The sequence below is a fragment of the Pyrus communis genome, chromosome 6, assembly GCF_963583255.1.
Source record: "Pyrus communis chromosome 6, drPyrComm1.1, whole genome shotgun sequence".
In the NCBI taxonomy this organism is placed as follows: domain Eukaryota; kingdom Viridiplantae; phylum Streptophyta; class Magnoliopsida; order Rosales; family Rosaceae; genus Pyrus; species Pyrus communis.
The window spans coordinates 14,601,061-14,672,466 of record NC_084808.1 but is presented as its reverse complement, the minus strand read 5'-3'; the positions used below and the strand labels follow the sequence as shown (position 1 = coordinate 14,672,466).

Below are 71,406 nucleotides of genomic sequence, written 5' to 3'. Positions count from 1 at the left end.
GAGGATAGGTCACTTTGTTGTGCGGAACACTCTTTTTCCTTTCAACCGGGTTGAAATCCATGACAAGATTTTTATCGAGGCCCATTATAGACACTATCCTCAGGTTATACGTATTCTTCGTTGCTTAATGAATATCAAATCGTTCTCCAAAAAACAAAAAAAAAAAAAAAAAAAAAAAATTGAAATCAGATGAACAAAAATTTTCAAAATTCAAGTCATACTTTAGTTGGAGAATTCAAAACTTCAAAATCATCATCCATCAATAAAAAAAAACTTGTTTTTCTCCATAAAAGCTATTAGGGTTTTAGCAAGAATGAACACAAGATAAACAATGAGTGATGATAAGATTTAATTATAGTGTGTGGGTTTATTGATAAATTTTAATTTTATTATGAATTCCATTTTGTACTTAATGGTAATTATGCAATAGGATAAAAAGGATAATGTACATTTAAAATTTAAGTTAGGTGTAGAAAACGGTTACATAGGTTTAAATAAAATTTTCCTTTCTATGATACGGACGTTTAGGTACACTAATTAGAGGAAGTAAAATAAATATAATGAATTAAAATGTGTATAACAAGAAATAATTTTAATTTTAATGTAATGACATTAAATAAGATATCTATTAAATATTAAAATAAAAATATAATATAAATTTGAATTAAGTACACATTAGAAGACTAAAAGCAGTATCCAATCTAACACCAGATTTTTATTGAATTTTAGAGGGGTGTATCCAATTGGGATTTTGAGGGATTTTAATTCTTTTAATGAATCTAGGGGTATTTAATTAGGATTTTAAGTGATTCTCTTAAATTCAATGTGTATTAAATCAGGATTTTAACATAGTTTATTAAAATCCTTAGAAATCTGAATGTATTCAATAAGAATTTTAAAGAAATTTATAACATTCTAGGTGTATTCAATTAGAATATGAATTTAAAGAATTTGGAAAAGTTGAGGAATTAGAGGGAATTTGAGAGATTTTGTAGTGTATTTTAAGCAACCATAAATCTCACCTCTCCCCATAAAATTTCGAGGGAATTGAGGGGGGGTGTATTCAATTAAGATTTTGAGGGATTTTAATTCTTTTAATGAATCTAGGGGTATTCAATCAAGATTTTCAGTGATTCTCTGAAATTCAAGGTGTATTCAATTAGAATTTTAAAATAATTTATTAAAATCCTTAGAAATCCAGATGTATTCAATTAGTATTTTAAAGAAGTTTATAATATTCCAGGTATATTCCATTTTTAATTGATTTTAAAAAATTTGATAAAGCTGAAGAATTAGAGGGAATTGGAGAGATTTCGTAGTGTATTTTAAGCATCCACAAATCTCACATTTTCCTATGAGATTTTGAGGGAATTGAATCAAAATTTTATATGGAATCTCTACAAATCAATTTAACTCCATAAAAATCCATTAAAGTCTCTCAAATTCTCAATTGATACACCCCATGAATTTAAATTTTACATAGAATCTTAACAAATCAGTCAAACTTCATAAAAATCTATGGATTTATAAATCCATTAAAATCTCTAAAATTTACAATTGAATACACCCCTCTTAATCTTCTTCAAAGATTAAAGTTCAAAAACCCCATTTCGTGCAGATTTGAATTTGATACATTACATTTTGAGTTTGTAATAGTTCGGACAAGCTCTCTTTACTATTTGGTTATGGTTCAAAAATAAAGAGGGAGACAGAGTGGGGGAAATTGCGTTTAGTGTGTGAGCTGGTGCGCGTTGTACTGGATGCAAGAGAACTCCACTTCTTTGGTGACGGTGGGCCCCACTACTCCTTACCAAATAAGAAAACGCCATATCACCAAATTGCCTCTGTCTTTCTTATATTATTTTGTGATAGCTACAGCTTTTTAGGGCAATTGGATTAAAATTTCAGGCAAATTTTGTTTGTTTTTCGTTTCGTTGCTTCAAATTTTGGCCATGATTTTTTATATAATGGAGAATTTTACATGCGTATGAGGAGAATGAGAATACTCTATCATGTTGGTTTCTTGTGTCAATAAAAAAACTATGTGTGTATTGTTATTCATATATTCTTGTTTTGTTAATACAGGAAACTACGTGGTTTTGTATTTATGTTATAAAAGTCTCTATCATGTATTAGAGGAAGGATCCTTCTTACAACTGTTTACACTACGTAATAACTGTATAACAAACATATAGTGTAATATATAAATATATGACAATCATCTATGTTTCAATAGTACTTTAAAAATAATATATTAATTGCAAGAGAGTTTTTACTCATATTGAAAATACCATCGTGTCGTGTTGAACATAGATGAACAACATAATTAATAATTTTCTAAACGGTGACAAGAGAGACAAAATGGGTATAAGGTAAGAGATGGTATAAGTACATACATACCTCTAGGTTTTTATACTCAACCTTCCTAGTGCTTACCTACATACCTTTACATTACTAAATTCTTCCCTATTATATTCTCTTTATTTTTTTTTCTTTCTAATTTTCTATATTTGTGTATTTATTACTCATCTTAGTTTATTTAATGTGCTCATATTCTCCTTCCCTACTTATTTATTATGCAGGCGGCGGATAATATTTAAGAACATTTACATATATATTTAAGTTATAAGACTATATTCTAGAAATGGACGAAGTTTTTTATTTATTTTAGAGAAGAACAAAATTTATTTATATGGTAGGCAATGTCAAGGTTATTTTTAGTTGTTTTTGCATTTTAAAAATTTTACTTCTCTATAATTAAAAGATGGGTCTTTATTTTCTTATTTGTACTATTTTTTTTTTCCCTCTCCTATCTTATTTGTCATTTTCTTTCTCTCTTTCTTTGTCTCCTCTTTCTTAGGGCTAGTTTGATATTATTGTGTTTTTAAGAAAAAAATCGTTTCTGCTGTACTGTGAGAATAAAAAGCTATAAAATAAACTTATTGAGTGTTTGGTAAACTTTTTTTGTTTGTAAAAGTGCTTTAACAATTGTTGTGAATATGTTAAATGATTAAAAATGATATGGTATTTAATATGATATAGTAATTATCAAATAGAATAATGTAGGGGCAATTATTGTAATTTTGTAAAATATGTGAGGATATACTTGCCATTTGAAAGTACTTAAATGGACACTAATTACTATGCTTTAAAAAAAAACATTTTTAAAAGCATGGTAAACCGTGCTTCTGTTTTTCTATGTTTTTCTACTATCATTGGCACAGTTTTTTTTTTTTTTTTTTAAACACCCAAACTTTGATGTTCCAGATTTTGTAATAAGTTTTTTTTTTAAAAGCACCACAATTACAAACCAGCCATTCCTATCTTTCACTGTCTTTCTCTCTCTCCACCCCCTTCTTCATCCCTCTCTTTCTTATTTCTTCTTCATACTTATCTCTCTCTCTCTCTCTCTCTCTCTCTCTCTCTCTCTCTCTCCTCATCTTTTTCTTCATATTGTACCATAGATTTATGAGTGTTTAATTTATGAGTGTTTTTCTCTTTTTTAAGAACGATTGAAATTTTAGGTTTTTATTTTATTTTATTGTATTTCAATTTGAGGTTTGGATTGGTTTGGATGCATGAATTTTGATACTAATCTTACAAAAATGTTGGAATTTTGAAACTAATTTTACAGAAGTGCTAAAAATTTTGAAACTGATTGTGCAAAAGTACTAGATTTTTTAAATTAATCTTGTAGAGCGTTGAAAATTTTGAAAATTATCTTGCAAAAATACTTTGAAACTGATCTTGCAGATATGCTGGAATTTTGAAATTGATCTTGCAGATGTGCTAGAATTTTGAAACTAATCTGGCAGAATTGTTGAAATTTTGAAACTGATATTGCAGAAATGCTAAAATTTTGAACTGATCTTGCAAAAGTGCTAACATATTTTAGATTCATCTTGCAGAAGTGCTGAAATTTTGAAATTGATCTTGTAGAAGGGCAGAAATCTTTTAAATTGATCTTGAATGAATTAAGTTTTACAAATCTAATATCAGTTTGAAGTTTTTACAGATGTGCCAGTTTGTAGTTTTGGTTGGTTAAGTAACAAGTCTATTGGAGCATGACTGGAATTTAAAATTTGGTCCACTTGTTTTGGCTCCTTGAAATAATTCAAAACTAGTGGTAGTGGAGTCCTATGAATGTATTTTGTGTTTTTGTCTTTAGGTAAAGCTCCCTAATATTTATTAATCAAATTCTTGATCACACTTGCAGGAATAGATCAGCTATCACCTTAAAAGATTTATTTCCAACATTCAATGGTTATGATGTTGCAATCATAAATATAAATGATCTCGAGTCTCTACATTTGCATCGATGCATTTATCCTCATTTAGAAATATCTTAATCATTAGATTAATCTACTAAATTTCAATCATTCCACATCAACATAATTGTATAAATACAACATAATCATAGAACACAAGAGAACAGTTACAGGAGATTGGCAAACAGAGAGAGAGAGAGAGAGAGAGAGAGAGAGAGAGAGAAAGAGAGAAATGGGTTGTGATGCTGCGTAAATGGTTTAATACAATTACTTTGACGTGGACTAATTGAAATTCAGTAGATTAATGTAATGGATAAAATCTTGATAAATACGAATGAGTACACTGATGCTAGATACAAAGACTCGTGATCCAAATATAAATGGTGGCCACTCAATTCCACCAATCTAATGTAATAGAAATGGGTGAGGCTACAGAGTTAAAATGTTTTCATTATAAACATTCTTGATTAGATTCAATCGGTGATAGGAAAGTTTGAGATTTCTTTTGTATAAAATGTTTTCATTATAAACATTTGTTAATATTATTTTGTTATTTTTCTAAACACCGTCTGAGGAGAATCAAACCTAGAATATTTTTTCAACGCTAGAAAATGAAATGTTATTATTAGACTATCACCATTGTCAAAAGTCTATACGCTCTAATTCTACGTAACTATGAGCTTAATCAAGTCGTCGAGAACAATATGCCCCATCACCTGCACCCAAGTTTAAATTTCTCTTGTCGTATTTTAGAGCTTCGTTTAGTATAGAATAGTGGGTAAATTACACTTTGCACTCTCGTGTTTGGATACATTTACAAACTCATACAGTATCTTTTTCGCGATACAATAATTGTCTTTCTCACATGCGCAATAGTAAGTTAGTAACTACCAACTACACAAAGAAAAAGTTGGAATTCACATAACAACCAAAGAAAAATTGAATTAAAAGCTAGGGAAGGGAAGGGAATCCGTAGCTTTAGGTTATATAGCAATGGATGGATGTCTCTATCTATGCCAAATTTCCCAAGTGGAATTGTGGGTAGAGTGAGTTATTGGCATGCCCACTAACACTATGAACACTAGTAAAATTGGATGAATGTTGTGATCCTACGTATCCACTATCATGACAATTTGACCTAAGGCACCATCGCTATGGGAATTCGGTTCAAAATTCCCTCCAATATATAATGATAACGAGTGTTTTAATTAGAATCGATTTAATCATCGAGACATTTTAGTTTGTGATAGGACTTATTTGAGGCAGATCCGCATAGGAATCTGGGTGGCCCTAAGAGCCTCCGAAGGTTGTACAAAAGCTAATGAAGGTCCTTTGGGGACTTGTCGACCCTTTTGTGTCCGCTAAATGTTCGATAAAATGTATGTCCAGCATATCTTGATAGCAGTCCGCATGCATGATACATCGTCACACTCGGCAAGCGTCTCAACACCACTTGAAAAGTCGTCTCCGTCAGAATGCACGTAGTATGACTTGGCAAAGGATGACATTCGCGCTAAGTGCTTGACAAAACCTTTACACTTGCTCCCTCTGAGGTTAGATTTCTAGATCCGTGACTAAACCTCATCCAATGTACACTACCTTCCATTGCACCTTAAAAACTCAAATACACATATTCCTCTCATTGGGAAACCAATATACATACATTTGAAGTAGCTATTTTTTAGTCTTATACCAAGCCAATAATTCCTGCACTGTGAATATTCAAACATTCAAATTTTGGAGCGGGAGGGAGGAGTGGGACCAACCGAATCTTAAATTAGGTACTGTATAATTATGCATTTGCAGGCCAGAAATTAGGGATTGAAATGTTGTTTTAAAATTTTGGTTGACAAACGACAACCAAAGGCCTGTCTATTTTGGGGAGCCGCCTCACCAACAAACCCTGTTGAAAAAATGAAGGCATTTTGTCTGCGCTCTGTAGTTTTTCCATACCTAACAACTAACATAACACACTCGTTTCAAAACCTCTAGACTTCCCAAAAGTCATCCCATATGAGCTTTTGGTTTTGACCTTCAAAATTTTTGGTGCAGAAGAACCTAGGATAAACAAACATGTCCCTTTTGATTCTTTGTTATGGCGGTTTTATTTTTCTGATAATTATGATACGATGATTTAATTAGGTGTCATTTAAACTCAAGATCTGTCGATATGTAGTTGTACCGTAAAGTCAACAAGTTATAACGAGATGAGTATCTTTATAGATTACACTAAGTTAAATGAAGAAGTTGGAGATGATAATTTTTACAGGCATATAAGGACATGTTTACCTGCAAGCAATTTGAACTGCAACTATTTTGATCCTAAGTTCTTTGCGTTTACTAAAATATGGGAAATGAAACTATTTCACTCCTTAACTCTCCTATACGTTTACTTACACGTGAGGAATTGGTAAGTGCAAGTTTTTTCTTAAAATCCGTAATCAAATACCCATAAATAAGTAATCGGATCAACAAGGATACGAGTTGTTCTAATTCCCTTTCCTTACCTCTCCAATTTTTAAACTTTCCAATTCATTCATTTTACTGTTTCTGTGAAGTGAACCTGCCCTAAAAGACTTGCTCAAGAAAAATTAGCACAGAATTGGATAATTACACCAAAACAATACACAGCCCAAATCCTTAGCTCGCACATAAACCACAAGGACATAAGCCCAAAATACGATCGAGCAAAGTTCCAAAACAAACCCAATAGAAAACCTAGACGGGCGAGTCCATTCAAATCAAAACCTTTTAAAAGGGAAATTGGACTCTTTAATTTAATAAAAAGCATTACGATGGTCCACGTGGATGCTTATGCAGTCTAAATGTCAGAATTTGTATCAAAACACGATAAGTTTGATAATATAATGGGTCTTTTCTTTGATAGCTTAAGCTTTGTTGTCTATCATGGTATCAAAGCATTGTTTGCAAGAGGTTACGAGTTTCAACTCTGCATTCCCTATTTCTTTGTTGTTTGTAGTCTTCATTTGTCTGCTTCTCCATGTGCAAGATAAGAGCGCGCGTGTGGTACAATATCTCATTCCTTGACAAATTAAGCTTTTAGGGTTAGTTACTCTCTAACAAGCATGACCGCATGAACAAAGAGAATGACAACGAAAACACTAATAATGTGAGATGAGAATAATTCTTCTATGAGCAAAGGACGAGGAACCATGTAAAATTGAAAAATCAAGGGATTATAATCAAAATTTAGGGGTTCGTTTGATATCACTTAGTTTTTGGGGATTACATTTTGGGCTTTTGAGCTATGGGGAAAATATATGGTGGAAAGGAGCTATAAGGAAGAGTAGAGAATGATGGTGGGAGAGAAAATCTTGGGAAGCAGAGGAGAAAAGAGGCATAAGCCCCAGAGGAAAAATTACCATTGGCCCTCAAACGAGCTTAAGAAATGACGGCTAAAGGTGTAGGGTAGGAGAGAAAACTTGAGAGACGACAATCTCTCCCTCTATCTCTAACCCTATTCTGGGTTAGAGATTTTAAAATTTCAAGAAACTTTAGACTCGATTGTTAAAAAATGCGCTACAAAAACACCATCAATGAAATACTCAAGCACTACAAAGTTACTACTAAAAGTCCTGAGCTCTGTAGAACTTCAAAATCCCTCGTCCAAACTCACCCTAAAAGTCTCTCGGGGTTCATAAGTGTGCAAAAAAATTCCCTTCGGTCCGAGGAAAAACTACATACAATGGTTCCACTAGTATTCAAATAAGTAAGATGCCATGAAATGTACACCTTACAAGGTTTGATGTCTGTACAAGAAATAGTATCACAAGACTTTACATAGTTATGCACTTTCTATAATTTCTTCCTGACTCAATTATTTATATGAATAATATATATAATGACCCAATTATTCATTTGTTTTTTTTTTTATTAAACCAGGATATACAAATCACTGGTGGAAAGAGGGTCCTGCAAAATTGGTAGATTATTAGTCTAGTACTATATGCTACTCAAATCCAGGACTGGATTGGGTAGCTGCATTTGAAAGAGTTCACTCCACTGATGTGAGCAAAGATGTCTGAGGAATCAACCAAATCCTCTTCCTCTTTCACAACTACCTGTAACAATATTTACTAATGTGAGATGACTGGAATAAAATGGACAGTAAAACTTTGTAAGGTGACAAGATGCCGAAGATAATATAAATCGTAACAGTTTGAGAACTGTTTCTTGCCAGAAAAGGTATGTGTTAAAAGTGTAAGAGGCATTACTTCATCGTCTTCATGATTGCTTCCCGCAGGTCTATGGGTCTCTCCAAAGTCATCGTTCTTTGCAAATCTTCCTCGGACTCGAGGTCTGCTGTCAGCAAGTGTTTTGCGGCAGGCATACTGCACATTTGCTTGGACATTAGTGAGAGTTTAAACCCTACTCCCTAGTATGAAGCACACATAGTAACATACATCCACTCATGCAAATATTAGTAAAGGAACATGAACCTTGATTTTCTTGGTGAAGTTCCTCTCATTCCTTTTCTTCATGTACCTGTGGATCTTCTCTTTCCTCTCTTCAACAGAGAGCTTTCCTACTTTAAAATTTGGGTCTTCGGCTATCGAAATCTCAGTTGGTAAAGAAGTAGAGTTCCCAGCCCCACTCACCAGTTGCTGATTCTCAGCACTAAGTGCCTTTTATAGAGGAAAAAAGGTGAAAATTACACGCAAAGAAAAAGTTGCAAAGAAAAATAACATTAGTCCCTGCTAGTGCACAAGAAAGAAAGTACTTCTGTCCTTATTTCAATGCTAAGCGTGCTGAAATAACATTAGTCCCTGCTAGTGCACAAGAAAGAAAGTACTTCTGTCCTTATTTCAATGCTAAGCGTGCTGATATTATTTGGTTAATTTGAATATGATACCATATTTTCCAGTCTACATGCAGATGATGACAGTCTAAAGGGAACAATAAGCAAGATGGTACTTCAGTAGCTGTGGCCCCTACGAGGGTTTACGACACTAAGTTCCCTTCGATGTCTCCTAAATCAGAATTCTAACTCTTTTTCAAATGACTTTAATGGAAAACCAGAGCTCATGAGAAAGACATAACTAAAATGCAGAGTTTTGTTTTGTTTTTTGTTTTTTTTTTTTTTTTTTTAAGAGGGCAGGTTCTTCAAGATCTTCAATTTCAACAACTATTCACCACAATAGTTTGAAAACTCAAAAATCAACATGATATAGCTAGTTTTAAAAGGATTTCGTTTTTCTTTAAACAGACTTCATTTTCATATAGAAGGAGGGGGGTAAAGAGGCTCCATATACCTCTTCTCTTTGTTCTATATGGTGTATCAAACTTCCTTCTTGATTTAAGTTTGAAACTTTGGAACCACCTTTTTTAATTCGAACATATTAAACTAAACTGTTTGATGTGTTTCTTGTGAGAAACAAAATAGTTATTTCTTAAATTATCTCCCAAGAATCTACCAGGTACTAAAATTTACTAGCAGTGATTAGTACCTGAAGCTCTTCGGGATTAAAAACCCTCGATAATGAATCTAGACAGAAAAATCCACCATTGTCTCCTTGATATTCCAAGTCTTGCTGTTGCAATTCAGAAGCCATAAGAATGCTGCTCGTGAAAATTCCAGTGTTGTCAGCAGATAGTGAAGCAGGATTTATAGGCCCAGTAGGCATGTATGGTCCCATAGGAGGACCGAGAAATGAACAAGGAGGAGAAGAAGGGTTCAAAGGAACATAAGAAGGCACTGAAGACAAGCAATCCTCTTCAAAAACCGATGCTAATGAAGCTGTCATAAGAGGTGGTACAGGTTCAGCAGGGTACTGTGAAAATCCCTCAACAACAGAATCTGCTAATGGCATTTGAGGTGGCACTTGAGAGAAATCAAATTGATCTTGCGGGGTTATGAGAAAGGGAGGTACAGAAAAGGATGGTGATGGAGAAAAATCGATGGAAGCTGATATATCATTATCAATTTCCTCTTGGGAATCAAATATTATGGAAAGATTGCCATTATTGTTGTTGATGGCATTGGTGGTAGTGGTTGCAGTGTTATTAACACTGGCGGCAGTGGTGGTGGTGTTGGTGCTTGTGGTGGTTGTTGTGGTGGTGGTGCTAGTAGTTGTGGGGGTTTGGGAAATGCTTGTGTCAGTATTGCCATTGTTATCCTGGTAGGTACTGAACTTGGTTTCTATATCTGGGGGCAGTGAAAGGTTTGTTCCAAAGGATGAATTTTCTTCGTAGCAGCAATTTGGAGAAGAAGTGACCTCGGAATTTTGTAGGGTCTCTTGGAATAGTTCCGGGTCACAAAATTCGAATATTTGAGAGCTAATCTGGCTGGAAATTTCATTCTGCAAGCAAAACATAATAGAGCAATGTTAAAAATTATGATTATCTGACAAAAATTAATACCATAAAAAAAAACAAAACAAAACCCATGTCATAGTGCAATAATAAAACCTTTTGCTTAGGATCATCATTCTTCATATTTTTAATCCAATAATTTTAACTTATCTTAGTGAGGTAAATGTATATCAACCTGCATCAGAGTAGGACTTTCCCTCACCCCCTCACTCGGATTTTTTCTTTCGATATGCATGAAGCAAGTATGTAAAAAGTTAAAAATAAATAGAAAGAATCGGAGAGTGTTCCAAGTTTCGGTTTCCACGGACCAACCTTCCATGTATATGTGTGATTCATTAAGCACATAAGTGCTCAAAAGAAGGATGGTTTGGTGGTGGATTTTTGTCTGCAAAGTAGAAAAAGATGTGCATTTGTACTCCATGTGACATGTAGGAAGAAAGTTACCCAATTGCAGCTAGAAACTAAAGGAGTAAACTAAGAAGGAAGCTCATGGTATGTAAGTTTTGTTCAGTTTATAGAAACGACTCGGTCCGAACAAACAATTAGAATTTAAAAGCACTTGGAGGAAAAGAAGCAATTATGTTATCCATGTGAAATGCTTGTCACACTAAGGCAGTCCTTTAGCCATCTAAATGCAAAAGAATCAAGATTAGAAAAGCTTTTAGGAGAAGCATAAAGAGCTAAATATTCCCATTCTACTCCAATAGGAAAGTGGGAAATAACTAGTAAGCAACCCTACGACAATGACAATTTTGTGGGTATATTGGCAACAAAGGTTGAAATAACCATCTACAAAAAAAAGAAGGTTGAAATGCCTTAACCCCACAAATTATTTGGGGAATAGAACTCTAGAAGCAAGTCCATGTCGATAATATAAACGTATGGTATCAAAGTTTTGTATTTCCTGTACTTTTATTCCAACTAGTTGCTCTACAACTAAGAAGTACAAGAGACGGTGATGATGAATTCTGTGATTTTTGGAGATGTCGAAATATTTACAAGGCATTCAAATTTGGATAATCGAAAATGCATACGCGACTGGGGAAGATAGAGATGCGAAAGGGATTGAGCAAAATGATGGTTACAGCACATAGCAGAAATCCCAGAAAGAGGTGAAAGTGAAAGGGAAGGGATATGAAAATTCCTTGCTGCTTGACTCCTCAACCAATTGGACCAAGACCTTTTGACCCAAACCATCTAAGAACATCAACATTGAACCCAACAAAGCATAAAAAAAAACATTTAAAGAATTAAAGAACAAATTGATTCGCATGCAATTATCTTTTAATCTAGGACTAATTCTGAAAACCCCATTTGCAGAAACACACTAATTTGCAGATTAAATGTCACAAATTCAAGAAATACTTAAATCTCTAGACTAATTCCCAAGAACCCAATTGCAGAAACACACTAATTTTGAAGATGAAATGGTAAAATCTTGAGAAATATTTCATCCTTAGACTAATTCCCAAGAACGCATTTGCAGAAACACACTAATTTGCAGATTAAACACACACATATATACATGACTGTGTATACGTACATATATATATTTATGTATTACCTTAAGACTAATTCTGAAGAATCCATTTCCGCATACACATTAATATGCAGATTATACACAAAATACATGCATATAAACACCATTATGAATCAGAAATCACAATATGAATGCATGCATGCATGAACAGAGATTGAGATTGGGATTTGACCTGCTCCTGCTGCTGCTGCTGCTGAATCACATGCTGCAACATGATTTCCAAATCTCTCTCTCTAGGCTTCGAAAGCTTAATAGATATTGGTTCGGTTGCTTAATTAAAAATTAGCAAGAATCAATGAGAGAAATACTGTAGTAATAGTAATGCATTAATCAATATTTACATGCATAATTTGCTCCTCCTCAGACGGACCCGTGTATTATTTTCTGTGATCTCGATGGGATCAAACTATATACAGAAGGAGGAGCCAATGCAAAAAAAGTGCAAAACGCAAAACAGATTAATTAAAAATTAAATTAATTCTTTTTCAAAAATGCTAATTAATCAGCTAACAATATCAAAAACCAATTTACAGACAGACAGACAGGATAATGACAGAAGAAAAATAAATAGGGAAGGAAGGAAGGAAGAGAAAAACAGAGAGAAAGAGAGAGAGAGAGAGAGGAGGAGGAGGTTATAATGGAGAGAGAAGGAGGAGAGAGAGAGTCAGCTAAGAAAATGGAGGGTGTGGGGTGGCTGGAAACTTAAGTTATAAACTGAAATATATAACGATAGGGATGTGTCCGTACTTAGCCGTCAAGGCTGGCACTGGTCAACCCGAGCGTCGCGGGGGATCGCAAGTTTCTGAGTCCGTACGTGCCGTGGCACTCTGGGTGAACATAACTGAAGGAGACGGGATACGTGGCCAATCGGACAATGATCCGGAAACTAAATTTTATAAACAAATGATATGCGTATTAATAATTAAATTATTACTTAAATGTTGATTAACGTGTTTATTTTTATTATCATCATATTTACATATTTGATTTAGAAATTTGGTATCCTTACAATTATCTTTTCGTTTTAACATGTTGATTAACTTTGTTATCTCGCAACAGTTAGAGCAGAATTTGGTTGACCAAGCCCTTTTGCCTTTTGCTCGATTCTTTGAAATGTTTTTTTGGTAAGTCCCGATTCTTTGAAAGGTTTGTTGAGATAACGAAACGATGCTGAAAATGGCAAACTTTGCTTCTCTTTTTGCTTTCTTTTCTGTTTTCTTTTTGGCGCATTTTATGGTTGAAATTCCTTGAATAGCCCTTTATGGGTGGAATTGTTGTGTTGTGCAACGTTTGGGTTTAGATGCGAGCAAAGGGCTGATTGAGTAAAATAATAATATTGGATTAACTCAGATTTTGAAATGTTACTAATAGCTCCGCAATATAATGAAAGATTACACAATTTTATTGACGGATGAGTTTTAGATGTAATTTTCTAGTTACGTTTGTGTGTTGGCTTACAGAAACGTATCATGAGCTGTATGTTAGGACGAGGAAGATTACAAAATTAAATACAATATTGACGTTACTATGTGCTCAAGTGGCAAAATCATCAGATATCGTGTTGGCTTGAATGAAAATATGAGTAGTATAATAAAACATGGGAATTGTTATTGGCACTTTAAAAATCTGATTCTACACTCCAAACATTTTATATTTGGAAAAAATTATACACTTATGAGGAGTGTAAAATGAGATTTTTAGAGTGCCAATAACAATTCCCTAAAACATTTGCTTCAATAAATGTCAAATAATCCAGAAGATGATTGATATTTGCCACAAGATCTAAATCTTTTTGTAAATTGTGTGTCAGCCTCCTTCAATATCAACGGATCAACGGATCACCGGATTTCCTCTGGACTCAAATAAACTGAGTCTAAGGATCAAGAGATCTAGACCATTGAAATTTGATCCAACGGCTACAATTATTATAACTTTTAGAATGCCCCCATGTTTGTAACTATTTGATCAAATTTCAACGGCTCATATCCTTTGCTCAGGAAGCTTAGTTTATTTAGATCCAGAGGAGATCCGGTTCCAATATCAACCTCATGAAATGACATAAATTGTTTTCTTTAGAATACAATACAGTAATTCCTCTATTGTATAGACGGTTAATCATGAGCAGAAGTTGGACCCTAAAGATTAAGAAGGACAATGAAAATGATTAGGAATATTAGTTAATCAATGGTGGATTATGGAATATAATGAATGGTAGATTATTGGAATTAAGACTCATAGTAATTTGGGAATTATACCCAACGGATAAGGATGAAGTTAATTATTCCAAAATATGTGAAAAACTGAAGAGTGTTCAATTTTTTTTTTTTTTTTTTTTTTGAAGAACCTGAAGAGTGTTCATTGAACTAGCTTGAAAGGAAATAAAAGTAATGCCTAGGGTGCTAGGCGGGTGATTAAGTCGGAGTGACTCACTTACTCGATTATTTCGAAGTGCTTTTAAATCTCATTTTATATATGAGTAATGTTATTCATACTATATTTTTATATCACATTTTTATTCCACCTTAGGTGGTATCTGATGTGGACAGCCACATCATTTAAAAAATTTGCAAAACCCAAGGAAAGGAATGAGAAAGACTCATCCTATACCACAATCATGATTTAATTAACTAGTTTTTCTTAATTATTAGTTTATTAAATAATGAACTAAATTTAAAAATCTGATTAATTCAAATGATGTGGTTGTCCACATCAAATGCCACCTAAAATGGTATGAAAATCTGGTACAAAAACATAGTATGAATAGGGAGAATATGTATTCATCTTAAATTTAAGGTTAGAGTAAATTGTAGCTATGGTCCCTTAACTTTAACTCAATTGGGGTAATGGTCCCTCAACTAAAAATTCATTACTATTGGTCCCTCAACTTTAATTCAACTTGAGAAACGATCCCTTAACTTTAACCCAATTGTAGCAATGGTCCTTCCAACATAACTCGTTTTGACAAAAATTTTGACGTAGTTGACGAAAATGACCATAATTACACCCTTTGATGAGTTGAGAGACCCTTATTATATAAATGGTTATTCCAACATAACTTATTTTGACAAAATTTTGACGAAATTGATAAAAAGGACTATAGCTACACATTTTGATAAGTTGAGGGACCAATGGTAGTGAATTTTTAGTTGAGGGACCATTGCTACAATTTATTCATAAAACAAGTTTAGGGTTTAGGGTTTAGGAAATCGAGTAAGATGAGGCACTTCAGAAAATTTGAGATCTTTTTCAATAACACTAGTTATCAGATGACTCTTAATTTGGTCCATTTTCTCTAATTTTTTTTTTCTTTTCTCCTTGAGCGAAATAATCTAAAACTCATTTCTACTAACATAATATGTGCAACTAAGAAAATAACGTCTATAGCGAAAGAGATGAACTTTTATACTGACAAACCATATGTCCATATCATATGGAATTTTTGGCCCTCGCGTAATAAAGCATACCATTGACAATGTATGCGCTTATATTTCTTTTGCCAGACACAAAATTAACTCGTTTGCTGACACACTTTAATGTAGATAAACTCACATGTGATATGGTCTATCTTTATTAGAAAGCGCATTAGCAAGTGCATATTATAATTGTGACATCCCGTCCCGGAAATATCGAAATGCGCGTGTGAATTGTCAACTTTACCCCTAGTTCGTTTCTTTGACATTATTGGTTGTTTTGTGTGTTGTGGCATGTGCTGGGCCACACACACACACATTCACACTCACTGTCTCTCTCTGCCCTTTCTCTGTCTCTGTCTCTCATCTCCCTCTCCCTTCCCGTTCACCTTAAAACGTACGGACAAACACACACTCACTCGAACGTTCACAGATCGAGGAAACCAAGGACACAGTTGAGCTCGTGAGGTCGAGGGGAACACAGCCATACCATTTTCCGGTGAGAACTCCGACGTTTTCACGTCGATTTCACAAACTCCGATTTGTGTACTGTTCATGCAAACATTAATCTAGCATGTTTTTGGGATTTTGAAGCTCGTAGATGTCTTAGTGAGGTCCCAAGGAGCTTCGGAGTGCTTCGTTGGACAAATTTGGATGTCGGAATCGTGGGTTTCGAAGTTGGCCGGTTTTCGAGTTTTGAGACAGGTATGATCTCGTGAATTTTAGGCTTTAAAAGTAGTCTATCGTGATTCTACATGTCCTAAGCTTCATTTTGGTTTAAGAATCATGAAAAATGGTTGAGAAACGAACGAGAAAACATGATTTGAAGTTTTTCTAGTTTTCCGGCGCCGGCGACGTCGCCGGAGAAGGTGACGGAATATTCCGTCAAATCTGACGGAATATTCCTAACGCCGTTGACGGAATCCGTTAGAGATAACGGAATATTCCTCACGGCGTCAGTTGACGCCGTCCGTGTGCACCGCACGTGCCTGCGCGTGGCCGGCGCATGGGGGCGCGTGCGGCGGAGGAAATTTTTTCTAAATATATGGTTGTGATCCTGAGGTTGTGTAGAGCACGTTGGTATATTCATTTGTCCATTTTGAGCAATGTATGAGAAGTTATTACGAGAAGTTGGTTATGTGCTTTAAAGTTAACGTTTTTATAGTTATTTCGCATATAGGTGACACGTACCCCGAGGACGAGCGTTCGCACTCGAGGCAGGGGGGCTACAACCCTTCCACTTATCAGTGAGTGGGCTTTTGTTTTCCGTATATACCTATATACATTTATATTCCCAGAAATTGATTAAAAAGGATTATTTACGTTATGCCATGCACCATATTATTATTGTTTATGCATCATCACATGCATTAGTAGTGGCATACATTTATATATGCGTATTGGGTGCCGTGGACGCACAAGTAAGTGCCAGGTAAGTGGTATGCATGTTTATATTCAGTAGTAGTTTGAGATGCTTAGAGAGCTCATAACCTGTACCCCCGGTGTTAGTGCTCCCGCCCAGAGTAGGGCACAGTCCTTCACGTGATGTTCACCTCTCGCACCACACGCTCAGCTTGGATCCAAGTTAGGTGCACAGTCCTGTCGTACAGACCACTTTAGGTGGTTCCGACTCGTAGGTGACCCGCGACTATTCGCACAGCCTTCACGTGATCGTAGCACTAGAGCGTACATATATATTACACCCAGGCCTGTCGTACAGACCACTTTAGGTGGTTCCGACTCGTGGGCAGGTTCAGCTATTGAGTTTGAGATTTGAGCTCTATATGCAGCCGTACAGGTCACGTTAGGTGACTCCGGCTGCCAGATTATATGTTATCGTTTTGAGATATACCTGAGCACTTGCATTTCATTATGAGGTTTTGTCATGGCATATCTTGAGCATAATTGGCATACCCTTGAGCATGTTGGGCATATCTATACATACGTATATATGTTTATTTCCTGGGAAGTATACAGGTTTTACGGCGAGGGGTTAGAATGTATTTTGCTAAATGGTTTTCAAAGAGCTTTGTTTTTGCCCACTCACGCTTTTGTTTTGCGCCCCTCCAGGTTCTAGTTGCTTAGTAGTTTCGGTGGTCTCCCAGAGGGTTCTTCCGGCTTTTCTGACAGATACTCACCAGCGTAGGGTCACCTTCGGGTGTACTTTTATCGCAACTTTTCTTTTGGACTGCTGTAGTCTTGCTCTGAATTTGTATCTCACTTACGCTAGCACTTGTTTTAGTACTTTGTATGCTAGTTTTTAATTATTCGTACTTTTATATTACTACTCTATTAGCTTCCGCACGTGCACATGGTTACATCACCTTCGTGTGATGGCCAGCACGCCCTAATCTTGGTCGGGGTGTGTCAATAATTATTGGTGTCCAAATAGTTTTGGGATTTTTTAAACTTTGAATATGGACTGAAGTATTTTCATTTTGGTCATGTCCTCATCATATATATCATCGTGAAACATACATAAATACAACATATATAAAGCACAAAATTAACCAGCTTATAAATGAAGGGTGAGTTATCTACACACTTTTTTTTATTTCTCACACACTACTTAAATTTTATCTTTTGATGTTCTTATTCAGTTGATCTGACGGCCGCAAATTAAGAGGGTGTGTATGAAGTAAAAAAGCCTAAATGAATATAGCGAGCACAAAACTCTTGAGAGTAAAGGGTGCATCCACACCTCCCCCTTTCTATTCTAAAGTCAGTGCAAAAGCCAAACCAACTCCACGAGCACCTAAAAAGAGTCTTTATGTATACCAAGTTCATCAATTTAAATGTATAATTTTCTCTTTTAAATTTCATACAAACAGGCACAAAACATGCCTCGTGCACATGTTTAACAAAAGTGGGATCAATCCCCTTCCTCAATTTATCTTTTCATCACGTTAATGTGGGTCGACAATGAATGTTAATTATGCTGTTCTCTGTTTTTTTTTTTCATCCTTCTAGAGCTTCTGGATTTGGCAAAAATTCTACAGCATGAAGTGATTTGGTTGTCTCATATATTTTTGGATTGGTATAGATTTTCTTCGGAATCTAAGATTTTGTTTTTGATATTTCCACGATGCGTTACGTACTGTCGCAACTCTCACCGGAAACATTTGAAATAAATTCTCTGTTGAAGGGATCGAAGGAGTACTGTGAGCACTCACTTCACTTTCACATGGTTTTGCAAATATTATGCTAAGATTCCACATACCATGGCCAGTTAGCAATAGCTATACCAGTCTATGTACCATAGCTTTGGAATGAAATGATTCACCAGCTGATCTGTTGGGATTGTGCGATTCGATCGATACGAGCAAGCCGTGAGTGTAATGGAGTTCTATGAGCGTGCGCAGGTGGGCCTCACTCGACCAGCATGTAAATGTATACTTGGATTGCATATCACGTACTTTTCGTCGTGAAACATGCACGTCTCTTTCTTGTAGAGCTTTACAACGCTGCTCTTAATAATTGATCATGTAACCACGCATGAGGCGGTTTAACGTGTGTGAGGGTTCCTGTTTACAAACGGCGTGCCTAAGAATTTCTCCATTCGGCGTTCAGACTAACTAAAATACCAGCTATTTAACGACATCATTCCTGAACATTTGGAGTGATTCTTACTCATCATCTTCATCATCCGACAAGCCAATACACTCGGAGTGATCGACTAGTTTCACTAGAAGGGCCTTTTTATCAGTCAAGGCTCTAACGTGGAATCAATATCTTCTAATCTAACATATAATTTTGATTTTCCTCCAAATCCGAGATATTAAGCATGCTGGAGCCATATTTCTTCACAAATCGCTGAATGGTTCTACTTGTAAATTCTTATACTGATTATTCACCATGTCATGTTTCGAAGGAATCCTAACTACTAAAACTGGAAAACCCTTGGAATGACTATGTTTATCTTTTCTGAGATAAATGGCCCTTCAAGTTCAAATTTGAAAAATTCCATGCAATTATTCTTGGAAGTGCAATATACTATCCCAGGAAGTTTTTATTTTTTTTATTTGGGGAATCAATTTATCTCTGTATACTATCCCAGGAAGTTCTGAATTTTTATTTGGGAATCAATTTATCTGTCCTGTACCATTTTAGCCATACAATCAGCCATTTGGATCTTTGGAGCAAACACGAATACGATCACGATCATCATCAACCTTCGGACCCAATGTCTGAGTACTTGTCTCGTTTTTTTATGCGGACGATGTATACTTTTTGGTACCTAGCTACATTTCACATATTCTTGACATGTCTCTATAAATATTTTTCCAAACTTAAGCAAAGCCTACCTAGCTAGCTACTGATATAAAATAAAGCTGTTTCTGAAAGCGAATATATTTCAGTTCCCCAAAGCAATAGGTTCCTCTACTCCCCTTTACACAACTACAAATTTTATGTCGTTATGGGCAGTAGGCGGTACATGAATCGAGTTATAATGCTAATAGTCAGAGACTGTATATTTTCAGAGGTTTAAAACTTTCTTCAGCAACCTATATATTTCTCACCAATATTTTGGATGAATACCAATATTACAGAATATTTTTGTTTTTCGGTCTTTATTTAGACATTCTCCTTCAATCTTCTCACCTCTTTTAATAACTATTTTGCAATATTGTTTGACGATCAAAATATTATATTTTACAGGCCCCTATCAGTTGCAAGAAATCAATCAAATCAAAAGTTGTTAAACCCTTCCATTAATGTTGTCATAATTTCTGTGTCTAATTGAAAAAATAAATGGTCTTTAGTGATTTTAGTTTCAGTTAATTTTTTGTAATAATATTTTTAAAGAATGAGCTAGAAACTAGGTGATTTGGATCATCACGTACATTGCAGAATGAAAAGCGAACCTAAAAGGATTACTAGCAGTCCTCCTTTATTTTTAGAGTGGTGATATTCCCACCCTGATATCTTATTTCCCCACCCACCATTTAATGAAAATGTTAATAACATATTTATCATTTTAAAAGAAGACTCTTAAACCCCTATTTAATTCAGTACTAAAAAATTTTGAAAAAAACAAAAAATAATTTAAAATAATAAATAAATAATGGCGGGTGGGGTGTGATATCTTGGTGGAAAGAGGTTGGGAAAAATTTGGGTTAGAATGGATAGAAAGATTGGAGAAAGGAATGGGCGTGTGCTAGATGAAGGCGAGAAACTTCAATGGAGAAAAAAGAGAATTGGGTGTGAGATTTGTGGTTTTGACAAAAAAGGAGGAAGAAGAGTGGTTTGGGGATACGGGGTCTCTGTAGGGCGGCGTTAGGTGTGAAGGAGATGATGACTGTCTAGGTCTTAAGTCTTGCACTTTTTTTTTCCTATTTTTATTTATAATATTATTTAAAGATATATTAGAGTTATTCAAAAAAAATATTATGGTTATTTTGGGAATAATGGTGGGTGGGGAAATAACATTTTACTTTTTTAATTTTCTATGGTGGGTGAGATTATCATGTGAGTGAGAAAATAAGACACTGGGGTGGATCTAGTAACATTCTATTTTTATTTGAAATACATATTACACAAACTTACTTACTAAAATCGACGGGATTGGTATACTTACAACAAAAGAGTGACTAGTACTACGGTTGGCACATATTTGGACCATATATTTAAATATCGTGTGACATATGATATATTCAATCAACATCTAATGGTCAACGAGAAAAAACGATTAACTAATGTGGCGTTTATACATTACTGACCAAATTATGTAGAATGAAAATGTGGTATCGAAGATAGGGTGAAATAATTAATTTTGGTGTATTTGATCCCTATGGATGATGAGTTCAATATCAAAATTATTATAGTTCACTCATTGTGTATTTTATCCCAAATTCTTTACTCCTTAATTTTAATAATATCGTTGTATTAGAAAAGTTAGTTTCTAAGTTATGTGGTACTCCAATTGTATTAGGTTATCTACTTGAAAGAAGTCGTTTATAAATTAATTATTGTCTTTGTAACAACTAGGGATGGGCAAAATACCCGCGGTTATGGGTAATCATGGTTACCCGCTCATTTAAACTTCACGATTACGGTTAAGGGTAACCGTTTAGATAAATAAACGGTTATACGTATAACCATTTACCCGTGAAATTTAAATGAGTGGTTATGGGTATTAACCGTGGTTATAAACAGATAACCGTTTACCCAAATATTTTATACATGTAAAATTAACACAAATTATGTTTTCTATCGGACAAAACTTAGATCAATGCAATTGACTATAGTGCATGGTTTATATAGCGGTGTTTTAATTAATTAAATAGCGGTGTTTTAATTAATTAAAAAGTAACAAATGATAATCCATGAAGAATTTCTATCCTTAAATTGAATAAATCAAAAGAAATTTAAGTGAGAAAAATAAACAGGAGCGCACTGAAATCTTTTCCCTTGCAGTATGCATGCATTAGATTTAGTTAAGATGTTAGTCAAATTACCAGTGGAATTGCAGGGTAGAGCCTCTGTGTCTCAGTCAAAACTGCTCAGAGATACTGCATTTTATTAAGGGCATCTTCATTAAGACTGTCTGCAAGTTCAACAATGCTTGAGTCATCTTTCAGATTTGCTGCTTCTCGAACTTCCATTGCAACCTTTTCTTGCATATGAGGGTGCTTGCAGAGCATATAAATAACCCACGTAAGAGTGCCCGCCGTTGTGTCTTTGCCGGCAATTATTTTAATTATTGGAATGATACAAGGATTTAAAAAATTAAAATACAAAAATGTATGATAAATGTACCTATAACGGTGTTTAATTGTCAAAAAAAAAAAAAATATGACAATTTTTTTTTAATTTTCAAGTTGTTAAAAAACATGTAGACGGGTGAAAAATGGGTAATGGTAAAAAAAAGAGATAAACAGGTTAAAAAGGGTAAATGGGTAAACGGGTATTAAACGGTTACGGTTAGATGAGTATGCGGTTATGGGTATGGTTAACCGTTTATAAACGGTTATGGGTATGGTTAACCGTTTATAAACGGTTATGGGTATGAGTATAACCATTTAGGCAATTACCCAACGGGTAAACGGTTATGCGGGTATGAGCATAAATGGTTATGGGTAAATAACACGGTTACCCGCCCACCATAACCATTGCCCATCTCTAGTAACAACCATGTATGTATGGTATCGTTTGGTATGCAGACGGGACGGGACGGAGCAGAATGGGACGGGACGGGACAGGACAGAACGGAACGGAACGGAGCGGGAGCAAAGATACCCTCGGATGAAAACAAGGAGGAAGAAGAAGGAGACGGAGAGGTTATAATTTTGTATTCCACATAACGAGTCGTTCCAGGGGGTTGAGGCGGAACGAAAATTCACCCAAAACTCATCCCGTGGAATAGCTCGTTCCACCCGTTTTAGGCGTACCAAACGTGAGACGGAACGCCTTGTCCCACTCTGTTCCGTCCCGTCCCACGTACCAAACGGTACCTATAATACCTGGGTGCCCACTAAAGATTACTCGCCTTTTAGTTTTGTTTAATGATATCTTAACACATGCTTTATTGTTTTAAAAAAATAATGCATATGTTATTAATTTTTCTTGGGTTCTAATAAAAAAGGAACACGTGCTATTTTTTAATCAGACCAAATTAGAAAGTGAGTAAGTATTTTCCATCATGTAATGCATTTTAAATTGTTTTCGATACTTGAATCTCTCATCCACAAAGGGTCAGCTTGAGATTGCTATGTTTTATTTTATTTTATTTTATCAAATTTTAAAACTGTTTATGTTGTGCTTTAAGAATAATTAGTTGCAAAATAAAGCAGTTAAGCGTTGGATAAATTGTATTTTTAAAGTGTTGTGAGTGTGAAAAATAGTGTAAAAGCGTTTGGTTAATTTAAATGTAAAAGTGATATAATTGTATATAATGACAAAAATGAACGTGATAGTGTGGGTGATGACGATGACAACGGTGGCGAGGGCAATGTTGTAGTGGTGGTGGTGCCAATAAATGGGTGTGGTGGTTGGGCTGTAAAGGTAACAATGGTGGTAGGGGTGGCGACAAATAGCTATGGTGGCGGTGGCAGCAACGATGGTAATGGTGGTAGTGGTGGTGGTGCGATACATGAATTAAAAATATTTATTAAAGACTCAATCTGTTTTTTATTAAAGTAGCTTTTAAAAGTAATAAATATGCTGTTTTTAAAAACTATTATCTGAAGGCCATTCACAAAATATTTTATTTTTACCAAATACTTTTTATTGCTTAACTTTACAGGAAAAAAGAACAACGCTAAGCTGGGCCCAAGTAAACGGGAATCTATCTCCCTCAACGACGATTATTCTCTTGTAAGATTGTAAAGATTTTGTGTTGGTTGAACTTATGAGATCAATATCCAAAATGAGTTGGGCTCATGTCCATCTACTCTCAGGGCCAAATTATTGAAAGCCCAGCTAATGTGGGCCTCATTGTGGATCGTATCCCGAAATCATAAAATCTAACCCATCGACCTCATTTCGTTTCTTTCAGACTCTCACTCTTCGTCTTGCTCAGTGAGGCAGCGGTTCCTCTTCGCTTGGCCGAGTCAGTAGCAGCTCCACGCTCCGACGAAAACCCTAGCTCTCTGCCACAATGAACTGCGCACGTAAGCCTCTCTCTCTCTCTCTCTCTCTCTAACTTTCTCTGTCTAGCACATTCGTTATTTTACGATGTCGTTTTAACTGATGTCCCCCTTTCTTCCATCTCTTCTTCTTTGTCCGTACAGTATCCGGCGAGGTGCCGGAGGAGCCTGTGGTCTCCAAGAAGTCTGGGTTGCTCTTCGAGAAGCGTTTAATCGAGCGACATATCTCGGTGCGTTCCTTTCGCTCGCTCTGTTCATTCTAGGGTTTTCTTTGGGTTTTAGCAACATTTACTGTTTGGTTGCTGAGAAAATTCTGGAAAATAAGAGATTAATAGCATGTGGAAATTTCGTAGTGCATTTTGTTTGTGCCATTTATTGGTGCTGTCATATTTGATGTCTTAGTTTTGTTGGATAAGTTGCAATTTGAATGATATGACTAAGTAGTTTACTTGTTGAATTATCCCACTAGGAATATGGAAAATGCCCGGTAACCAGCGAACCACTTACCGCTGATGATATCATTCCAGTTCAAACGGGGAAGGTACTCAATTTCAATATATTTACTTATTTTATTTCATTTTTGGTACAATTTTTGGTATATCTGTCTATATATTTATGTAAGCGTATTTATGTGTGCACGCGGGTAACTGGAAAATTACCTCTGAATCATGGGTCCCAATGGGATGTCCTAGAGTCTTTATCAGATAAGCTAGTTGGCTTCTGTAATTATTATAGCTTCTTATGTTGATTTGTTGTATATGTTCCTATGCAGATAGTGAGGCCCAGACCTGCACAAGCTGCTAGTATTCCTGGAATGCTCGGAATGTTCCAGCTTGTATGTCTTCTGATTATACTATTATTAACTTTGGCTTTCAATGTTGTTGTATACTCTGTGTTTTTAACCAGTGTTTTATGCCATACTACAATTGTCTAATTCAGTGTGCAACTTTGAGTGCCATTAATATCTCATGGTCTATGAATTGTCCAAGGAGAAACCATCTTTATTATACATGTGTGCGATAGAGAGATCTGACTATAGTCAACCAAGAGCATCCGATGTTAAATGGGACATCCGTTAGCAATCCCAGCATTTGTTTTCAGATCTTGATGAGTCCAGTATCATCACCCAGTCTTGATGAGTCCATTAGCATCACCCAGTCAATGGACTCCTACCACGTTACCAACATACCATGGCTGTTGTTCATTCTGTTCATGGTAGCAGTTCAGGCACTATTTCTAGTTGAATCTTCCTTGAGAATAAGAACTTCTTTTGGATAGCGCGTAATTTCTTTAGATTGATCTACCATTTTATTTTATTAACTATGAGAATCTTTGCTTACTGTTCGTATGTGGTTTAACTTTTTTGTTTTATCTCGAAGAAAGTTGTTTAATTGTTGGAAATATATTTTTTATGTAGTGTTAACAAAGTGATTTTTTTCCTTGCTTACCTTTAGGAATGGGATAGTTTGATGCTAGCCAACTTTGCAATGGAGAAACAACTACATACAGCAAGGCAAGAGTTGAGTCATGCTTTGTATCAGGTAATGCAACTAGGATATCTTTCTTCTAACTGCATATTGTTCTTAGTCGAGTTCGTTTTTTGGTTTCATTCATTTCAAAACTACATATATAGCTTACATGTGTTTTGCATTTTGTTACTCATTTTCTTAATTTTAGTGTATTGAAATGGAATGACTTGGTTGAATGACCTAATTTGGTAATCTGTATTTTGGCAGCATGATGCTGCTTGCCGTGTTATTGCAAGACTCAAAAAAGAAAGGGACGAAGCAAGGTCATTACTTGCCCAGGCTGAGAGACAAATTCCTGCACAATCAGCAGTTACGGCAAATGCTGCTGTCCATGGCAATGGAACACCAGGTTCTTTCTCTATATGCTTCTCAGATAATATGACATATTTTCATAAATTTCTGTTAACTAATTTGAGCTCTATTTTTTATTTTAGTTGCTGATGACCAGCAAGGACCTGGTGCGAGCAATATACGACCTGGAATATCTGCCAGTATCCTAGAGAAGATGACTGAATGTAATGTAACTCTTTCACAGCAGCGGAAGATGCGGCAGGTACTGTTTATGCTCTGTTGCATTTCTCTGATTTGTCTGATGTCATATGCCAAAGTTTTAACAGTTTACTGTCCATTTGTAGTTTATATGGTCTTTTGTTGAGAAAAGCTGCTTGTGAAGTTCGGCTGTTCTCACAAAGTTTATTTGTTAAGTTCTGATAGTTATGGCTTTTATCTTTATATGGTTTTTGTGCTCAGATATCCCCAACTTTGGCTCCAGTTGATGCATTGGAGAGGTATACTCAGATATCTAGTCATCCTCTTCATAGAACAAGCAAACCAGGAATTTTATCGATTGACATTCAGTCTAACAAGGTATGAGATTGTGTTTACCTTTATTATTATATGGTTTTGATTAAGCATCACTTCGATATGGGTATTAGACTCAAGTAAAAGACTCAAGTTCATAATGGTTGCTGCATGCTTTTGCTCTTCAACACCGCCTTCATACAATTTGAAGTGCATTTGTGGTGCTTTAATCTTTCCATAAATATTTAGGTTTAGGGATGGTCCTAAACAAAATGTGCTGAAATGAAGAAATGAATGTAGAAGGAACAAATCTAGATATTTTGCATGCTTTTCCTACCTTGATCTACTCTTTACTCTGATTTTCACTTCATGCTGTATATGGGATTATGGACTCAAGGACAAAGTCATAAATCCTTGTGTGTCTGTTCTGTATACTTTATGTCATACAACTCAGTTATGTTTCCATTTTGCTGATCAAATATATTTGTCTTTCTTCTTGCAGAACCTTATTGCAACTGGAGGGGTTGATACAAATGCTGTAATCTTTGATCAAACATCAGGGCAAATCATATCTACTCTTAGTGGTCATTCGAAGAAGGTTTCAACTATTAATTCTGTAGCAAACAATTACTTGATTTCTTTCCATGAATGCATATGGAAGTTTATGTATGTTTTTCTTTGGTAGGTTACAAGTGTGAAATTTGTAGGTCAGGATGATCTGTTCATAAGTGGGTCAGCAGACAAGGTAAGCCGCAATAAATTTGTTTTCTTGTTTCTTTGTCATGGATATCTTTAATACCTCTCTTGATCTATTTATTTTTTTATTACTATTTTATATTTTCTATTTACTGGACTTATCAATAGCTCATGTCATTCGGTGTCAATTTTTACCTTAGCGACTGCTCAACTCTACCTACCTCACAATTGCAAGTTTATCCTTGGGACTTCTTATGTACATCTATGTGGACCAACACAGATTTAAATTGACATTCTAAATTTACTTGTGCTTTACGTGTTGTAACTGGGGTGGTGATCAGCCTCTCCTGACCCAAACACAAAGGGAAGGAGTTCAGGAAAAAATATAGGATAAATTGGAGTCAACTAGGGAACTTTACATGCATGCAATTTAGATGTTATTGAATTGGTTGTAAGGGTGTAACTTATCGGATATGCAACCTAGTGTACTCTATCTTTTGATGTTATCTCATCATTTCTCTTTAATGTTGCAGACAGTTCGCATATGGCAAGGCACTGATGATGGGAACTATAACTGTAGGCACATTTTGAAGGACCATACTGCTGAGGTAAATGGTTTGGACCTAAGTTCACCAAAATTTATTCTATATTAAAGCCCTTTTCGGTGGACAAAATATGTAATGGGGAGCAAATCCTAAAAAGGACCACAGTGAATCGTCCTTTTTATTTATCCTGTAGACACACTTATCTATTGGACTTAATCTGTTTTAGCAATGTGACAATACTTACTGTACTTCAATCACAAATTCTACTATTTGCGTCCAATTCTGTGGTGTTTCCTTGTATACAGGATTGGATACTCTGTAGTTGATGTTATAGAATGTATGGTAACCAAATTTAGTTAACAATGTTCATAATAAAACAAACTGCTATTTGGAGATTTCACTTTATTTTGAAATTTGTTCAGGGGTTACTGCTTAACAACTGAGATTTATTATGCATTATTTTCTTTGTTATTACTAGTTATCTGCTATCTATATGAATTTATGTAGCGTGTATCATAATTTTCAGGTGCAGGCTGTCACCGTACATGCCACAGGTGACTACTTTGTGACTGCTTCTCTTGATAGTACGTGGTGCTTTTACGATATTGCCTCTGGGTTGTGTCTAACACAGGTCTCTCTCTCTCTCTCTCTCTCTCTAATATCAACTAATATTATTTTTAAAGTCATCTTCTTGTATGAGGCAGTACATTACAAATGCATAAACTTGAAACTCCTGTAAACTGTTTAAATAGATGCACCTGTATAGGTGCATGTGTGCTTCTATATTTTTTGAGTTATCTACAATAATGGAAAATGAGGTGTAAAAATCTTCTTCATTTAAAAGATACTGCCAACTTTGGTTTTGGAGGAAGGAGGGAAGAGGGTTGTGGGTTGTGGCATTTAAAAATGATTTTTTTAAATTCTTTTGGAGAGAGTTGCAGGGGTTTAAAACAGCTATTTTAACTTATATTTACCTATACGTTACATGATGATATTGGTATAATGGAAGTTTCTTTGGCTTTTAAGGTTGAGGACGCTTCTGCTTCGGAAGGCTATACATCTGTGGCATTTCATCCTGATGGTCTCATTCTTGGAACAGGCACCTCAGAGGCGCTTGTGAAAATTTGGGATGTAAAGGGTCAGGTATGTGGGGTTTATTTTCGTTCCATCCTCTTCTTTTCAGTTCTCCTGATCTTACATTCATTACTTGTGCTAATTGACAGTCAAATGTTGCAACATTTGAGGGACATGTTGGCGCAATAACTGCAATCTCCTTCTCTGAGAATGGTTACTTTCTTGCGGTAGGTTTCTACTAAGAAAAACATGAAGTGGATAGAGAATTAGATAATACCGTGTTCTTATTTTACATTTGAATTTAACAGACCGCAGCTAGTGACGGCATTAAGTTGTGGGATCTACGCAAATTGAGGAACTTCAAGAAATTTACTCCATACGGTGCTGAACCAACAAACTGTGGTACGTATACCTCCAAGCATTTTCATTGTTTCTTTCTAGGGAAAAAAAAACTGACAAGCATTTCATTGACCATACCGGTACTTTGCAGAGTCAGCAAATGACTGAAAATATTACTTAACTACTTGCAGGTTCTTAGTTTAGATGGCGGATTCTTGGTTCACATCTTATATGTATTTCTAATTCTTGGTAGATGAGAGATGTTTTCGAGTCATATTTCCATCCAGTTTACCTTTTATTTTATTTTTCCAGCGTACTCTTTTCCATTGTTATGTAATCTCTATCTCTTATTAGTAATAATAAATTGGCAAAGGTTTCCTACTTCAATGAATTTTAATATCGCAGAAGTTTTTCAAAGTAGAATGGAGTACAATGAAAAGCTCTTTTTGTGATCCCTTGCAGTTGAATTTGACTACAGTGGAAATTACCTTGCTGCTGCAGGATCTGATATAAGGTCAGTATTTAAATTTTAAACCTTGTTTAATTGGACACCCAAAAGAAAAAAAAAAAAAAAAAATTATATTAGCAAAATACTGTATTTTCATTTTTCAAATCTGCTATACGAGTATGCATTTTCATTTTATGTTAATAATGTCAAGAAGCTGAACATATTTGTGGAGGCTGTATATAAGTTGTGATCGTCTAAAGACAATCATGGCATATCCATAGTTGTAGTATGGATAATACCGTACAATGTAGTATTCCAAGGACAATTATGGAACACTCAAGGTGGCCCGATAATGAAATGAAATCATTTGCTTAGATTTACTAGACCTTGGTGTGGTGGTCTGAGCAAAACTGAAATCCGCCATAACAGTAGTCAAGTGCTGAAGTTGTCCCTAAGTATCCACATTTGGCTATGAATGAATGTGTGAGGAATGACATTAAATATTTGTCAGCCCTACAAAAACTTTTGACAAAATATTCATTTCCGCCTGTAATGCTTTCCATAAACTTTTGAGCACTAATTACCGACCTTGTGCATTTGCAGAATCATCCAAACTGGTAGCGTCAAAAGTGAATGGAACACTGTAAAGACCTTCCCTGATATGTCTGGCACAGGTTAGAATATCTCTCTTCACATGCCTGTAAATTTGGTTGTAGACCTTGTGGCCTTAACTTGGGATGCTCATTATTTTCTTGTTTGGTTTTAAGGTAAAACAACAAGTGTGAAGTTTGGACCGGATGCAAATTATATTGCGGTAGGATCGATGGACCGAAACCTTCGCATTTTTGGCCTGCCTGGCGACGATAGTGCAATGGAGTCCTGAAGCAGTGATAATACGACGTTTATTAGAATGCATCTTGTTGGCCATTGAGTAGGGATTTGTAGCAAGTTTGTACCTTTGGGAATACTTAACTGTAGTAGTGTTGTATGTTTTTTTCGGGTGCAGTATCAGCTCTGAGGGTTAAAAACACATTCACGGAAAATAGGGGAGAAAAGGAAAAAAGAAGCGAGATCGAAAATAGAGGAATGCTGAAGAGATTTTTGATTATGTTATGTAGGCATTTTGTGTTGGTGCTTTTAATTACTGACGACTGAAGTCCTATTACAACTTTCGAACCTCATTTGTTCCTTACCCCCTTATTTTCGATGGCAGCTCTAACGGTGTTGTTACCTAAACGGACCATTGCTTTCACATTACCACAAGTAAAATAGTCACAAGATCAATTCTATTAATGTTCCTGGTGTTGGTCTATTTCACTACTAGAACAATCACCCTGTAAGTATGCATACAATACAGCTACATAATTGAAGGAAAATAACCCCATAACATAAACTAGTGCTAAAGAATCTAATTGCTTTCCAAACGAATTGTTCATCCCCCGTTGATTAAAGCTCTCCTGTGTTCAGTGGTGGAGCAAACTATAACAAGAACAAAGAATGCGACCACCAACCGATACAAAAGATACAAATGCATAACCTTGTCTTTGCCTTGTATCATGTAAGGTACCGCGACGCATGTGTAAAACCCCAAAGCTGGATATACGAACAGAATATACGTAAGTATGCGGTCAAGCGTGAGGAAAATACGCAAGTTCACAGTCAAGATAAAAGATGAAGAGGTTGCCCAAATAGATTACCTCAACATTCTTCAACTCAAATTCTGCATCATGAGCCAAGCATAAGTTCCCAAATGTTTCACAAGGTCCGCTTGTTCCACTTAACCTTTTCCAAACAAAAGTTTACAATCATGAGAAAAGAATCTGCAAGTATTTCCCCATCGGACAGTGGGGGCGAATTCAAAGCATAGCATTGGAAGAGTAACTTACAAATCTCCATCCAGGCACAGAGCATAGTTACCACCTCCCCCAAGAGCAAGCATGTCATTCAAACACATGTAATAATACCGGTTGGCTCCTATATACACAACGGGTTCAACATTGGCTTTTTCGCTCTTATTGGACAAAAGGTAGACAAAATTTGGAATAGTCTATGATCTATCTATGGCTTTTCATGCATCAAAAAGGTTAAATGTTTAGTTACACATTGTTCGACTACCATTCAAATTTAAAGGTACCATTGTTATATGTTGTGAGAGAAGATGTCAAAGAGCCTATCCATATGAAGGACAAATTGACATGTTAACGCAGCAAGGTCTGAGGTATCATTTATCATCTCTATCTTAAGCTCTACGACCTACCCAGGTGTTTAGTGTTCTTGGCATGCCCATAACGAGTTATCTTGTCTCTATACCCAAATTATGTATCACCAATTATTCGACTGCCAGATCCTCCAAAAGGAAACATGCATCTGCAAATAAATAAGAGAAAATTCTTACCAGTCGGTCTAAATAGCCTTGGTTCTCCATATACCGTCGTGAAAACAAATGTTTGGTTTGTTCCCTATAACCAAAAGGCAGGCATAAGAAGGTGCTTCTATTGGACTGATAAAGAGAGAGAAGGTTCAGACATAAATAACCAGAATCAAGGGAAGAACTTCCGAATATTTGTATTCATCAATTAAAAAGCAAAAAGTAACATATGTTCATTAAGGTAAAAGCATGTTTACTTGATACTTTCTCTTTGCCGTAGGTTTCAAGGGGCCCTCTAGAAGTCCACCAAATACAGCACCTTGCCTATCTCCAACAATCTAGAAAGTGTACACACGGTCGGCATTATCCTCACATTACTACAAATGATTCAATTTATCAATTTTCGAATCTCATTGGCAGATTCATTAACATACCAGCAAACAAGGACCAGAAAGCTCAGCGCTTTTGCGGATAAGTGTGCGGAGTGATATACCATGTTTCGAAGTACTGCCCTTCATTCAAAAGAATTGATACTGAATTGAAATCCAAATGCAACAAAAGCAGAGTACTTCTAATGCAGGAAAAACTCCTCAAGAAGCTTACCTATACAGCAAAACCCATTGGCACCCTTTCACTATATTAGGAAGAGATGACAGCAAGAATTCATGCAGGTCTGAGGAGATAAAGACAGAGTCATCCATAAGAAGCGGTAGTTGCTTCTGTAGACTGTGCTGGTCCGCTGCTTCTTCAAATACCTCAGAACCACTGGTGCTCCCTCCAGAAGCACAGTCAACATTGTTTTCACGATTGTTTTCCTTTTCATTGTTCTCACCTGGTGGGGAACGACACTCTACATATCTATGCACGGATTCATCTTGGGATTCAAAGTCTCCATTACTAACAATTATTGATTGATGCTTGTTTGATCGGGATCCACCAAAAACTACCGATGGTAACGAAAAGTATGAAGACAAAGATTTACCTCCTTTAGAATATGGCCTGGCCTACACATTGAACGACCTAATGTGAAAAATCATGATACAAAACGAAAATAAATCAACTGGACTAAAACCGTAACGGAGCTAAACTTTTCGAACTCAGCAAGGGCACAAATTTAAAAATGGAGCTAAACTTTTGCCCTTAGAAACCGTAATTATATAACTTCAGGGTAAAAATAAAGATAAAAAGGTCATAAAACTCGGTTTTCCAAGTTTCCAGGAAGATTACCATCACATTAACTGCATGTTTTGGTAGTAAAATATGAATTGTTTCAATATAATTAGCATCTGGTCACTCATACAATCGTATGAGATCACAAGTCCTTCAACTAGACAAAATCCAAGCAAAACCAAATTACACAAAAAACCCAACTCCAAAATTACGTTATCTAAGAAACCCAGATCTCAAAATTCTTGAACAACAAGGACCACACCGACATTGCAAGCAAAACCCATAAAGCCCAATCATTCAATCCAACGAAACAGATAAACAAAAACGAAAAAGATAAAAACTTGGACCAGGAAATTACCTCAGGACGATGATTGTTGTCGTCGAGAGGGGAAGGAAGAGAAGAGGAGGAGGGTGCGGTGGGCGCATCGGCAAAGAGATGTGAGAGCTTCTCTGTAACTTTGTCTTTCAATGTGAACATTGTGTGATTGTTGCCGTGACGAAGGAGAGCTGCAAAGCGTATGAATCTCAGGTCCCTTGTTCTCTCATATGTATAATTTTCTTGGGTTTCGATTTTTATTATTTTGTGATGGGAGGAAGAAGATGGACGCGTGACGTCGGAGTCAAGGACAGCAATCAACGAGGAGAAGGAAAAGGTTACGTCCAGAGGTGGGGCAATGTGACTTGGATTATATGCCTTTCGGTCGATATTTCCTTCCTGCGACTCTCCTGCTATGTTTGGAATATTCATTGGATTTTTTTTTGCAATTGAATATTCATTGTTTGGTGGTTTGGCTATGGTAATTTTGTTCCGAGGGAGGGCAGGTTTTACAAGATCTATTGCTAATTGTGCATAGAATTTCTTGATTTCATAAGCCGACTAAAACATGAATATCACAATTATTCTATTTTTTTTATTCAAGAAGAAAACAACAGTGGAAACAATCCACCGATACCAAAAAAGGATCACCTTTCAGTGGCCTCTCTAAAAACGCGACATCTGTCCACTCAATTACTTACTTATTTAATTGGCTCCAAAATTATTGTTTGACTGAAACCTATGTGCACAAGAAGGGATGATTTCAAAGCTCCACCACTTGTACACCCTTATTTGGCCAATAAGTAAAAGATAGAAAAAATGGAGGTATAAAGATTGTAGTGGTAAAGGAAATTGGTAGTGAGATCATAAATAAAAAGATGTTGGGAAAGAACGCTAAAAATTATATGTTTATTGTCACTCTTAGTGAATAGGGTAATAAACACAAAGTAACTAGGAAAAGAGGTTATAAGAGCTACAAATGAAAGGCTAAAGACTTCATATTGCAAGTGACCCTTTACCACAGTGGTGGAAAGGAGTTGAGCTTTTGCATGATGGTGTGGGTTCGAACCCAGTTGGTGACTAATTCAACATCTAATCTAACAAAATCTATCATTTGACAATAAAAAAAGACTCCATCTTAATTTCCCACTAACCACAAATAATGATAAATAAGCTTACTTTCTCACTAACAACCAAATAATGTCAATTTTAATTAGAAATAAACCAACACATACTACTGAATATGACATAAATCGGCCTCTGCGGCTGTTTGATAGTCTTTTCGATCATCTTATGGCTAGAAACATAATTTAGACTTAAGATCCGTAGGATTCATATCTCAGGATTGAAACATCGGCAATCCCGTCCCTACGACATCAATTGCTTTTCGAGCATACTCTAACAATCTCTCGCTTCCACGATGGGTAATTGACGCGCATGACAATTCATAATATTACAAATCTCGTTCTAGATATATGCTTTAATCACTCATTTGAACAATGGTGTCCACTACGCTTATTTCGATTATCACCTCTAAGAATACTTATGCTCATACCTCACTTGGATATGAACTAGAAGTTGACAAAAATAACTCTATGGAACGTATAATTTCATATGGCCTCAATCATGTATTAACTTTATTTAATGGTTTGTACAAAACTCAATATCAAGTAAGCCCAATCAGACTAGCCCCAAAAAATATGACTTATCGAGCTTCGGATTTTACCCTTGAGTCTTGTCCGTTAGTTCGTTTTGCTTCAAATGGAGAGATGAAAGGTTTACAGATCTCTGATTCAGATCTTTTCGTTTCATCACAATTCCAACACATGCATCGACGACCCCAACAACCTTCAAAAATGCAATTCAAATCCTGATGCATGTGAACAATTGATAAAATCTCACTTCGGAAAGAAGTAATATGCAACCTGATTTTGTGTATACTGGAAATTGGGGTTTATAAGTTTGGGAAATGTTGATTAGTGGATGTAATTTTTTGTGGTTTTTGATAATTGCGGAGTTAATTAACCGTTTTAGATTGCGAATCTCAAAGTTTGGTGTCGTAATCTGATTACAAGTGTATGTTTTTATTTGTTTGTGGCAGCTTATTTATAATTATGCAGATATTTATGTTTTTTGTCCAAATGGAAGTGTAGATTTGCCGCATTTTGTGGTTCGGTTTATGAAGTGGCGGTTTTTGGATGCAGGCGGCTGTGGTTGCTTAGACGGCAGCGAAGAGCCTTGCTGACATGCAAGCTGCTGAGGACTCAGAATAATCTTCGAAGGACGAGGAAAGGGATATTGAAAAGGAAAAGCCAAGACGGCACTGAGAGCCAAGACGACACTATTTATAAAACTGGACCAAGAAAGAGACATAGTTATGAAATTGTACCATTTACAATATACTATTTATGAAACTGGACCAAAAACTAGACACTATTTAGCAAACATGACCAAAAACTAAGCACTATATATGAAAGTAGACAAAAAATTAGACACTATTTATGAAACAGGACCAAGAATGAGGCACTATTTCTAAAATTGTATCAATTACTATACACTGTTTATGAAACAAGATTCAATAATTAGGCATTATTTATGAAAGTGAACCAAGAAGTAGACACTATTTATGAATCTAGACCAATAAATAGTGTAATACCGTTCATTTTTATAAATAGTATAGTATCGTTCAGATTCATAAATAGTGTAGTACCTATCAGTTTCATAAATAGTATAGTACTGTTCAGTTTCATAAATAATGTAGTACCGTTAAGTTTTATAAACAATGTAATACTGTTCAGTTTCATAAATAATATGTGTGGACGTGCGAATCCCACATGTCAATTTATATATTTAAGTTGTTTTTTTTTTATTTTTTTGGATAGAAAATAAACATGGATACTTCACTATTTCTTAAACAAACTATTTATGAAATTGAACACGGATACTATACTATTTCTTATACTGAATACTGACTATTTTTGAAAACTAAACACGAGTACTATTACTATTTCTTAAACTGACTATTTATGAAACTAACATGGGTACTACACTATTTATTAAACTCACAATTTATGAAACTGACATATGTACTACACTATTTATTAAACTCACTATTTATGAAACTGACACGGGTACTACACTATTTATTAACCCGACTGACTATTTATGAAATTGACACGGGTATTACACTATTTATGAAACTGACACATGTACTACACTATTTATTAAACTGATTGACTATTTATGAAACTGACACATGTAACGCACATTATTTCTGAAATTGAAGCAAAATAACATACATAATAACCCATACTATTGCAAAACTATTCATGAAACTAAACCAAAATAACCCACGCTATTTTTGGAATTACAGCAAAATAACTCATACTTCTAAAACTGAACCAATATAACTCACAATATTTCTGGAACTATAACAAAATTACACACTATTTATAAAAATTAAACTAAAATAACTTACAGTATTTCTGAAATTGAATCAAAATAACTCATACTATTTATGAAACTACAACAAAATTACACACTATTTTTGAAAACCAAACCAAAATAACCCACACTATTTCTGGAAGGGAACAAAACAACCACTATTTATGAAACTACAATAATATAACCCACATTATTTTGAACATAACCAAAATAACCCACATTATTAGACTATTAGTCAATTAGGCAACCAGAAGTTGGATTACCAAATTAGTTAATCCTAACCCACCACCCTCTCGACAAGTCATCTTAGTCATGTGTGCTATGCTGATGCTATATATATAAACATCAAACAAGTAACAAGCACGTTCAAGGAAACTTGGAAAAATGGCTCACAAGAACCATAACAATGCACTAGTACTACTAGTGTTTGCCAGCATTGTGGCGCAGGAAGGAATGTTAATGGTGGGTGCTGCTCAACGAGATCTTTTATTACGGTGTGTGTGTGTGTGTAGAACAACATCCAAACCAGGCTTTTCATAGTACAACATCCTCATGTGGATTTTCTTCCTTGGAACAAGTTGCTTCTTCTCCGCCCTCATCGATGCATTCTGACTGGAATTGAGACAAGCCGTTTCTCATCTTCTTCGTCGCACCATCAACCAGCTTATTGCCAGATGATGCGGCCTCCTCCCTTCCCCTTTTTCGTTCCATATACACTTACTTTTCAAAGTTGCTAGAGGCTTGGCTATATCCAAAACGAAATGCAGCTTCTTTCTCACACGCATTTTTATAAGAGATTAGCACGATGAAACGCAAATCGCCGTCGTATCTAAAAATCAAGAAGTCCCAGCATTCCACGTTATGGTCTATCACAAATGTCGGCCACCCATGATGCAAGAACAAAACTCTAAAACCCCGAGTCGTTAAAAACCACCGAAGAGGAGCGGGCTGTTTTTCACTACCTACGGCCATGTGGCGCAGAGCTGGATTGAGCTCGGGACTCAACATCCGGAAGCTCTCAACCGCCGTATGACGTCGCATCGAGGATGAATGCGACTGGTTCTACGCCTCGGAGTGGTGGGGGAAAAAAAATCCGAAGACCACACCGTCCTCCGCTCCACATCCGACAAAGGCAACGCTGTCGTCTCCGTCGTCACCTACCCTTCCTCAAAACCCAGCGTGCTTCACTGGGCGTCGACGGAGAGATGGCTGCAGCAAAGGTACGAAGAGATACACGAGTGCCGTCAGCACAACGAGAGATTCAGAATGCTAGGATATCAATGGCGCGCTCTCCGCTTCAACGAAGACACCCGCCAGAGCACTGTCAAGGTTTTGGCTGCCTGCAGGCGATCGGAACCGAGTCGATCGCCCTAATGCAGCAGCCCCATTGCTCGGCTGTTCCATGTAAGCAAAACCCATTTCCCCTTTTCAATTTTAATTCCCATTCAATTTCTATCTGACATTTGGTTACAAATGCATCAAATTTGATGTGGGTTTTGCGTTAAGTTAATACGCAATTGAATTTCTAATTAGCATTTGGTCACGGTTGAATGAAATTTGAAACTAATGATTGCACACATTTGGTTACTTTGATTTTTCGAAAAGATTAATGCTTTTGTATGATGGTGAGGATTTCATTCTCAACACCACCAATCAGTATGATATGGTCTTCGTTGATGCTTATGATGGGGAAGATATCTTCCCTTGCAAGTTATGGGATCCACATTCCCCATTTCTAAAGCCCTCAGTAGCCGGCTTCACCCGGATCATGGCACAGTTGTGAACCTTCATTCAGATTCTGATATCTCGGACCCTGACGGCTCTCCTCCATCCGTTCTGCAGCAAACTTTGCCGATGGGGAAGTACGTGTCCAGGGTTTGCCGGGCATACAAGGATGTGGTAGTGGGAGGGAAAGATTCTAGTTTGGGGTTTACAGTTTCAGTCCCGTGGGTGTGCAATTCGTCTCTGGTCGTATGCAGAGGTTTTGGGGTTAAGGGTGGGGATAGCAACAACGATGTAATCATGGACGCTCTGATATCCAAAGAGAGGTTTCCTACTTGTGGATTAAGGTATCGTTTGGTATGCAGACGGGACGGGACGGAACGGAATGGAACGGGAGCAAAGATGTCCTCGGATGGAAACAAGGAGGAAGAAGGAGACGGAGAGGTTATAATTTTGTGTTCCACGGATGTGGAATGAGTCGTTCCAGGGGGTGAGGTGGAACGAAAATTCACCCAAAACTCGTCCCGTGGAACAGTTCGTTCCATCCGTTTTAGGTGCACCAAATGTGGAACGGAACGTCTTGTCCCACTCTATTCCGTCTCGTCCCACGTACCAAACGGTACCTAATTTCATGACAAGTTTATTGTACCCTGAGCCTAAGGTAAGTTTCTTCACAGTTTTATTTACTGAGAATTTTTTTGAGTCCCTGAATAAAATCTTCCCCAACATCATTGTTCTCTACCCTCCTGAACAGTCCGACTTAGGATGAACTACGTATATGTTGTGTTTGTTTTACTATCTCTATTTATTTATATATTCGTTTACACTTAATCACCAGAGCAATTTTATGTTGTTCCAAAATTTACCCAATTTTATGCATCAACAAATATCTTTGTTTATAAAAGCGGCTTTTTCTTTTCTTTTCTTTTCATTTTTTTTTTTTTTTTTTGGTTCTTAATTGAATTTTTCTATAAACATTGATAGTTGTGAATATCATTAAACTGTAATTTTTTTTTTTTATCAATTTATCTTATTTTTGATACAACGATGTTTGTGAGGATTTTAAGGGGTGGGACTAAAGTAATGAACTTGTGTCATTCACTTCTCACTTATAGTTACAAGTACACTTACTAGTGTGCAAAAAGTTTGTCATTCACGAGATTTGGACTTACTTTCCATTATTATTAGAGTAGAATATTCTTGTATAAAAAGGAAAGTGATTTTTATATACTATTTTTAGCATTTTAGACACTCTTGTTCAATCATAACCGTTAATGCCGTTTGATTTATTCAATACGATAACAATAAATAAAGATTAATGTGTGAAAAACTAAAAATAGTTTCAACAACTTAAAAAGCATCGCAAATTACTTCCCTTAAAACGAAAACAAAACAAAATTATAAATTACTAACTTTTAATGGGCCTTTGTTGGCCCATTGTCATTTATAAACTCCATATATTGGGTCTTATGCCCGCTTCAAATATAAGGCCCGTTAATATTGATTGGTCGATCGCCAACAGCAACGCTTCCAAAACCCTAAAAACTCCGAACTTAAAACCTCCTTCTCACAAACACACAAGTAGACAGCACAAGGAAATCAAAGAATGGCGTCAGAGGGGAGAAAGCGACTGTCGCTCCGAAGCAACGGCGAAGAACAGAGCATGCTTTCGAGGGTGTCGCAATCGGAGATCGTGCAGCAGACGAAGCGCGTGGTGATCGACGCGTCGTCGGTGACGAAGAAGCTGGCGAAGAGCACGGGGAAGGCGGCGTGGATATTGGGAACGACGTTCCTGATCTTGGGGGTCCCACTCATCATCGCCATGGATCGCGAGCAGCAGTTGAACGAGTTGGAGTTGCAGCAGGCCAGCATCCTCGGTTCTCCTCCCCCTCCCCCCGCCTTCAACTAAAAACGCAAACCCTGACCTCCGCCTTCCCTCAGCTCCTCACGGAGGCTCTTCCTCTCCGTTGGTCGCCTTTCCTTTTTCACTTTTTGTTTGTGTTAAATTGTAGTTTTTATGGATGTTAGTTTTGTTTATGGATGTCAGTTTTGTTTATGGATGTTAATTTTTATTGATGAACGGATTTGTTCGATGAATCTGTGACCGCACATATAACCGTCATTTGTTCGGCAAGCTTAGTGGAATGTTGCAAGTTAAAACAGAATGTATAGGCGAATAAGGTGAACAAGTTAGGTTACGTATTCAAGGCTCGTTTGAGATTGCTTTTGTAGGAAGCACTTCTACTACGGGTTAACCAAGTGCTCGTAGCATAGGCCATCACAAACGGCCCTTCTCGGAAATAACTTACATGAAACGGGTGTATGTTGCTCCCTGGGTCTTTTTGCTATTTTCTTGCAGACTGCCATCTTAGCCCATCAAATAGTACAAAATGTTTCGTCTCTATGAAACACATTTATTTCCTTTGTGTTTTATTCATCCTTTGTCTTACTCGCCAAAAAATTTTGAGAGAAAGACAAAACAATAGAAAACATAATTTTCCGTTCAGTGGCTCTGCTTTTTAACAAGGAATATCCCTTCCCTTGATGCCTATGACCGTAAGCCTCCTTGCAACTCCTTGCATTTCGAGAGGAGGCCGCTGCACTAGGCTGCGCCGACGTTATCCTTTTCCTTTCCGACTCCCACCTTCTCAAAGTAAAAACTTGATCCTAATGTCATGCTAGCAGTAACTTTATCCTGCATCATTTGAGGCAGTATGACAGTTCTACACAAGTTTCCCTCCACCTTTAGTGGCTGAGTTTCTGTCCAGCACAAGCTTTGGGAGCATTATATTAATCGGCATAAACCAAGCTACCATATGTCGCCACAAGTACAACTACCATTTACAAATCTATGGTACCTGTTTAAATCCCTCACGATAATCTCCCTCTCCAACACTCTGCAGAAATACTTGAAGGCCTCATGGCAATCCCTGCAGATCCTTAAATTCTTAACAATCCTTAATGGCTTTCCTGGTGGTGCCGCACCACTCACCACCGCAAATGCTACTGCCAACTTCTCGCTGTGGTACCAAAGGGATTCCTTTTTCTCCCTTTCCCCGACTTCATGCAACATCTCATCGCAGAATGGCACATATCCTAACTTCTCTATCTCCTTCATCAACTCTACCAATTTAGCACGAATCTCATCCGTTCTCTCATGCCTTCTGTCCCCAGCAAAAAACACATGAACTTTCCCCCGTACCTCGATCCAACTCCTCCCACTTTCCTTCGTTACCCTCCTATCTTTCATCATCTTCCTCACTTCTGCAACTTCATCCCATTTTCCAGCATTCGATAACACATTTGCAGCAATTACATAAGCTGAATCATCATGTGGGTCAATTTCCAATAACCGTTTAGCCATGGACCTAGCCAAATCAGGCGCTTTGTGATATGCTGAACTTGCCAGCAATGATCGCCACACAGCAGCGTCTGGCACAAATGGCATTGTCAGTGCAGCCCTTTCTGCCTCTTCCAGTTGACCAGCCCGTCCCATTGCACCAACTAAACATGTATGATGCTCAAGCGCTGGTTCCAATCCATAATCTTCCTCCATCCGGTTCAGCCACCTGTGAGTCTCAGAAACCAAACCTGCATTGCAAAATGAAGTTAAGATTGCCAAAAAGCTATATTCATCCGGTGCAAGCCCCTGAGCTTCCATTGCATTGAAAATCTCAAGCGTTGAGTTCCAATCCCCATGTTGTGCGTATGCCGCCAGCAGCACATTCCACCCCACTGCGTTCATGCTCGGCAAATTCTCATCAAAAACCTGTCTAGCATCAGATACAAGCCCAGCTTTCCCATACGCATCAACCAAAGCACTCGCCACAATCACATTCCAATCAAGTCCAGCAACAACAGCATAAGCATGTATGATCCTACATTGCTCCAACACAGCAAGCTCCCCTGTAGCACGAAGTGCACCCGAAACACTATACATAGTAGACCTAACATCAGAACATTTCATGTCAGCAAAAGCAGACAGCGCATCAATGGGTTTCGAGTTCTGCGCCAACCCAACCACCACCGCCCCATAACAAACCTCGTCTTTCTGAGGAATTTCATCAAGCACCTTGCGGGCATCAACAGGCAAGCGGCATTTGCAGTAAAAATTAATTAGGGCGGACCCAGAAAAGGGCTGCGCAGAGACGCCGAGCTTCACCGAAAGGGAGTGGAGGGCAAGGCCGAAGGAGAGAGAAGGGAGAGAAGCACAGGTTTTGAAGAGGGAAGCGAAGGTGCGCTGGTTGGGGAAGGTGGGGTGGCGGAGCATGGAAACGAAGTGCTGGAGGGCGAAGAGGGTGTTGGTGTGGGCGGAGATCACGGCGGTCCATGAGACCACATTCGGAGATGGGATTTGGTGGAAGAGGCGAAGAGAGTAAGAGAGGAGATTGGACTTGGAGTATAGAGTGATGAGGTTGTTGAGAACAGAGCGGTCGATGTTTGCGGTGGTAATGAAACGAGCGTGGAATATGCGGGGGTCGGAGTTGGATGGTGGCTGTGAAGGGGGTGGTGGTATTGAGTTTTGGTTCATTTTGGAGAGCAGCTTGGTGGTGGAGGGGGGTGGTTCTATTGAGTTTTGGCGGTGGAGGGGTGGTTTTGTTTTTTCTTTCTTTGAATTGGGGGTTTGGAGGGGTTTAGCTGTGCATGCTGATTTCACGTGAGTTATCTTATTTTTATTATTTTCCAATGCGAGAGACAACTTTTTATGCAACAACACAATAATTTTATCAAAACTAATACGCAATTAATTAGAATTTCTAATCCCATTTAATATATTGGTTTAGCCGTTTAGGCATGTTATTAGGTATTGGAATTATTTTGATTATTGAGTTTTTTGTGTTCACTAAATAACGGGTACGAAAAAATTTTGCCTCGTAATTTTTTTTATGTATTTACTAACATATATTAAATTGGAAAAACATAGTATTTAGTTGATTCTATTCAGCTTTCATGTATTTACTAAGTTTTTTCGTTCATCGCTAATCATATATAGGGTGAGGGAAAAATGACTATCGAACTCTTCTTCGTGAAATTTGAACTTACCTCTTATTTAATTTTGATAAGTTCATCAATTGAAATGTAAATCGTGATCATTTAAGCCAATTTGCATGCTTTCCATCTGTTTGGTGAAGATTGAAATGAAAAGTAGAGATTTTACTTAATGTGTGTGTGTGTGTCGTGGGGGAGCAAAATTACCATTACAGGATCAGATTTGAGTTGTTACACGGACCCTGTAGGATGGAGAGAAGGGTTCGTGGATGAAGCTGCCGACGCAGCTAGTATTTGCAGGAATGTGAAGGATGTGGAAAAAGGTGTAAGCATGTAAGCACTCACATAATTTGAGTGTAATATCAGATTGTAATCAGTCTGAAAGCGCAATCCCTTATGAATCCCGGAGGCATCTCTCAACTTTCTCAGCTTAACTACCCTTTTTGAGAAATTGTAGCAAGCTCCAATCATTGCCGACACTTCCATCAAATATGCGAGGTGTGAATACAGAGATTCTCCTCTATCCAAGGAATATTCAAATAAAAAGACATGGGTTTCACCTGCTGTGGGAATCAGCATGGAACATTTCTAAAAAGTGACCAAGAAAATAAGCCTCCGGCGATGCCCTTACCTTCATCGTTACTTGATCAGCCTTTCATTTCAAGCACTCTATGAGGTTTCTCTATCTCATTAACTATCTGTTTGAAAGTAATCATCGATCAATGAACTTTATCGAATTATTAGCTTTAATCCATATTTTGTACAAGGTTCTAAAAAACACTAGGCGTTAGTCGGGCGATGCGCCTAGGTGGCTAGGTGGTACTAGGCAGATTTAAGTAAACTTATTATATATCGTATAAATATGTGTCTATTTATACAAATTGAAAAATTAAAAGATATATAGATTACAAAGTATTATAACAAATTGAAAACATGGGGAATCCGAATATAATGGGTGCCCATCAAAGTATTCAACAAGTTCCTTATAATTTATTAACAAAAATCAAAAGTAAAGTGAAAGTTATCTATTTTCTATCTAAGTGAGGATCGCGACCTAAGTGGATGCCTAGGTGGATTTAGACAGGCTAGGTAGGCGCCTAAGCAGGTCCAAGCACCCTTTATTAATTTTCAAATGCTTAAGAATTAATCGGTGCGGTGGTCAGGAAATTAATAACAGGACTGGTATATATAATTTGAATCATGCGGAACGAAACTGTGTCTTCTTCTCTCCAAGTTATCTCCCAAACCTTTCCAGTGTCTTGCCCTCCAAGGCTCCAACCAAATTTCGATTAAAGCTTTCACTGCTAGCTGAATCGAACACATGAGTGGTAGACTGGCAGTGGAACTAGATAGAAAGAAGTAAAGAAAGTTAAAGAAACAAGATTTTAATCCTTAAATAAGATGACATTTTTCATCCAGTTGGGTGTTAGATTTGAATGTTTGATTTCAGTCCATTATTTTGAATGTATACATAGATACATTACATTTGTAGTAAGAAACTTCTTTTTGGTTTTTTTTTTTTTTTTTGGGTGAGAGTGGTTAGAAATTTTGAATGTATGATACATAGATACACTATACTAGTGTTTCAAACAGAACAAGATGTGGATCAATTTGGTTCCAAGCAGCAGATTCATTTTTGTTCAAAGCTTGAATATTCGACCAGCAGCTCATATTTTTGTTCAAAGCTTGATTCAACTAGTACACACCACGTCTTGATTGAACCAGCAGCTCACGTCAAAGAATAGCTAGCAAAGTGCGCACTGAAAGGAGGAGATGCATGCATGAAGGGTACAACGGACCCATCACACCCATGTCTGACCTGTCATTACATGCATCATCACCTGTGTTGACAGCGAGGAATGTGACTTTTGATTGTGGTTTCGTTTTGCCTTTTATTTTCTAGGGCGCATATGCACATGTAGGATTATGTGGAAAATGTATGGATACCACGCCGATATGGTTGATATGGTTTGTTTGCTGGCTCCACGTAGACAATGATGTATTAACAGTATGTTCTTTCTTAAGCTTTTCATAATTTAGAATCGAAATTCATCTTCATCAGTCAGCACCCACGTAGAAGAAGCCTCCCGTTTGACACACAGAAACACCGTAACCCGAATAGTACTACAGGTGTGAATGCCGTGGGTTGAGTGTTTGACTTAAAACTAAATAAGTAGTCAAGCAGAAAATTAAGCTAAACAACGCATTCTTTTTGTTATTCATTTGATATGTTTAATTATTATTTGTTTACCAAACTTTATCCGTTAGCTTTATTTTACATTCAAAACTGTGTTATCATGTCGTTTTCAAAATTATCACCCATTCTTTAACGGTCACTACCAAGTCCACTAGCCAAGCTTTTACCATACCATATACTGTTACCATTAGCATCTGAAATCTAAAACAAGACAAGTCATCCAAGATTTCCCATCTGAAATCTAATCCTCCTCCTCATTGGGACCCTTTTGCCTTCAAAGTCTCTTCACATGTAAACATCATCTTTGATTGCAAATCTTCTCCGAATTTAGTATTATGTCCATGTGGGTCTTTGGATTTTTCTCTTTTTCTGCCCTCTCTTTGCTTGTCAAAAATCAAAATCAAATGTATAGCTCCATATATAGTTTCCTTATGAATGTCAATGTGTCTCTGGCAGACAACTAGTACTGTAATGCTTTCATGTGTCATCCATAAAGAAAAACTAGCATTTGTGATGCAAAATGCATCTTGGCTGCATAGCACTTCTAAGACCATCTCCACCAAGGCGATGGCAAGGGTAATAAAAGTTCCTTTCCTATTCACTCTAAACCTTAATTGTTTTTGTACAAGTTTACTTGTTTGAAAAAAGAAAAGGTAAGGGCAATGATGATTACTATTTATATATAAATATATTAACTTTTTAAAGAATTTGGGGATTAAAACAAACATAATTAAAGTCTAATTCCAATAAATAATTTCAAATACAACGGAAAGTCATAGCATTACAACAAAAATAATTAATTATAAATTAGGAGATAAAATCAACATGGCTCAGTCCATCTTTCCCTGGAGTGTATGGAACTTCCTCATCTTTCAAGCAAAACCTTCTTCTCATGACACGATTTTTTTCACTTCTCCAATTGAATTGGGAGATTGTAGGTCTATTTATGGCTATTATCTTGGCTCTGTTTGATGCTGAATCACCCGCTATAGGGAACATGATGGCATCCTTCTCCTCTTGCCTTTCTTGCCGATTCAACTCTCTTTCTCTCGCCTTTGCTTCATCTTTAACATTGTCTTGCTCATATGTTAACTTGTCTCGTTCCACATTCAATGCATGTTGGCGAGCCAATTCATCAACTATTTTGAATAATCATTATTCGAAAAACTCCCTCTTGCAGCTTTTTTTCTTGGCGGCCTTCTTACCAATAGGCCTAGTTGTTTCTTCCGTTTGTGTGACCGATTCAATAGGGGTTGCCAATAGTGTCTCCAATGAGGTCTCCAGTGGCAACTCTTCAATAATTGATTCGTGCAATGGGGTCTTGTTCAATTGAACATGTGGACCAATAGGCAGAACTTTGTACTTTAGAGTTTGCTTCACATTGTTCCAACATTTGTGCCTTGTGAATGATTTCTTGTTATCAAGACTGAACCACATTTGAGCTTATGGTTGTTGAAAAAAAGTGTGGAGCAACATAAAGATTACATAATAAAAGTTAAAAAAAAAAACATATTAATTACATTTTTATTAACAATAAAATAATATTACCATATTGGCTAGATTAGTGCCACTTTGATAAATTCCTTCCATATTTTGCAAGGGTTTCTTGCCAAACTTTCAAATCTTTATGAAGATGTTTGTATCTACTCGACATAGATTGCTCACTCCAAGATGTGCCTTGAATCTGCTCGACAAATTGTGCATGAATCTTATGCCACATGTGTTGCACTTTCATCTCATTTCCTATGATCGGATCATGAGTAACAATCACCCAAGCCTGAAGCAAAGTAACGTCTTCCTTAATCGACCAATTTGACTTGTCACTCATTTTTCTTGATAACAAAAGTATTTGGGAGGTAGAGAACAAATATAGGAGATTGTAGTAAAAATAAATATTGAGGTGTGAAGAATGAAGAATATGGTTGAGTATTTATAGACAAAAATTTGGGTATTTTTTTTGAATTTTTCACCATTAGAATAATCTTAGCCTTTGATTTTCAAGATTATAACCGTTGAAAGGTCAGGATTCTGTCATGTGGCACAAAAGGGCAATTTTTTTTCCCATTAGAAAACTGATGGTCCAGATTAAATGACCATTTGAAATCCAACGGTCCCATTTTCTTGAGAATGAGCCGTTTAGCTTAGTTGTTCATCATGTGGATAGGATAGACGGTTGTCTACTGGTGCAAAAGTGAGGCGCCTACCCTTGCAACAATTGGCAGGGTAGCTGCCATGCTGCCTACCCTCCTACCAATTGCCACTCTCTTTTGCAACTGCTGGAGCAAATTTTTTTTTTCAGTTAGGGGGCAAATAAACTCAATTGTAAAGGAAATTCCACACTGGTGGAGATGCTCTAAGTTTACGAGGGCTTATAGCTAAAGGTAGAACTTGGGGTGATTTTTGGTCGGATCAGATCGGAAACAAGCATTCCAATGCCAATCCAAAAACGTTTTAGAATCAAATATTAGTTTCGATTTTGGAATTGGATTATCAGGATTTATTTGGAAATTTCGGAATCGATTTATCTCAGAATTCTCAGAACATAATTCGGATGTCCTACATTTTGCAAGACTTTGAAAATTTTCAAACTTTTATGTATCTACCATTCAATATTTTTTTTCGAAGTTTTGTGATAAAATAGTACGTATAATTATACTCTTCATTTTTAATATATAATAGTATGATTAAATATACAAAATATGAAATAAATATATAATAATATGATTAACTCATATCTAAATATAACAATAAACATGATAAAATAAGAATATGCAAGGATTTTTTTGTAGTACTAAGTTTGAGAAATTTCAGATTGAATAAGTATATTCCAGTTGTGATCTAGTTTTTTTTTCAGAAATTTTTAGTTCGCATTGGAATTTCCAATCCAACTTGCACCCCTAGGCAAAATATTTTGTTTTTCTACAAGACCGTATTGTCAGAGTCAAATGAAAGAAGTTGAGGTTTTATTCTAAAATAAATGGCAATAAAGGGAAAGTGCCAATTTCTTATAAGTCGTTGCAAGGTATCTCAAATTTCTGATGACGTGGGATAGTGTAGCATGACGTGTCATACCTTGAATCATTATATTATTATGGAGCAAATTGTAGCAATGGTCCCTCAACTAAAAATCCATTATTATTGGTCCCTCAACTCATCAAAATGTACATCTATAGTCCCTCAACTAAAAGTCCATTACCATTGGTCCCTCAAATTTAATTCAACTGGAGAAATGGTCTCTCAACTTTAACCCAATTAAAGCAATTGTCCCTCAACTTTAACCTAATTGTAGCAATGGTCCTTCCAACATAACTCATTTTGATAAAATTCTAACGAAGTTGACGAAAATGATCATAGCTACACGTTTTGATGAGTTGAGGGACCCCAATTGTAGCAATGGTCCTTTCAACATAACTTATTTTGACAAAATTCTAACAAAGTTGACAAAAAGAAATATAGCTACACATTTTGATAAGTTAAGGGACCAATGATTATGGATTTTTAGTTGAGGGACCATTGCTCCAATTTGATTAAAGTTGAGGGACCATTCTACAATTTACTCTATTATTATGATGGGTTAAATATAATGAAAAGTAGGTAAATGCTAAAAGTCTAAATATAGAGACTTGAGATCCATTTGAGAATACCTCCAATAATGCACATTGTGTTTGTGTAATTTTCTCGTAAGAAAAATTGCCTATAGCTTTGCAAGCAAATAAAAATGACACAATAGATACTTGACTTCACAAAAATTGTAGAGGAATTCTTACATAAAATCATTGTGGCCAATTCACAAGACTTTCTAATCATATTATAAAGCACTTGGTAAGGATTATTTATGCAAAATATTCAAGTCAAACTCATGTCATTTAGTAAATCAAATATAGCAAATAAATAAACAGCTTGTTGTTGTAAGCCTATTTGACTAAACTGTATTTGGGACAAAGAGGGAAAGGGGTTGGCGGCAACAGAGAGAGAAGAGAGAGATGTAATTCTGAGGTATGTATTGTATCACCCCTTTATGCCTTTATTTGTAGTAGTAGGATAGGTAGAATCCATACCCTAATAGGATTATATCTCTAATAAGAATTAAACTACTAAAGGGAATATACAAAGATACTCCTAGATACACTAGAACTTACACAATCATATTCCTAATCAAATAGGACTGCAACACTCCCCCTTAAGTGTGTGAATACTCAAACAAAACGTCGCATCAGATCTTCAACAAATGAGGTAGAACAGTGGATGAAGTCATCGGCACAATAAATGAATGCGAGTCTCAAATATAAGAAATTAAGTATGCATGGGTAGTAAAACTCACAAAACCCTGACTTGTCAAATATTCACTCAGACGACATCTGCTTGGATTGTTTCAATTCGTAGAGTGATCTCCTCAATCTAATCGAGAGAGTGTTCCGTGGTCTAGACTATTCAATGGAAGTCCTTCTAGAACTTTCATGTAGATTTCCATATCTAGATCCTCATAGAGATATGCAGTTACCACGTCCATAAGCTGCATATTCAGTTTTTCAGAAACTACCAAACTGATAAGGTAGCGGAACATTATGACGTCCATTACGGGGGAATACGTCTCTTCGTAATCAATCTCAGGGCGTTGCGAGAAGCCTTGCGCCACGAGGCATGCTTTGTATCGCACTATTTCATTCTTCTCATTACGCTTCCTTATGAAAACATACTTGTAGCCCACGGGCTTCACATGTGGTGGAGTAGGAGCTACAGGCCTAAACATCTTACGTTTCGCAAGCGAATCAAGTTCGACTTGGATTGCTTGTTTCCAGTTTGACCAATTTGTTTTACATCGACATTTATCAACGGAACGTGGTTTAATATCATCGCTAAGCATGATATCAAAAGCAACGGTATACGCGAATGCATCATCGACAATCATCTCATTCCAATTCCAAACCTCATCTAAAACTACGTAATGAGCCGAAATCTTGCGATTCCCAAGATGCCAATATGTCTCATCTAAAACATCACCTTAATTTAGAATAAGCTCATGCGTTGGAACAGATGAGTAAGCAATGGTCAGACTCAAACTAGGTTCACTAGTTTGTGCTGTTTTCCTCTTCTGGGGTTGTGAATCCTTTGAACCAAGAGGTCTGCCACGCTTCAGGGTAGGAGCAGATGATTGACTAGCCGCTAGTGTACTATGCTGTGTGGGAGGTGCGACCACCGCACCCTCGGGGTCAATCTTACTTTCCACGACGGTCGTATATCATATATTAAGTACGTACATCCTTACAGGTGCGTTTGCAGAAGGTATATGTGATCTCGTCACCTTTGCTAGATCAGTAAAAGCATATGGCATGCTTTGAGCAATGCTCTAAAGATCTAGAATACGTTGCACTCAGTTTCAAGATGAGGGGTATAGGGATCTAAATGAGACATAATTGGAGTAATCCACGACAATTTGCTGCGTTCTACAGGAAGGTTAATGATCTTATCTCCCCTTAACTACGGGAAGACTGTCTCATCGAAGTAACAATTCGCAAAACATGCGGCAAAATGATTTCCTGTCAAGGGCTCTAAGTAACGAATAATGGATGGTGAATCATAACTGACATAAATTCCCATTTTTCTCTGAGGGCCTATTTTGGTACGTAGTGATGGCGCTATTGGCACATAGACTACGCACCCAAACACAAGTAAATGTGACACGTCAGGCCCGTATCCAGTAACCAACTGTAACGGTGAATGAGGTTGGATAGCGGTGGGCCTCAGGCGGACCAACATAGTTGCGTGCAATATTGTGTGGCCCCAGACAGATACCGGCAAGTTGGTTCTCATAACCAAAGTCCGAGCTATCATTTGAAGGCACTTTATGAAAGCTTCTGCTAGGCCATTTTAGGTGTGAACATAGGGTACATGATGTTCATCTTCAATCCCACCATTCATGCAATAATCGTCAAAAGTCTATGACGTAAACTCTCCAACATTATCCAGTCGAATCGACTCAATTGAATAATCAGGGTGGTGAGCCTTAAGCTTAATAATTTGTGCTAGGAGTTTCGTAAATGCAGCATTACGTGTGGACAATAAACAGACATGTGACCATCGCGTCGATGCATCAACCAACACCATGAAATATCTAATTGGTCCGTATGTTGGTTGGATATGTCCACAAATATCTCTTTGAATCCTCTAAAGAAACTTAAGGGGGTCGTGAATAATCTTTATAATTGAAGGTTGAATGTTCAACTTCTTTAGGGAGCATGCTTTGCAAAACGGATGGCCGGGATAAGATTTTAAGTGATGCCCATATGATGCTTTGAGGATACGGCGCATCATATCTCGTTTGGGGTCCATTCTTTCATGCCAAAGCAGGACAGTGTCCTGGAACCCAGCCATAGGGTCGGCCACTTGGTGTGTCTCGATGGCTCGAATGGTTGTTATGTACAATCCACTCGGGAGACGTTCCAGATTCTCGTGAATACGCTTCCAGCCATATTCGTAAGAAGTGATACAAAGAAATTCAAAACCATTCTCTTCAGTGGTTTCAACATGATATTGATTATCTCGAAAATCTCTAAAACTGAGCAACGTTCTTCCGGAACGTGGAGAATAAAGTGTCTCTTTAATGGTTAATTCAATACCATTGGACAACATTATACAGGCCTTTCCGTATCCTTCTATCAGGTTGGATGAGCCTCATATTGCATTCTTGGATAAGAAGTTAGTAAAATAGTGTTTCTCAAGCAATATGGTGTGCGTGATTGCACCATCAGCCAGACAACTAACTTTCCCACTAAGCATACCTAGAAATAAATTAATTGAATCAGTCACATGCATAAATATAATTCCATTCATTCAATTAATCAATTCGAGAAATAATGTCCATAAAATAATATCCATAGTTCAAAACAAACCAATCCAAACAAATAATTCCAAAGACATAGAAAAATTGTCCAAAAATTAAACCATAAACCTAAAAAAATAGGGGAGAGGTTCGGCCACTCCTAGTGGATTCGGCCACTAGGGGTAAAAACACCCTAAAACATGTCTTAGAAAAATAAAAATTTATTCTTTCATAGGAGCGGATGCCTCCTTAAAGTCTGAAACCTTTAGAGTTGTAGTAGCATATTCGGGATGTTCCACATGCACAAAGTTAGTCTCACGACGGGAATGATACTTAACAATAGCCTCGAGGGTAGCTCAGTATACGCGTGACCAATGATCCTTTGATCCACAATGGTAGCACATGTCCAATTCAGTGGAATCCCATTAAACGGTAGCTTTTCCTTTGTTCTTGAAGTTTGGGGCCTTAGAGGCAAGGGGTTGGCGCTTCTGGGTCAAATTTCCTCCCTTGGATGGGCCTTTGTTCTGTGGACCTTGGACTTGTGGTAGGCCTTGTCGCCATAGCCACGACGGGGTTTCCGTCGGTTATGGCAGCTACAATTAGTCGTATGCGTTTCAGACGGAGCGTTCGAGCCAGTAGATCGAGCTTGATGATTCTTCATCAAAAGCTGGTTCTACTTTTCAAAGAGAAGTAGAACATATATCAAATCTGAAAATTTGGTGAACTTATGTGCCCTATATTGTTGTTACAGGACAATATTAGTGGCATTGAAGGTCGAATAGGTCTTATCCAAAAGATCCTGTTTGGTTAAGTCCTCTTTACAGAACTTAAGTAGTGATTGGATTCTACAAACTTCAGAGCTGTATTCATTCACATACCATAAATACTGCCAGTTGTGTCTTGCTTCAGGTAAGTAAATATCTTTATGGTGATCGAAGCGATCTGCCAGAGCGAGCCAGAGGGTATGTGGGTCCTCCTCTGCAGGGTACTAGGTCTATAATGCATCATGGAAATGTCTTCGGATGAAGATCATAATAATAGCTTTTTGAGCTTCATTGATGGGTTCATCGTCGATAGGTTCCTCGATTGTAGCTCTAAGACTTTTTGCAGTAAGATGAAGCTTCACGTCTTGAACCCACTTCAGGTAGTTTCTTCCAAAAACTTCCAAAGCAGTGAAATCGAGCTTGTTCAAGTTTGACATGTCCCTAAAACAGAGGGTACAACAAAATGTGGTTAGTCGTATGGAAAACCATAGACATATATCATAGAACATACGGGTTCTATATAAATGTGTTGGTTTAATTTAAGCATGAAAACTACAGGTTTCATGTGGTAAGTTTTGAAAGAAAACTTCAGGTTTCAAAGGTACTAAATTTGAAACTGCTGGTCACTTTAATTTTGGATTAATTGTCAGATTAATAGACTGCTGGTCACTTTAATTAATTCAATCGGTTGGGCCATACAAGGTCGATTGTAGAAGCAAAAATAATTATAACATTCGTGTTCAAATTATTTAAAATGCCACAAATATAGCATTGGATTTGAAAAACCATAGCCCAGTAACATTTGGGCTTGGGTGCCATGAGTAGTAGGCCTGGCAATTCCTAACACGACCCGATAATCCGACACGACACGACACGAAATTAACAAGTGTTCGGGTCGACACGATAACGAATCGGGTCGTTATCGGGTAACCTGATAAACACCTGTTAAGATAACGGGTTAATTCGGGTATACACGTGGGTAACACGATACACGATAAGCAGAATATTATTTTTATAATTTTATAAGCCTAAAAAAATACTGTAATAATTATATATATTAATTTAACAATTTTATACCCCTAAAAACTATAATATATATATATATATATATATATTAAATTAACTATAATAATTATACCCCCAAAATATTAACTATCTATAATAATTATATATATATATATATATATTAAATTTTGAATTAAATTTTATAAAAACTATAATAATTATTAATTAATATGCATCCATTGATTTGATTCCACAATTGATAATTCCATTCCATTCCCTGCAGTGCCGCCCTTTTTGAAGAAAAAGGGAGGGAAAATGAAAATGATAAGAAAAGTTGAAAAGGAAACAAAAAAAAGAGGGAATTAGGAAAAGATGGGTAGGCATCGTAGGCTGCCGGAGGGAAAAATGAAAATTATAAGAAAAGTTGAAAAGGAAACAAAAAAGAGAGGGAAAAATGAAAATTAATAGAAGTGGTGAGAAATTTTTTTTTTTTTTAAGTTATTAACTTTTTATCACACATATGACATATCTCACTATTTTTATAATGACTTACGTGATGTACTACTCCGTGTACCAATCAATTATAAGTACAAAATAAATAGATTTAAATCTACTTAATAAATATATATATATATATATATATAAATACACACACCATTGAACTTGATGGGATACAAATTCTCCGAAACTAATTTGAACAATCTCAACTGTCAAACTTGTTTGTATATGCTTCGAGATCACATCAGCAAAAAATCGCAAAAAAAAAACATTCAGAGATCAAGTAAGGGGACAAAGCTTTTCGACGGTTATAAACTAAAAATCATGATTTAACGGTTATTTTAATTTCGATTTTGATGATTGTTTACAGCTGCACTCATTGACCCTATATGAATACAATGAATGAATTTGATCTTCAATTTAAAATGTTTACACAAGTGGATACCACAAAATCTTATGTTATACTTGATGAAAGTATAAATAAACTCTAAGTGTTAGTCAATCTATTGTTTTATGGGATACGAATTCTCCGAAACTAATTTCAACGATCCCAACCGTCAAACTTGTTTGTATATGCTTTGAGATCACATTAGCAAAAAATCACAAAAAACAAACATTCAGAGATCAAGTAACGGGACAAAGCTTTTCGACGGTTATAAACGAAAAATCACGATTTAATGGTTCTTTTAACTCCAATTTTGATGATTTTTTATAGCTACACTCCTTGACCCTATATGAATACAATGAATGAATTCGATCTTCAATTTAAAATATTTACACAAGTGAATACCACAAAATCTTATGTTATACTTAATGAAAGTATAAATAAACTTTAAGTGTTAGTCAATCTATCGTTTTGATGGGATACGAATTATCCGAAACTAATTTCAACGATCCGAACTGTCAAACTTGTTTGTATATGCTTCAAGATCACATCAGCAAAAAATCACAAAAACAAACATTCAGAGATCAAGTAATGGGACAAAGCTTTTCGACGGTTATAAACGAAAAATCATGATTTAACGGTTATTTTAACTCTGATCTTGATGTTTTTTACAACTAAACTCCTTCACCCTATATGAATACAATGAATGAATTCGATCTTCAATTTAAAATATTTACACAAGTGGATACCACAAAATCTTATATTATACTTAATGAAAGTATAAATAAACTCTAAGTGTTAGTCAATGTATCGTTTTGATGAGATACAAATTCTCCGAAACTAATTTCAACTATCCTAACCATTAAACTTGTTTGTATATGTTTCAAGATCACATCAGCAAAAATTGCAAAAAACAAACATTCAGAGATCAAGTAACGGGACAAAACTTTTTCACGGTTATAAACGAAAAATCATGATTTAACGGTTATTTTAACTCCGATTTTGATGATTTTTTACAACTACATTCCTTGACCCTATATGAATATCATGAATGAACTCGATCTTCAATTTAAAATATTTACACTAGTGGATACCACAAAATCTTATGTTATACTTAATAAAAGTATAAATAAACTCTAAGTGTTAGTGAATATATTGTTTTGATAGGATACACATTCTCTGAAATTAGTTTCAACGATCCAACCGTTAAACATGTTTGTATATGCTTCGAGATCGCATACATAAAAAATTTCAAAAAACAAACATTCAGAGATCAAATAATGGGACAAAATTTTTCGACGGTTATCAATGAAAAATCACGATTTAACGGTTATTGTAACTCCGATTTTGATGATTTTTCACAACTACACTCCTTGACCCTATATGAATACAATGAATGAATTCGATCTTCAATTTAAAATATTTACACAAGTGGATACCACAAAATCTTATGTTATATTTAATGAAAGTATAAATAAACTTTAAGTGTTAGTGAATCTATTGTTTTGATAGGACACGCATTCTACGAACTAGTTTCAACGATCCAACTGTCAAACATGTTTGTATATGCTTCGAGATCGTATACTCCAAAACTTTCAAAAAACAAACATTCAGAGATCAAGTAACGGGACAAAACTTTTTGACGGTTATCAACGAAAAATCACGATTTAATGGTCATTTTAACTCTAATTTTGATGATTTTTTTATAGCTACACTCCTTGACCCTATATGAATATCATGAATGAACTCGGTCTTCAATTTAAAATATTTACACTAGTGGATACCACAAAATCTTATGTTATACTTAATGAAAGTATAAATAAACTCTAAGTGTTAGTGAATCTATTGTTTTGATAAAACACGCATTCTACGAAACTAGTTTCAACGATCCAACCGTCAAATCATATATGTTCAAGATTGCATACGCCAAAAATTTCAAAATACAAACATTCAGAGATCAAGTAACGGAACAAAACTTTTCGACGGTTATCAACGAAAAATCACGATTTAACGATTATTTTAACTTCGATTTTGATGATTTTTTACAGCTACACTCCTTGACCCTATATGAATATCATGAATGAACTCGATCTTCAATTTAAAATATTTACACTAGTGGGTACCACAAAATCTTATGTTATACTTAATGAAAGTATGAATAAACTTTTAAGTGTTAGTGAATTTATCATTTTGATGGGATACGCATTCTACGAAACTAATTTCAATGATCCAACTGTCAAACATGTTTGTATATACTTCGAGATCACATACACCAAAAATTGCAAAAAACAAACATTCAGAGATCAAGTAACAGGACAAAAGTTTTCGACGGTTATCATTGAAAAATCACGATTTAACGGTTAGTTTAACTCCGATTTTAATGATTTTTTATAGCTACACTCCTTGACCCTATGTGAATACAATGAATGAACTCGATCTTCAATTTAAAATATTTACACTAGTGGATACTACAAAATCTTATGTTATACTTAATGAAAGTATGAATAAACTCTTAAGTGTTAGTGAATCTATCATTTTGATGAGATACGCATTCTACGAAATTAATTTCAACGATCCAACTGACAAACTTGTTTGTATATGCTTCAAGATCGTATACGCTAAAAATTGCAAAAAATAAACATTCAGAGATCAAGTGAAGGGACAAAACATTTCGACGGTTATCAATGAAAAATCACGATTTAACGGTTATTTTAACTCCGATTTTGATGATTTTTTTACAGCTACACTCCTTAACCCTATACGAATACAATGACTAAACTCGATCTTCAATTTAAAATATTTACACAAGTGGATACCACAAAATCTTATATTATATTTAATGAAAGTATGAATAAACTCTTAAGTGTTAGTGAATCTATTGTTTTGATGGGATACGCATTCTATGAAACTAGTTTAAACGATCCAACCGTCAAACATGTTTGTATATACTTCAAGATCTCATACGCCAAAAATTTCATAAAACAAACATTTAGAGATTGAGTAACGGAACAAAACTTTTCGACGGTTATCAACGAAAAATCACGATTTAACGGTTATTTTAACTCCGATTTTGATGATTTTTTACAGCTATAGTCTTTGACCCTATATGAATACAATAAATGAATTCGATCTTCAATTTAAAATACTTACCCTAGTGGGTACCACAAAATCTTATGTTATACTTAATGAAAGTATAAATAAAATCCAAGTGGTAGTGAATCTATTGTTTTGATGGGATACGCATTCTACGAAAATAATTTCAATGATCCAACCGTCAAACTTGTTTGTATATGCTTCAAGATCGCATACTCCAAAAATCGCAAAAAACAAACATTCAGAGATGAATTCGATCTTCAATTTAAAATATTTACACTAGTGGATACCACAAAATCTTATGTCATGATGATCGATGAAAATTGAGGATTTTGTAAAAGGAATAACATGCAAGCTTTGAGTGCCATTGGCAAGGTTTAAATTTTTGAGAAAGGCTTCACAACCTTGAAAACAAAAACTCTTTCATTTTGCATATCCTTGCACATTTAATATTTTGTGATAGATTAGTAGTGTATGGATGTTTGTTTATTAGACTCTTATTTTCAAGTGTAGATGTAGTACTTAAATGACAAATGTGCTTTAATATTTTGAAGTAATATTTATGTGGCAACGTGTGGTATGTGCAAATTTAAGAAAAAAATATTTTTCTTAACGGGTCATAGCTGGTCATAACGGGTCGGGTCACTTTACCCGTTGGGTAAAGTGACCTGACCTGTTAAGGACCCGTTAAGATAACGGGTGTGACACGACACGACCTGTTAAGATAACGGGTGTTACACGAAAACGACACGAACACGACAGACACGACCCGTTTGCCAGGGGCCTTGGGGTGGCTACAAAGCAACCCAAACATGGTTGCAGACCATGGGCTGAGAGACTGGGCACAGGGCAAGCTCAACCCAAGGCTAGCTTGCAGGTGGTGCAAGGAAACCTCAACTGAAGCTGGGTTTCAAGTCAAGGGGTCGCAGGGACAAGCTTAGCAAGCCAAAGGCTTGCAGTGACACACCTCGATCGAGATTAGGGCATCCTGGCCGTCGCGTGGAAGTGACGTAACCATGTGCACAATGCGGAAGCTAATAAAATAAAAATATAAATAGTACGAATAAATAAAAACTAGCCTTACACAAAGTAACAGTAACAAGTGCAAGCGTAAGTGCGACATTAAAATCAGAGCATAAAAGCCTAATACAGTCCAGGAGAAAACGACGCAACAGTGCACCCGAAGGTGGTCATACACTGGTGATCGTCTGTCAGATATGCCGGGGAAATCCTCAGGGAAACCACCAAACTTGTTAGCCAACTAGAACCTGGAGGGGCGCAAAACAAAAGAGTGAGTGGGCAAAAACAAAGCTTTTCAAAAACCATTTAATAAATAAGTTCTAACCCCTCACCGTAAAACCTGTATACTTCCCAGAAAATAGAGTATATATATATAAGTCATGCTCAGGAAAATGCTATGCCAAACCTCAAAGTAAAATGCAAGTGCTCAGGTAATATCGCATCAACAATACATAATCTGTCAGCCGGAGTCACCTAATGTGACCTGTACGGCTGAATCTAGAGCTCAAATCTCAATCTCACTAACTAGACCTGCACACGAGTCGGAACCACCTAAAGTGGTCTGTACGACAGGCCTGGGTGTAACATATATATACGCTTAAGTGCTACGATCACGTGAAGGTTGTGCGAATAATTGCGGGTCACCTACGAGTCGGAACCACCTAGAGTGGTCTGTATGACAGGACTGTGCACCTAACTTGGATCCAAGCTGAGCGTGTGGTGCGGGAGGTGAACATCACGTGAAGGATTGTGCCCAACTCTGGGCGGGAGCACTAACACCAGGGGTGCAGGTTATGAGCTCTATATGCATCTCAAATCACTACTAAAAGTAAACATGAATCACAACTCACCTGACACTTACCTGTGCGTCCGCAACACCAAACATGCATATATATAAACAATTAACAATGCATAAATAACGGCAAAACTATAGGCATGGCATATAACGAATGAACGTTCTAAATAAATTTCTGGGAAAATATAAGTATATAGGTATATACGGAAAACCAAAAGCCCACTCACTGGTAAGTGGAAGGGTCGTAACCCCCCTGCCGCGAGTGACCACGCTCGTCCTAAGGATAGGTATCACCTATATGCGAAACAACTATAAAAACGTTAATTTTAAAGCACATAACCAAACTCAAGAAATAACTTCTCATACAATGCTCAAATGGGGTGTATGAATACACCAACGTGATGTATTCATACACCCCCACGCGTATTTTTAGAAAAACATTTTTAGAAATAACTTCCCATATTTTTAGAAAAACAAGAAATAACTTCTCATACAATGCTCAAATGTTTTTCTAAAAACATTTCACCGCCGCACGCGCCCCCACGCGTCAGCCACGCGCAGGCACGCTAACGGCGTCAGTTAACGCCGTCAGGAATATTCCGTTAACTTTAACAGATTATGTCAACGGCGTTAGGAATATTCCGTCCAAACTGACGGAATATTCCGTCGTCTTCTCCGGCGCCGGAAAATCGGGAAAACTTCAAATCGTCCTATCTTCTTCGTTTTTCAACCAAATTTCACAAAATTGGTACCAAAATGAAGCTTACAACGAGAGGAACAAGATCATACCACTTTTAAGTGCTAAAATCCATGAAATCTTGCCTGGAAAATACCCCCAACTCCAGCCAACCTCGAAACTTGTGATCCCGGCGTCCAAAACCTTCAAACGAACCACCCCGAGCCTCCTAAGGACCTCACCAAGCTTCCTACAAGCTTGAAATTCCCAAAAACATAAGAATTTACGTGTGCATGAACAGTACCAAAAATCGGGCATCCCGAGTTCGACATGCAAACGAAGTTATCCTTACCTGAAATGGGTATGGTTAGACTCCAATGGACTTCATGAGCATGGATATGTACTTTGTTTCTTCGATCTGTGAAGATTTCATGGGTTTTGGGTGTGTGTCCGTACAAGGGATATGAAAATGGGAAGGGAAATGGCACGGGATAGGGAAAGGGTGGGTGAGTGTGTGTGTGTGTGAGGGAATGTGTGGTCCACCATCATCCAACAACCAAACAAAAACAACCACACAACGTAAAGAAATTGCACTAGGGGAAAAATCGTCTTTTCACGCATACGTTTTAAAATTTTCGGAACGGGCTGTCACATGCAGCATGTGGGCTGAGGCAAGGCAAAAGCCCAGGATACAACAACATGTTGTATGGTAGTTAACCCAAGCCAAAGCCTGGTTAGGTTCGAAAGGAATCAAGCCCAAAAGGGCTACGCTTATGGTCCAAGGTGTCAAAACGACACAGTTCCCCACACGGCTAGGCTTCAAGCCAGCACGATGGTCCAGCTATGGTGCCACGGTGCCGCAAAAAAAAATCTAGTTTTTTTCTTCTTTTTTATTTCGAATTCTAGGGTTAAAAGCCCTAATTGCTTACAAATTAATTTTGATGCTTTGACTCACAAATTTCACATAGCATAAATTGCGTATTGCATAAACAAATATATATATTGACAACATATATAGACATACATACAATATATATATATATATATATATATATATATATATATAATTGGAAGGAAAATATAAATATAGGGGGTTCATGCATCATGGGGAATGTTTTCATGGTTTAAGGTTGTTTCAAATATCTTAATTTATTTTAAAAGAACCTGATTGGTAGAAAACAATTGAAAGTCTTTGAATTTGTAGAAGAAAGCCTCCTCCACGTCCTTCAGCTCCTTAACTTCTTGCAAGAGCGTGCCGATAATGTGTTGTAGGTCTATTTGACTAAACTATATTTAGAACAGAAAGGGAGAGGTTGGCGACAATAGAGAAAGAAGAGATATATGTAATTATGAGGTGTGTATTGTATTACCTTATGCCTTTATTTATAGTAATAAGATAGGTAGAACCCTTACCCTAATAGGATTACATCTCTAATATGAATTAAACTACTAAAGAGAATATATAAAGATACTCCTAGATATACTAGGATTTACACAATCACATTTCTAATCCGATAATACTGCAACACTTGTAATATTTTTTAAATTTTAACTATCTATTTTTATGTAATTCAATGACTAATCAATTTTATTTTTTATTAATTTAAAAATAAAAATTTGACCATAAGTTATGTCAATCGAATTCGTAGTGCTTTTGCGTTGGAAATCCACAATGTCACTCAAAATTAGGGGTGGGTTTAAAAAACCGAAAACCGAAAACCAAACCGAACCTAGGCCGAAAAAAATCGAACCGAAACTACCAAACCGAACTGAACCGAATTTGGCTGGTTCAGTTTCGATTTTTGAGGTTTGGAAACCGAACTGGACTGAACCGAACCAAAAAAAAATCATATATAAATACTAAAAAATACATGTTGCCGTCAAGGTTTGAACTATTTCCCTACGGGTTGGGGTTGATTGTGGCAAGCCAACTTGACTGTAGGCTTTGTGTTGTTATAATTGTACCAGTAATTTATTTATAGGTTTCTTATGTTTAATGCTTTATAAAATTTCTTAACTTTACAAACCCTAGCCATCTCACTCCCATTTCATTTCAGATCTCAAACACCTTTCTGTTCCGTCCGCTGCTTCCTTTTTGCCTTTGCTTCCTCTCTCTCTCTCTCTCTCTCTCTCCTTCCTCGCTTCCTCCAAATCACTCTCTCTCCAGTCTTCTCCTGTCCTCCTCACGGATTCCTTCTTCCAAACCATGATTTTCCCTCGCCCTTTTCGAGATCCGACAAAAAGAGGAATTGAAAGAGCTTGCGACGATCATGGCGATATCGCTGCAACAAAGGTTGTGGTTTTATTTACTTGTCAGTTCATAGGTTTTTAATTGTATGGTTACCCATTTTAAATTTATGTAATTTAAGGTGAAAAAGTTTGTATTTTTCTCTGAATATGTTTTGGAATTTTCTAGATCTATTGTGGACTTGACTATGAATTTGAATGTGGGCACTGGGCATGCGCTATTGAAGTCCGATTATGGTATTTAGAAGAACCCAATTGCTTTTTTTTTTTTTTTCGATTTGCATCGATCAGTTAATTTGTTGAGTTATTTCATGATTTTGTAAATTTTAAAGTTTTTGAATTTTGAATCCTGTAGATGTACATTTCCTTGAAGAATATATGTTTATGTATTTGCTTAACTTTTGAAAATTTGAATTCGTTCTGCTTGATCACAAGTAGTTGAATTACTTGAATATATTCAGGATTTTGAGGCTCTCAATTCTCTGATATATGAGAACTGGGAGGTTGATAGGTAGGTTCCTTCCATTTACATCATTTAAAAATAAAAATAAAAAACCAAAAAAAAAACCAAAACCGAACCGGAAAAAACCGAAACCGAAAAAAAAATGAATTGAACCGAAATTTTGGTTCGGTTTCGGTTTTGGCAAAAAATCGAACCTTTTTGAACCGAACCCAGCCCTACTCAAAATAGGACAAGGATTGTTTGCCCTTCCACTTCCGATGCCCCTCTGTGCCCTCTTGTTTTGTGTAGTCACAATTAAGCCACGTCAACATTTTATATTATTTTTTTTATAGAAATAATAAGACAAAAGTGAATAGTAATATAAAATGTTGATGTGACTTAACCATGATCATACAAATAAAAAGGAACCGAAAATAGAAGGGCATTGGAAATAGGAGAGTAGACAATCTTTCTTCCTCAAAATAACATTTCACACCCAATTAGCTTTTTCTTCAGGACATGACGTCAACCTACTTCCAAAGTCTTTCAAAATATGTAGCATGCAGTAAAAGCCCAAAGCGCGTCAAACCGTTGTCTGCTTGCTTTGTGGCTCTTGTAGTAATTTACGACAAACAAACATGAAAATACAAATTTTGAATAAAACTATTTTGTCACCGGTCATTGTCATCCATATAAAACCCAGAAAAAATTAAAAATTATTTACTCTTTGAGAAAAAAAGATAAGGGAGAGAAGCTGCAACGTGCAACTTTTCTGAAAAGCATAAAAGTTGTGAAGCAAGCAATCGGAGAAGCATTTGGTTATTTGCAAGACAAGTGAGAAAAAAAAAAGACAAACAAGCAAAGTAAAGCAAGAATCCATAATCTGCAACTCCACCGTCCATTTCTTTTCTGTTTTGTCTTCTTCGATATTCTATTATGCTTCGCTGTCTGTTTTATACGTCTAAATTTTTAATCGTTAAGTATTTGATTATTGTATTTTTTTTATCCAAGATTTAATGGTTAAAAATTATAACGAATAAAATACCGCGAAACAAGCTAAAAATCCCCTCTCTTCGTTTCATTCCTACATCAAAATTCTCATCCCTGTGAAAAACCTCATCAGTTTCATAATTGCTTGTTTTTCCAACAAAAAAAGGGGATCATCCGCACATTGATCCTCCTTCCCCACTTTGTGTTTGCCAATTCTATCCACCACAAAACCCTATTTTTCTCTCTAGAAAGCAGAAAGAAAATTAACAGAAAAAGAAATTAACAAAAAATTGTTCCTTAAGTATCTCCACCTCAAAAGAAGCTTGCAATCTTGAGAACCCATGTGTTCCCTCTTCAATAATCTGCACAGGATAACATATTCCAACCATGGCAGATTAGAATTCAGAATCCTAAATTAAAAAAAAAAAAAAAAAAAAAAAAAAAGATAAATAAACAACTGAAAACACAAATGCATATCTCCATTTTCATGGATGTGTAATATGCAATACATACCATCATGCTTCTTCATCACATTTCTGGCAAACAACAAAAATATGACTAGGAATCCAACTCCTGCTGCTCCTCCTAAAATTATAGCCACTGTCTTCCCTGTATTTCCTGACCCTAAGATCAAGCAACCACAATCCAAAAAAACCAGATTAAATACTACTAATATACACATATAAGAAATCAAATCATTCCCCCTCTGCACCCGATTTCGAATTCCCCTCTCACTCTCCATAAATTAGATTCAAACAATACAAAAAAATAAAATAAAAACCCTCTTTGAAACAATCTAACAAGAAATTGGACAAATTGTAAAAGACATAAGAACCATCTTTAACCCCAAAATAAAATGTTCAGAATGTAACTTCCATTTTTTACCTGATGAAGATGAAGAGGATGATGAGGAAGAAGAGGATGATCTCCTGGGAACCCCATTAGGGTAATAACTATAGCTAAGAAAGCACTTATGGAGATAGACTTGGCCAGAAATTGCACTCCCACATTCAACCTGAGCTCTCTGCACCCCATTCTTCATACACTCCCCACAATCTGAGTCCCCAACATCTCCCTGGCACTGCCCCAAAACATAAACCTGCTGATAGTTTGTGGTGTAAAATCCATGGTTACTCACAACCCCATTCTCCAAAACACTAAAGGCAGTGTCCCTCCTCTCCTCAAACCCTGACCCTGCCACATTAGTCCCCCCACAGGTTTTGTACAGCATTTCCATGCCTGAAATTTGGGCAAAACCTGAGATTTCATAGAGCATGTAACACCCAATGAGCTGAACCCTAGCAGCAATGGTTTTGCCACAGAGATTGTCAGACATTTGGGGCAATTTGCTCACACAGGTGTAGCAGTCAGAGTTGCTGAGGTCACCTCTGCATTGGAAGAGCCCTGAGATGGTGGTTTGGCCACTGCCTGTGTTGGTCTTGAAGAACTTGGCCTTGGAGGACTGCTGCACCAGGGACCCAAAGAGGGCTGAGAGGGCTTGGGAGTAGACCCCTGTTGGATCTGAAAATGTCTGCTTTGCACAGCCCTTGTAAACAAAGGAGGTGATATCAGTGGCAGATTCAGCAACTGGGATGAGCTCAAAACTGATGAGGAAGTAGAACAGAAGCAGATAGAGGGAGAAATTGGAAACAGGGTTTGAGAGAAAACCCATTTGCTGTTTTCAATTTTTGGATCAAATCATGTCAGTTCTTGGAGTTCCTGAGATGGGTTTTTGAAAACTTTGAGAAAAACCCAGCTGGGTAGAGTAAAGATTGAAGCTTTCTTGCTTGAAACTGTGTTTTTTCTGCAGAAAATAATTTAGATTTTTTTTTTTGTGGGGTTTGGTTTTTGGGTTTCCGGGTTTTGGATTGGAAGAAGTGGTGCATCCTTATATATACATATTATTTATTTATTTTTACAGCAGGGTGCAGGAGGTACAATTGTATAATTGAATTGACAGTAGAGTAATAAATAAATTAAAACTATGGGAAGGATACACCGTTATCTTTAGTTTAAGGAGTATTTAAATGTTTGAAGAGAATGAGAACAAAATGGTATAAATTAAAATAATAATCTCGAAAGGAGAATAAATGTTCCCTCTTTTGTTTTAAGAAAGAAGGTTTTGGGTTTGACTGAGGAGTGCATTATATGTCTTTGAGTTAATTGAAGAAGTAAGGTAGATTGTTTGAATTTAATAAGAGTTGTCATCGGCTTTTTCTTTTTGTATAAGGTAGATCGTTGGGTCCAAGAAATTGGTGGTCCTTATTTTATGTTTTGAATGTTGGGAGCCTCAACACAATGCTTCATGATATCTGGAAAAGAGCTTTTGTTAATGTGGAGGGCTAACACTCTTGGAGCCAACTTACCAAAAAGTATTAAATCATGAGAATTGATAAATACTTGCTCTCTTCTCTTCTATCCTCTTATACACTCTTAATTAATCATGATCATTATTTATATTTAATTTTATTGAATTTCTCTTATACACTCTTATTTAATCACGATCGTTACTCAGATTTAATTTTATTAAATTTGATAATTAAATATAAAAAAGAGTGTGCGAGAGAAGAAGAGTGCGTGATTTTATTTTCCTTGGAACTTTGAACTTTGAGGGTTAAGATGAATATTCTTAACCGATTTTACAAGAAAAATCCTTGCTTAACAAGTACTTTGAGATAAATGAGGATTCATTTTGTCCAAATTTCAAAAATCCCTAATTCACAATTATCAGAAGATAAAGTTAATAGGATATGATACAAAATTAGTATCATCACTAATATCACGTTTTAGTGTTATACATCTTTATTTATTGGTGAGTGATTTTATATTCGATTCTCGTAGATAGCAAGTTCATTACCAAATTATTATAACTGAATGATAAGTGTTGCCGCAAATTTTACTTGTTTGAGAGTGGAATGAGATGTGTAAATATACACATAACATAACACAAGAATTTTCTAGCATTGATTTCATGTCAGGTATTTTACATGCATATTTTAAATCAATAGATCAAAACTTGGGGTGCTATATGAAATAACTCAAAATAAAATTCTTTATGCACCAATAAACTCTCTTGTATTGTTTGATTGTTTAAATAACTTCATTTGAAAGTGAACATAATTTGGGTTTGATTTTAGTGATATGAGCCCTTTAATTTTTTTAGTCGTTGTTGAAAAATCATCCTTAAAAAAAAAAAAAAAAAAAAAAAGTGTCAAATTCAAAATCGGCAAGACATCTAGATTTGATCAATTGGCGTACACTAAAAGAGTAACACGTTATCAGCCAAAATCAAGTATACACCAGAGTTATCGGGCTCTCCGTCCAAAGCCCTCTCCCCAGTAATCTCACCCACCTCAACATTCTTGTGGATTCTACAGGCTCCAGGTAATGCACCCCAGACAGACACTTGCAGGAATTTCAAATCCATCTGCTTTGATTTGATCTAAGAAACTCATCGCCTCACCTATAAGCCGTATCTTTCATTCCAGTGAAAAGCTTCAACCCTTCTTCACCAAGATCATTTTCACTTAATCCAAATATTGTGGCATTCCATGCAGCTGTATCTCGAGTTGGCATTGACGTGAAACGTTCAATTGCGCTGCCAACCTCTCCAATTTCGAAATAGCCAACAATCATATTTGTCCATGGCACATCACTTTGTAAGGGTTTATCCCGAAAACAGCGTGAACATCCCATTTACCATTTTAGTACCAGATTCCAAATCCCGCTAGGGCATTCTCTGAAACAACTCCTCTGCAATTTCAACATACCCGTTTTCTGTATACCCTACCATCATTGCATTCCAAGCCTGAACATTCCTCACAGGTGTTCCATCAAAGAGCTCTCGGGCATCAACGACATGTCCTACCCTAGAAACTTCTGAAATCATTATAGTCCAAGATGACAAATCTCGAATACTCATTTGTTTAAAATACTTTTCATCCATATTCACAAGGTCCCCAACCACCAACTTCCAAGAAACCACATCTTTCAACGGCATCCCATCAAACACTTGTACCTATTCTCCAATCCTTCCAAGAAACCATTGAATTCCAAGTAACAACATTTCTGAAATTCGTCTTCTCAAGGACTCTTTTTTGCACCATCCACATCCCCACATTGCATCAACCCAGCAATCACTGTGTTGTTTGAGAAGACATTGCGATCAGTTGTCCGATCAAATAAATAACCGCATCTTGGAACTGCCCCTTTTGAAAGTAGCCACAAATCATGGTATTCCAGGTGACGGTGTTTTTAGTTATTTAGTTATTTATTTTTATTTGAAGCATTTTGTCGAACCGAGGCATTTTGACTTTTTTTTGTCAACACGGTTTTTTAAGGTTTATTTTATCGCGGTTCGATTCGGTTTGACCGTTCCATAGTTTTTATGTCAACGCCTTATGTGGAAAATGATCAAATAGAAAGAAAAAAAAACCAACCAAAAGTGCCCCCAAATCCACATTGCGGTGGCAGTGATGGTGGGTGGTGACTGGTGAGGATGTTTTGTCCAAACTTCAAGTATGCATTCTAATTTTCACTTCAATTTAAAAAAAATATTTGACTGCAGAATTTTCGAATTTGATTGTAAAAAATGTATTGTTGGAATAAGAAACATTATTCCAACTTGCATCCCTAACAAGCTATAAACTCAATATTTTAAGTTTAAATTATCCTTGTGTTAAAACACTTGTATTTATTTGGTACGCGTGATATGCTACATTTCCACATATTTAAAAATTAACATAAAACCTTGCACCATAACCTGTGATGGTCTTTTCTAATTACCAAAAAGGAAATTTTATTTAAACCCATTTAACTTCTTTTAACATCCAACTTAAATTTTAAATGTTAATTGTCTATTTTATCTTATTGCATAATTACTATTAAGTACAAAATGAAATTAATAATAAAACTCAAATTTATCAATAAACCCAAACACTATAATTAAACCATACGATCACTCTTTGTTTATCCTACGGTTTATTCTGGCTAAAACCCTAATAGCCCTCATAGTGAAAAATAAGTTTTGTTTTATTGATAGATGGTGATTTTGAAGTTTTGAACCCTCAAACCAAGATATGACCCAATTTATGAATTTTTTGTTCGTTTGATTTAAATTTTTTAGAGTGTAGAAGTTACTTTACTGTCTTTTTTTTTTCAACAAATACAACGAAAGCATCCTACCTTCCGGCTAAAACAAACAACAACGAAAGCATATGTTTACTCCTCAGATTTTGTTGATAGCCTTTGGCTTAATCGCCATGACACAAAAAAAAAAATAAAATTATGGAGCAGTTGCTGCCCCAAATTCCAGAATCAATACTGAAATTCTAGTGATTTCTTGCCTTCAAGTCCAACCCTAGTAGTCTGCAGAATATCCTACCAATCCTTCTTCCCATATGTTTTATACATGAAACCTCCTTTTGAATTACTGTTTACGTATGATGAAAAAAATGTCTGGTGTGAAAGGACCCAGTAACCATGATTCCTTTGCATTATCTTGTTTAGTTGTTTCCTCGATACTAGGACTAAGAATATAAGTTATTTTCAAATTTGTAAGCTCTATTGTGCTTACTGCAAATATCCACTTTTGAATATCTGGAACTTGTGCTAAGGGAAGATATACAGAAGGTAATTTTTTCTTCAGCTCTATGTTGCTTTTATACTTTATTCTTTTTCCCATACATCTCTAAGTATTGTAAATTCTGCAGATATGGAATGGAGTACCGAAGCCCCAAGCCCATAAAAGTACCCCTTGAGTGACTTTTTTACTGTGAGATCTCTTATATTCTTCTCTCTGATCATGTTTGCTTTGTATAATGTTCTTATTAGTCAAAGCCTATTGTCTCTGGTACTTCATTTTTGGATATGAAGGTAGAAGTAGTTGCTTTGTCCAGTTACAAAGAGAAGGAGAAGTTTAAGGAGAAGGTAACCCCTTTACTATCAGAAGTCAAGTGGCAAAGCGGCAGCATCTGAGTTAAAAATCTAATGGGTGTAAAAATAAATCCACATATTAAATTGGGTTTATGGGGGTATATTAGGTATTAAATTTGGGTTTAAAGAGATTTTAATGGTTTAGTTAAAAATCAAATGGGTGCAAAGAGTAAATTAAGTGTATAAATAGGTTAGATGAGTTTAAATAAAATTTCCCTTACCAAAAACAAACAAAAACTCTAAAAAATAATGTGGCAAATGATCAAACAAAAAACAGAAGCATGGACAACTAGCAAATAGGCAATCAACCAAAAGTGCACCCCCAATCCCCATGGGCCCCCAAGAAAATGGAAACATAGAACTATGATTTCTGATCCAGAACAATGAATCCTTTTTTTTCTTTTCTTTTTGGAGGGCATACTAGATTGATACACCTTATGCCCCATATATATCTTCCACTCTCACTGGACACAATCTGCCCACATCAGCTCACATAGCTTACCTCCAAGCCTCTCACCTCACTCAAAAATACATAATCACAGTTGACCTACCATCATGGCTGCCATCGCAGCTGCAGCCATGAGCTCTTTCTTCCCCTCCATCTACACCGTCAAATGCATTCGGTCACCATCCATTCATTCATCCCCAGCTGATCATCCACACCTTAAAATGTCACTAAATCGCATGCCATCGCCACCATCACTATCACACACTTGTGCTCTAGAGCCATTAATTTCCATTAGTAGTATCGGGACCTCGAGTAAGTTTTGGGTGTTGAGGATAACAACTAGTTGTGTTGCTCAAGAAAGGGTGGCAGTTACTGATGAGGTTGAAGTTGAACAAGTGGTATTGGCCTAGCAGGAAGAAGAGAAGCAAGCAGAGGAAGAAGTAGTTGCCGCGGTGGAAGAATTAGGAGGAGGAAGAGGAGAGGCGGCAGTTGGTGAAGTTTCAGGTGAGGA

The 71,406-nt window shown here is 36.3% G+C and overlaps 7 protein-coding genes and 2 pseudogenes across 8 annotated transcripts; 4 read left to right on the top strand and 5 right to left on the bottom strand.

The window, feature by feature from the left end:
• Positions 1–7,966: 7,966 nt before the first annotated feature.
• On the bottom strand, positions 7,967–12,708 carry LOC137738365 (uncharacterized). 2 transcript variants are annotated; one of them, XM_068478002.1, is made up of 5 exons: positions 12,314–12,708; positions 9,737–10,588; positions 8,729–8,914; positions 8,504–8,620; positions 7,967–8,350 (listed from the first exon to the last, which is right to left on the bottom strand). In XM_068478002.1, exons 1-5 carry the CDS (start codon positions 12,353–12,355, stop codon positions 8,243–8,245), a joined length of 1,305 nt encoding a protein of 434 aa, XP_068334103.1. In that variant the 5' UTR covers positions 12,356–12,708; the 3' UTR covers positions 7,967–8,242. The 2 variants fall into 2 exon arrangements, with proteins under 2 accessions (XP_068334103.1, XP_068334102.1); XM_068478001.1 differs by lacking the exon at positions 12,314–12,708 and adding an exon at positions 10,777–10,938.
• An 11,342-nt stretch (positions 12,709–24,050) lies between these two features.
• On the top strand, positions 24,051–30,750 carry LOC137736751 (pre-mRNA-processing factor 19-like). The gene is made up of 18 exons (XM_068476007.1): positions 24,051–24,163; positions 24,284–24,369; positions 24,609–24,680; positions 24,912–24,974; positions 25,594–25,680; positions 25,876–26,017; positions 26,103–26,221; positions 26,419–26,535; positions 26,972–27,067; positions 27,155–27,214; positions 27,699–27,773; positions 28,237–28,341; positions 28,737–28,853; positions 28,934–29,011; positions 29,093–29,186; positions 29,586–29,637; positions 30,175–30,245; positions 30,339–30,750. The coding sequence occupies exons 1-18, from the start codon at positions 24,151–24,153 to the stop codon at positions 30,452–30,454; spliced, it is 1,563 nt and encodes a 520-aa protein (XP_068332108.1). The 5' UTR covers positions 24,051–24,150; the 3' UTR covers positions 30,455–30,750.
• On the bottom strand, positions 30,589–33,932 carry LOC137736752 (uncharacterized). The gene is made up of 8 exons (XM_068476008.1): positions 33,468–33,932; positions 32,543–32,943; positions 32,374–32,446; positions 32,197–32,277; positions 31,967–32,030; positions 31,458–31,545; positions 31,269–31,353; positions 30,589–31,164 (listed from the first exon to the last, which is right to left on the bottom strand). The coding sequence occupies exons 1-8, from the start codon at positions 33,855–33,857 to the stop codon at positions 31,126–31,128; spliced, it is 1,221 nt and encodes a 406-aa protein (XP_068332109.1). The 5' UTR covers positions 33,858–33,932; the 3' UTR covers positions 30,589–31,125.
• A 3,754-nt stretch (positions 33,933–37,686) lies between these two features.
• LOC137736099 (uncharacterized) lies at positions 37,687–39,581 on the top strand (annotated as a pseudogene).
• Positions 39,582–40,147: 566 nt separating this feature from the next.
• On the top strand, positions 40,148–40,647 carry LOC137737885 (mitochondrial import receptor subunit TOM9-2-like). Its single transcript, XM_068477458.1, has one exon. The coding sequence runs from the start codon at positions 40,198–40,200 to the stop codon at positions 40,498–40,500; it is 303 nt and encodes a 100-aa protein (XP_068333559.1). The 5' UTR covers positions 40,148–40,197; the 3' UTR covers positions 40,501–40,647.
• Positions 40,648–40,975: 328 nt separating this feature from the next.
• LOC137737881 (putative pentatricopeptide repeat-containing protein At5g52630) lies at positions 40,976–43,164 on the bottom strand. Its single transcript, XM_068477456.1, has one exon. The coding sequence runs from the start codon at positions 43,120–43,122 to the stop codon at positions 41,401–41,403; it is 1,722 nt and encodes a 573-aa protein (XP_068333557.1). The 5' UTR covers positions 43,123–43,164; the 3' UTR covers positions 40,976–41,400.
• A 21,310-nt stretch (positions 43,165–64,474) lies between these two features.
• On the bottom strand, positions 64,475–66,341 carry LOC137737882 (plasmodesmata-located protein 2-like). The gene is made up of 3 exons (XM_068477457.1): positions 65,399–66,341; positions 65,027–65,137; positions 64,475–64,875 (listed from the first exon to the last, which is right to left on the bottom strand). Exons 1-3 carry the CDS (start codon positions 66,183–66,185, stop codon positions 64,868–64,870), a joined length of 906 nt encoding a protein of 301 aa, XP_068333558.1. The 5' UTR covers positions 66,186–66,341; the 3' UTR covers positions 64,475–64,867.
• Positions 66,342–67,772: 1,431 nt separating this feature from the next.
• Positions 67,773–68,513, bottom strand: LOC137736097 (pentatricopeptide repeat-containing protein At2g35030, mitochondrial-like). Its single transcript, XM_068475431.1, has 3 exons — positions 68,284–68,513; positions 67,977–68,168; positions 67,773–67,884 (listed from the first exon to the last, which is right to left on the bottom strand). Exons 1-3 carry the CDS (start codon positions 68,511–68,513, stop codon positions 67,773–67,775), a joined length of 534 nt encoding a protein of 177 aa, XP_068331532.1.
• Positions 68,514–71,002: 2,489 nt separating this feature from the next.
• The window catches only part of LOC137737883 (28 kDa ribonucleoprotein, chloroplastic-like), a 4,017-nt pseudogene continuing 3,613 nt past the window's right edge, over positions 71,003–71,406 (top strand).

Bases quoted from the DNA above. Each gene is read 5' to 3' on its own strand.
- LOC137738365 (XM_068478001.1), bottom strand. From the start codon at position 10,920: ATGGAAGGTTGGTCCGTGGAAACCGAAACTTGGAACACTCTCCGATTC. The intron at 10,589-10,776 runs GTTGATATACAT...TTTTGCTTGCAG, and splicing joins AAAGTCCTACTCTGATGCAG to AATGAAATTTCCAGCCAGAT. The intron at 8,915-9,736 runs GTACTAATCACT...CCTCTATAAAAG, and splicing joins TTAATCCCGAAGAGCTTCAG to GCACTTAGTGCTGAGAATCA.
- LOC137736751 (XM_068476007.1), top strand. The intron at 24,975-25,593 runs GTATGTCTTCTG...GCTTACCTTTAG, and splicing joins TGCTCGGAATGTTCCAGCTT to GAATGGGATAGTTTGATGCT. The intron at 29,012-29,092 runs GTAGGTTTCTAC...TGAATTTAACAG, and splicing joins AGAATGGTTACTTTCTTGCG to ACCGCAGCTAGTGACGGCAT.
- LOC137736752 (XM_068476008.1), bottom strand. From the start codon at position 33,857: ATGAATATTCCAAACATAGCAGGAGAGTCGCAGGAAGGAAATATCGAC. The intron at 32,447-32,542 runs GTAAGCTTCTTG...AATGAAGGGCAG, and splicing joins CAATGGGTTTTGCTGTATAG to TACTTCGAAACATGGTATAT. The intron at 31,165-31,268 runs GTAATCTATTTG...TCGTATATCCAG, and splicing joins TTGAGTTGAAGAATGTTGAG to CTTTGGGGTTTTACACATGC.
- LOC137737885 (XM_068477458.1), top strand. From the start codon at position 40,198: ATGGCGTCAGAGGGGAGAAAGCGACTGTCGCTCCGAAGCAACGGCGAA.
- LOC137737881 (XM_068477456.1), bottom strand. From the start codon at position 43,122: ATGAACCAAAACTCAATACCACCACCCCCTTCACAGCCACCATCCAAC.
- LOC137737882 (XM_068477457.1), bottom strand. From the start codon at position 66,185: ATGGGTTTTCTCTCAAACCCTGTTTCCAATTTCTCCCTCTATCTGCTT. The intron at 65,138-65,398 runs GTAAAAAATGGA...GCTTGATCTTAG, and splicing joins ATCCTCTTCATCTTCATCAG to GGTCAGGAAATACAGGGAAG.
- LOC137736097 (XM_068475431.1), bottom strand. From the start codon at position 68,513: ATGCCGTTGAAAGATGTGGTTTCTTGGAAGTTGGTGGTTGGGGACCTT. The intron at 68,169-68,283 runs GTATGTTGAAAT...ACCCTTACAAAG, and splicing joins GTAGGGTATACAGAAAACGG to TGATGTGCCATGGACAAATA. The intron at 67,885-67,976 runs GTGAGGCGATGA...TGGAGCCTGTAG, and splicing joins ATGAAAGATACGGCTTATAG to AATCCACAAGAATGTTGAGG.